Source organism: Procambarus clarkii, chromosome 9 (assembly GCF_040958095.1).
Source record: "Procambarus clarkii isolate CNS0578487 chromosome 9, FALCON_Pclarkii_2.0, whole genome shotgun sequence".
Taxonomy (NCBI): Eukaryota; Metazoa; Arthropoda; class Malacostraca; order Decapoda; family Cambaridae; genus Procambarus; species Procambarus clarkii.
Genome location: NC_091158.1, coordinates 39,156,682 through 39,228,770, shown reverse-complemented (window position 1 = coordinate 39,228,770; position 72,089 = coordinate 39,156,682). Strand labels below are relative to the sequence as shown.

The following is a 72,089-nucleotide window of genomic DNA, read 5'->3' as shown; positions in this document are numbered from 1 at the left end:
CACAAGGGTAAGTGGCTGGTGATTTAGATGAAATTTTCCTCTGGGAAATTTTATCTTTTTGGTGGGAGGTTGATGTGAGGAGGTGGTTCACCAGTTCACTTACAATAGTGCTCTTATGCCTGTGGAGGCAAGTACACTTGTTAAGTGCACTTGATAAGTGAGCGGACTTAAGTTTGGTAACCAGCAACCGAAACATCTAGTGTTTGGGCTCATGTGAGAGCCCCAGTCATCAGCAGTTCAGAAATGTTACCCTGGCCGGGGTAGCACATCTGTGGACATAGATATGCTGATAGCATCATCTCATTGTATGGCATGAAGCGAGACTCGAGTTTGCACGGGAACAGATAGGCCTGGGACGGCGTGGTGAGCTGTGGGCCTCCCGCGCGCTAGCCACTTGAGTCGTCGTCATGGAAACAGCCGCAATCTTAGTAAACATCTTGAGCCGCCATGTTGGTAGGCCATCTTGGAATTGCCCTAGGGCCCATGCTACCCAGTTGCTGATTGGTTGAGAGGGGTAGGCCGCTGTATGCCTTCATCTCATTGGCTATTTCGAGGAGGACGCGGGAAATCGGTGGCATTTTTCTCTCCTGCTTCATTCTGCTCCAGTCACCACCCTACCCGGACGTCTCTCTCTTGCCCATTCGGCCTAATTGGGTAAGACGACGTCGTGGTGACTGTCTTCTCAGCTGTTCCACTACTGCCTCCACCAAGACCGCTAGCTGTGGCACAGTCAGAATCAAGCTGGGGTCTTCGTCGAGGGGGTAGAAAATAGGGAATAAGAAAAAGTTCTCGGATAGTGGGGTAATGTGCACATGAGCAGTAACAGACTCGTAGATCCCATACCAGTGATTAAAGAAAAATGCCTGCTAGTGATCTGTAGCAGTCGATGGGAACGTTGAAATTCGTGCCAAGTGTTCAGGGTCAGTTTTCTCAAAGAAATTCGTGGAAAATCTTGAGTCAGTGTATTAGCGCCAAAAAAGTGTTGGGGGCGCTACGCTTGCTCGGGAAGGGTGGAGGAGGTCTCCGCTTAAGCCACCTACCACCACCTACCACTGCTGAGAGCCAGCCAGCCACCCGTAGTGGGGTGCCCGATGTATGGGAAGTGTGTGTGAAAGCCGGCAGTATGAATGAGTAAGTACTTATGTGTGCATTTCTGGTGATTATAGTCTCTAAAGCTTGAATTCGAAATCAGGTGTTCCGTTGCATTGTCACTAAGCACCTGTAGAGGTGAAGTGAAGTGTAGACGGGGAGAAAATCACCCTTTAAGATCATCTTGTTAGTCCAGAGTGACTTACGTCTTGTGTACACAGACGTACAGAGTGTGTGGGTGTGGCTACACACGGGAACAGAGTATACATAGATTAGCCAAGGACTGTGAGGATGTCCATATAATATTTATATTATTCCATTGTGGTAATTAAATCATTTTGATTGTCCGTGGGACAGAGTGATATTATTTCATGTGTAGTCTTGCAGGTGTGGAATTCCAACACTGAGCGCTCAGGTTAGTGTGTGTAACGTCAGTTATTCCTGGCAATGATTTTCGTGGAGTGTACCACAGTATGGAAATTTCTTGTATTGTTCCCAGGGCAGTGACAAATGTGATTTATATATATATCTCTCTCTATATATATATATAAATATATATATATATATACATATATATATATATATATATATATATAAATATATATATATATATATATATATATATATATATATATATATATATATATATATATATATATATATATATATATATATATATGTCGTACCTAGTAGCCAGAACGCACTTCTCGGCCTACTGTGCAAGGCCCGATTTGCCTAATAAGCCAAGTTTTCATGAATTAATGTTTTTTCGACTACCTAACCTACCTAACCTAACCTAACCTAACTTTTTCGGCTACCTTACCTAACCTAACCTTTAAAGATAGGTTAGGTTAGGTTAGGTAAGGTTGGTTAGGTTCGGTCATATATCTACGTAAATTATAACTCCAATAAAAATAAATTGACCTCATACATAATGAAATGGGTAGCTTTATCGTTTCATAAGAAAAAAATAGAGAATATATATTAATTCAGGAAAACTTGGCTTATTAGGCAAATCGGGTCTTGCATAGTAGGTTGAGAAGTGCGTTCTGGCTGTAGTTGCAGTATTAACGTAATTTTTTGTAGAATTTGGTGAGTGACGAGACTGTCTGCAGTGACCGCCGTCGCTCTGTCGAGTAACGTAATTCTCGGAAGTGTTTATCGGCCTGCGTGATCGATGAATCACTCACCCATGTGATTTAAGGAGTGCGAGATCTCCTTAGTGTTCTCAATAACGTTTGATAGCTGTAGGCTACATGTGTCAGTAGTAAATATATATATGATCGTAGTGTCACGGTGCCCAGTGTTATTGTGTTATTTACTGTGGTGATTGCAAGGTGTGGACCTATGTTCTAAGGGTAATGAGAGCACTGGGGTCATTTTCAACAGTAAGTGTTGGGCAGTATTCAAATACTTGGAAAATTAGAGTACTTGCCGTGTGTGTTATTGCAAAGGGGTTGTTATTTGATGGTGATTGTTGCTAGTGTTGAGCATCACCGTATGTGATTGCAGTTCAGTAAAGTCATTGTGGGGCAGTGTTCTAGAGGGTTCATGTCCTGTTTGTTATTTTACTAGGTTCTGCAGTATTGTCATTGCAACCGGATTGTAACGTAAATCACTGTGATTTGTTAGTGTGATTTGTCATTGTCGTGGGTGAACTCGGCTGTAGACGAGTACTTGGGTTTATATTCTCCTGTTTATCTGGTAGGACATCGAAGTCCAGTATTCAGTGAGGTGATTGCGAGGCAATTAATATAACGTAACCAAGGGAACGCCCATTGCTTTAAGAGGATTTGTTCTTTGACAATTTGAGTAACGTAGAATACGTTTGGGTTAATTTACTTTCCTGCAAGCCGTTACGGATAGTCTCAGGGAGCCTAGCCATCAGCCAGATAAGAATTAGAGTATTGTCTGTCGTAATTAACGGTCAGTGGGTCGGGTAATTGACGTGGTTCAGGAAGTCAAAGTAATTAACCTCGATCTTTGTTTGATCGACTCACACGAAGGCTCCATTGTTCCATTAACGTAACGTCGTTATTTAACTGCCCGGAAGTACCGGCACTTGATTGACTCGTGGGGGGAGTAACGTCATTTTAGAATAACGTAAATGTGGTGCTAATTACTGTTATTAGCCGCCTGAATTGGTCTGAGTATGGAAGGCTCAGACAGAATTCATACCTTAATGTAAATTGCTGAGCCAGTGTGAAAGGTTGCGTATTTAATTGTTTAATTATTGATCTTGAGGATAGTAATTAATTACTCTAAAGGTAATCACGAGTGATTACCGTTCTCTTAGCACTTTGGACATTGTAAATCAGATTTTACCATCGCTGAGTGATTAGTAACCGATTAACGTAAATTAACGTTACTTGTAAAGAGATTAATCAGCTGTCTAGAAATACAGGGATTAATGGGATTTTCTCACTGAATGCTCGACGGGTAGAGTGTTGTGTAATTTCCGCGTTACTAGTGACAGTTGTAAGAGTTATTAAATTAACGTAAATGTTATTTTGTTATTAACGTAAATCAAATTGTTATTGATTCTTGATCGTCCGTGGGACGGAGTGTTAACGTAAGGATTAATTTGAGGAAGGGTTGCTGGAGTTGCCAGTGAACCCATTAGTCATTGTTGTCATTGAAAGACTACTGATTTGATTGCATTGCAACCGCTGTTGCAGGAGCAGACTGCACTGAGGCGTAGAACAGTTAGGAGGTTACTGGAGACGTGTTTCCGAACCCACTGTGTCAATTGTTGTAATTGTGATTATAGATCTGTTAGTTATTGTTTCTTGTTGATTCCTGTGGTCACGCTTATGTTCGAGTTAGTTCTTTATGCAGTCCGAGGGGCTGGTGTCTAGCTGTCATTGATAGTGTCACAGGAAGGATTTCGAGTAACGTCATTGATATTTCTTTTTGTTTTGTTGTAGTAGTTAGTACTTTATTGAATAAACTAAGTTGTTATGGTTAACACTGTCTTTTCGTTACACCCCACACATTATAATGTTATGCTAGCGTGCTGCACACTCGACTTTTTCAAATTGAGACAGATTCTAAGTTTTGGACCAAATATACGGCACCACACAACAATAAATTATTGTTGTGAGAGCCCAGGACCTACTCGTTAGATTTGCTTCGGCGAATAGCGAAGGTCAGCGACCTAAGAGGGGGGGATTTCAATATTTATTGGGGTCTCGGCGTTTGCTCGCGCCTAGTCAATTGTTCATACATGGTCCCTTAGTGAGGAATGAGCTGCTTACTACACTGGTGTGTTAGCTAAGCAAGTCCTTCCTCTGGCGACTTAATTGAATATCAAGACAGGAATAAAAGTTAAAGAATAAAGAAAATTCTTAGAAATTTTCCGAGCTCAATTCCTTATACCAATTTAATTTATTCCCACTTAATCAAGTCACCAAACTCTCACAGTGTTCATACATATACAGACACACATCACAAACAATAAACATAATGCCGAACATTCTTAGAGATAAACATATACAATTCCTCTTTTACACAAGTAGTATGGAATCAGACGTACACACAAATACTTTTATAACTTAAGTATACTGAATAGACAATTTGCAAGAGACATGCAGATAATTTAACAAAAGATTACAGTCATGGTGATTCAGCTAATAGTTCTCCATTTTCTACATTCATCCACGTTTCGGTAAGTGCAATAATATCTATTTTTTCTGTAGAGGCAAGAACATTTAATTCGTTTATTTTGTTTCTTAGACTTCTACTGTTAGTGTAATATACCCTAAGTGTATTGTTATTATGAGGCCCTTCTCTTTCCCCAATCATTTTGCCAATTTCTTCCTCTCACAAACACATTTTTATTACCTCCTTCCTCCATATCAATTCCCACACCATTATCTACTAACGCCCCCAACCACTGGTTCCAACGAGTTCGCAACAACAACAACAACCCTAACCCTCGATGCATGTGTGGAACGCACACATCCGACCTGCCGAGCAAGTGGAGCCTACTTGCAGATGATCCATGTTAGCATGTAGCTAACAGGTCATATTACTCCTCCTGGCACAAAATATTTGTCTCATAATAAAAAATTGTATTTGCTGAAACAATTTTGTTTCCAGCTTGTCGTTGAGAGTGGTTGTGGACGAGTGTCTCAGAGTCTCTCAGAGACTGCAGGGATCAGAACCTAACCATTTTCCACACAATATAAGAAGCATTGCTTGAGTTCTATCATTACGGGCTATTTATACCCATGTCCCCTCTTGGGTGGCTTAATCTCCATCAATCAGTTGTATCCGCACTGAGTGATGATGGCCGCCAGAAATTCGCTGAATGAGCTCCCGGGGCCACAGAACCGAGTCACGCTGACTCGGTATTTCTCCTTTTGTCCAGTCTGTGACTTTCGGTTGGCCAGATTGTTACGGCCCTCTCGGGACGCAACGGGGTTCTTACTCTGATGTTGTTAGAGGAAGATATATGTATCCGTTCCCAAGCCAGTAGTGGCTATCAAGGGATGAGATCCGTGACGCAAGTAACTTAAAAGGGAGTAGGGAAAGAAAGTTAAGAACTTAATATTATAATTAACACCATCACCGATTAAATATATAAAATAAAAGAGTGCACAAGGGGGAGGGGTATTAACACTTTACAAGGGGATTAATCCACAATCGATGTCTTCTGCTGAAGACGCTGGTGCCATAACTCTCGGTGCCGAGTCCTTGGTGCTTTCTTCGTGGCCTCACAACGAATTCTCCAAAGAAGTTGAGCCTACCCTGGCCACAGGTCAGCCAAAACACAGGTCCACTGGGGGCACCGCTGTGGAGGCCGTCAACCACACGTCCAGCTGGTCTGCTGGCAGGTTCTGAGCCAACAAGGCTGGTACGGCCACTCCACGAACGATAAAAGGGGAACGCCCTAGACAGGAGCCTCGTGTGACACCACAAATCACTCTCCTGTCTTCAGTACCCCAGTGGATGATCGTCTCCAACAGTCGGTCCCAGGTAAATCCTTTTACTGCCACTCCACTGGCAGGCTAACACACCACAGTGTTCTTCCGGGGGGCGACTTCACAACAGCTGCAGCAAGGTTCAAGGTATGGAGACTGGCTGCCTCGGGTAGACTGACTCCACTTCCATCACAGCAGTCCCAGGTCGGCTCTGTAAGCAGACACGTCATCAATAACTGGGACACTAAAACACCTCACTTACGGGCTCGGGCACAAACACCTGACGTATCCAGTCCATAGATTGCGCTGTCGGTCATGTCATGACCGTGGCCATCCGCACCGCCATCTTGCTGCTTTCTGATAAGGACGCTAAGGCTTTTTCTTGGTCTATTATAAATGGTCACAACCAGTTCACAGCCTCCCAAGCTTAATATTACCATATAAGACTGTGTCTGCGAATAACAACATGTTTTATATAATAACGAATCAAAGTAAGCTTCATCATCCTTATATATAAAGAAATTGTATAAAATATTTACACTATATACGGACGGTGGAGGAGTGTGACATGACCGTGGCCAGGCTGGACCACACACACACCGCCACGGACGGTGGAGGAGTGTGACATGACCGTGGCCAGGCTGGACCACACACACACCGCCACGGACGGTGGAGGAGTGTGACATGACCGTGGCCAGGCTGGACCACACACACACCGGCACGGACGGTGGAGGAGTGTGACATGACCGTGGCCAGGCTGGACCACACACACACCGCCACGGACGGTGGAGGAGTGTGACATGACCGTGGCCAGGCTGGAGCAGACACACACCGCCACGGACGGTGGAGGAGTGAGACATGACCGTGGCCAGGCTGGACCAGACACACACCGCAACGGACCGTGGCCAGGCTGGACCAGAGACACACCGCCACGGACCGTGGCCAGGCTGGACCAGACACACACCGCCACGGACCGTGGCCAGGCTGGACCAGACACACACCGCCACGGACCGTGGCCAGGCTGGACCAGACACACACCGCAACGGACCGTGGCCAGGCTGGACCAGAGACACACCGCCACGGACCGTGGCCAGGCTGGACCAGACACACACCGCCATGGACCGTGGCCAGGCTGGACCAGACACACACCGCAACGGACCGTGGCCAGGCTGGACCAGAGACACACCGCCACGGACCGTGGCCAGGCTGGACCAGACACACACCGCCACGGACCGTGGCCAGGCTGGACCAGACACACACCGCCACGGACCATGGCCAGGCTGGACCACACACACTCTGGCACGGACGGTGGAGGAGTGAGACATGACCGTGGCCAGGCTGGACCACACACACACCGCCACGGACGGTGGAGGAGTGTGACATGACCGCGGCCAGGCTGGACCAGACACACACACCGGCACGTGACTCACCAAGACTATCACGAACGTTTCAATAGATTTAATTTCAATTTTAACCCACAACAAAATGAATATTATCACAATAGCCTAAATCAAAGTTAAAGAAATACATACTAAAAAAAATCTCACTAAGTTCTTAACTAAACTCAAGCCTAAAATAAATAATTAATTTTGTAAAAAAAAAGTTCTCATAAAATACTATAACCAATTTCACAAGCAATAACCATATCACTCGCCTTCTATAATCCCATAATTCCCTCTCATGTGGATCTGTCACATTCATTATAAATAAATGATTAATATCACCCTAAATCCTCGCTAATACCATGAAGGATTATTCCCGGGAGGCTTAGCGGCCTTCACATCACAGACAGACACACCACACACGGCTGGCAGTGGCGCTGTGGGCGTAAGCACACTTAATCCTATCTAATTAGCCTGCTTTACAATGTCGATACTTTCAGCGTGCAACATGTGCTATGATGAGCAGTTTATGGTGTGAAGTGTGAGAGAGTGTGTTCAAGTACCCACTTAGTTGTGCTTGAGGGAGTTGAACTCCGGCTCTTTGGGCCCACCTCTCAACTGTTAATCAATCACCATTTATCATAAACACACACACACACTCACACTAAGTTCTGATAAACTATTCAACACTGGTGGTACGCGAACAAGGGGACACAGGTGGAAACTGAGTACCCACATGAGCCACAGGGGCAGTAGAAGGAACCTTTTCAGTGTCAGAGTAGTTAACGGATGGAATGCATTAGGCAGTGATGTGGTGGAGGCTGACTCCATACACAGTTTCAATGTAGATATGATAGAGCCCAGTAGGCTCAGGAACCTGTACACCAGTTGATTGATAGTTGAGAGGCGGGACCAAAGAGCCAAAGCCCAACCCCCGCAAGCACAAATAGGTGAGTACACACTCAGTTCGCTGGAAGACATAAGAGTTAGGGGGAACATGATCAACACATTCAAGATTCTCAAAGGAATTGACAGGGTAGATAAAGACAGGCTATGTAACACAAGGGGCACACGCACTGAGGGTCACAGGTGGAAACTGAGTGCCCAAATGAGCGACAGAGATATTAGAAAGAACTTTTTTAGTATCAAGAGTGGTTGACAAATGGAATGCATTACGTAGTGATGTGGTGGAGGCTGACTCCATACACAGTTTCAAGTGTAGATTTGATAGAGCCCAATAGGCTCAGGAACCTGTACACCTGTTAATTGACGGTTGAGAGGTGGGACCAAAGAGCCAGAGCTCAACCCCTGCAAGCACAATTATGTGAGTACAATTAGGTGAGTACACACACACATACACACGCGCGCGCACACACGCACGCGCAAATAAAGCATAAAGAGTAAATATTACGAATAAAACAAGTGAACTTGGAGAATGGGCACTAGAAGAGAACCCAGACATAACAGCACTCACAGAAACAAAGCTAACGAAAACCATAACAAATGCAGTGTTTCCACAGGATTACTATGTAGTGAGGAAGGAGAGAGAAGGAAGAGGAGGAAGTGGTGTAGCTTTGCTGATAAGAAAAGGCTGGAGCTTTGAAGAGATGGTTGTTCAGGGCTGTGAAGATTTCAGTGACTACATAACAGGTACCATAGCAATTTGTGGACAAAAAATTGTAATAGTAGTCATATATAACCCTCCCACCAAATGACAGAAGACCCAGACAGGAATATGAAAGAAACAACATGGCCACCATCAATATAATAGAGAGAGCAGCTTCTGTAGCTAGTAGGAACGGATCCAGACCTCTAATCATGGAAGACTTCAACCACGGGAAATTCAACTAAGATAGATTGCGAGAACAAAGACCAACATGGAGGACCAGACACATGGAGAGCCAAGCTGCTGGCCGTAGCAACAAGAAACTTTCTAAGCCAACACGTCAAGGGACCGACAAGAATGAGAGGAGAGGATGAACCAGCTATGCTTGATCTGACATTTACCCTAAATGAGTCGGATATAAGAGTAGTTAGGTTGGTAGCCCCCTTGGGAATGAATGATCACAGTGTATTGATCATTGAGTACCTGGTGGAGCTAGGAATTATCTCCCCAAACAAAGAACTGGGAAACAAAGGGCTCGCGTACTGAAAGGGAAATTATGTGCAGATGGGAAAATTCCTAGGGAATATCCCATGGGACACAGAACTCACAACGAAGTCCGTACAAGACATGATGGATTATGTCACACAAAAGTGTCAGGAGGCATTAAACAGGTTTATCCCGGCCCAACAGGAAAAAACTAGAAGCAAAATAAGAATCCAGGGTTTAATAGTGCATGTATGAAAGCAAAGGAACTGAACAAAAGGGCGTTGGAGGAACTTCCGAAATAACAGAACACCAGACAGTAGAGAGAGATACCAGAGAACCAGGAACGATTATGTTAGTGTGAGAAGAGAAACTGAGAAAAAGTATGAAAATGATATAGCTAAAAAAGCCTAGACCGACCCAAAGCTACTACACAGTCACTTCAGGAGGAAAACAAACGTGAAGGAACTGGTGATGAAACTTAGAAAGGGTGAGGACAGGTACACAGAGAATGACAAAGAGGTATGTGAGGAATTCAACAAGAGGTTCCAGGAGCTTTTCACAATAGAACGAGGAGAGGTCACTGCACTAGGAGAGGTGGCAGAAACCAGGCGTCCTTGGAAGGGTTCGAAATTACTAGAGATGAGGTCAAGAGGCGCCTGTTGGATCTGGACGTGAGAAAGGCTGTTGGCCCGGATGGAATCTCACCATGAGTATTGAAAGAGTGTGTAGGAGGTCTCTGCTTGCCACACTCCATAGAATATAGTAAGTCACTGGAGACGGGAGACCTACCAGAAATATGGAAGGCGGCTAATGTAGTCCCGATATACAAAAAGGGTGACAGACAAGAGGCACTGAACTACGGGCCAGTGTCCTTAACTTGTATACCATGCAAGGTGATGGAGAAGATCGTCAAAAAACACCTAGTAACACATCTGGAGAGAAGGGACTTCGTGACAAACCATCAACATGGGTTCAGGGAGGGTAAATCTTGCCTTACAGGCTTAATAGAATTCTACGATAAGGTGACAAAGATTAAGCAAGAAAGAGAAGGGTGGGTGGACTGCATTTTTTTTTGATTGTCGGAAAGCTTTTGACACAGTACCCCATAAAAGACTAATGCATAAACTGGAGAAACAGGCAGGAGTAACTTGTACGGCGCTCCAGTGGATAAGGGAGCACCTAAGCGATAGGAAGCAGAGAGTTACAGTGAGAGGTGAGACCTCAGATTGGCGTGAAGTCACCAGTGGAGTCCCACAGGGCTCTGTACTCTGACCTATCCTGTTTCTGATATACGTAAATGATCTCCCAGAGGGCATAGACTCATTCCTCTCAGTGTTTGCTGGCGACGCCAAAATTATGAGATGGATTAAGACAGAGGAGGACAGCTTGAGGCTTCAAGAAGACCTGGACAAGCTGCACGAATGGTCGATCATAAGGTTGTTAGAGTTTAACCCAAGCAAATGCAATGTAATAAAGATCGGTTTAGGGAGGAGGAGACCAGATACAAGGTGTCATTTGGGAGATGAAATCCTTCAAGAGTCTGAGAGAGAGAAAGACCTGGGGGTTGATATCACGCTAGATCTGTCCCCTGAAGCTCATATCAAGAGGATAACATGAGCGGCACATGCCAGGTTGGCTAACATAAGAACGGCTTTTAGAAATCTATGTAAGGAATCTTTCAGAACTTTGTATACCACATATGTCAGACCAATCCTGGAGTATGCGGCTCCACCATGGAGTCCGCATTTAGTCAAGCATAGGACTGAATTGGAAAAGGTTCAAAGGTTTGCCACCAGACTAGTACCCGAACTGAGGGGTACGAGCTACGAGGAGAGACTACGGGAATTAAACCTCACGTCACTGGGAGACAGAAGAGTTAGAGGGGACATGATCACCACATACAAGATTCTCAGAGGGATTGATAGGATAGATATTGACAGGCTATTTACCACAAGGGGCACACGCACTAGGGGACACAGGTGGAAATTGAGTGCCCAAATGAGCCATAAAGACGTTAGAAAGATTTTTTTAAGTGTTAGAGTAGTAGACAAATGGAATGCATTAGGAAGTGATGTGGTGGAGGCTGATTCAATACACAGCTTCAAGTGTAGATATGATACAGCCAAGTCGGCTCAGGAACCTGTACATTAGTTGATTGACAATTGAGAAGCGGGACCAAAGAGCCAGAGCTCAACCCCTGCAAGCATAACTAGGTAAGTACACACACACATGATCTTGGATGCAATCTTTCCAGAGGGGTACCAGGTAATAAGAAAAGAAAGGACACAGAGACAGGAAGGGGGAGTGGCACTCCTAATAAGTGGAAATGGAGGTTTGCTGAGCTGAAAAATCCGAGTACCAATGAAAGCACATGCTCCATGCATGGAACTCTGACAGTGGATGGGAAGAAGATTGTAATCTTGATACTCTACAATCCCCCACCAAACAGTAAAAGACCCAGGCAGGAGTATGAGGACATCAACAAGACATGTATAGATGAACTGCAGACGGCAGCAACACTAGCCCACAGAATGAGAGCAGAGCTGCTGTTCATGGGGGACCTAAATCGCGGAGAGATAAATTGGGAAACAAGGATTTCTTATGGTGGGGAGGAGAAGTGAGGAGTGAAGCTGGTAGACGTTACTGACAGGAATTTCCTAACACAGCATGTGAAGGAAGACACTAGGGAAAGAGGAGGGGATACGCCCAGCCTATTTTTGAGGTTATCTTGAGATGATTTCGAGGCTTTAATGTCACCGCAGCCCGGTCCGCGGCCAGGCCTCCACCCCCAGGAAGCAGCCCGTGACAGCTGAATAGCACCCAGATACCTTTTTTACTGCTAGGTAACAGGGGCATAGGGTGTAAGGAACTCTTCCCATTGTTTCTCGCCGGCGCCCGGGGTCGAACCCGGAGCCACAGGATTACAAGTCCAGCGTGCTGTCTGCTTGGCCGACCGGCTCCCTGAGCCTATTAGACTTCATTTTCACCCAGAATGTAGAAGACCTCGAGCATTTAGAACATGAAATACCACTAGGAACCAGTGACCATTGTGTTGTAGTCTTTGACTACATGATGGAACTTAAAATTGTGACCAAAGGACAAGAGGTCCGGGAAAGGAGACTTGATTACAGAAAAGTGGACTACAGACGCATAAGGGACTACCTGGGAGAAGTGCAGTGGGAGGAAGAAATTAGAGGAAAAACAGTGCAAGGTATGATAAAACAAGTCATATGGAAATGCAAGGAGGCTGAAGAGAGGTTTATTCCAGCAGTAAAGGAGAAAAGTAATAGGGAATATAATAACCCATGGTTTAATAGACAGTGTCAGGAAGCAAAAGTGAGAAGCAGGAGGGATTAAAAGAAGTACAGAAGAGAAACGACAGAGGACAACAGGATTAGATGTAACAGAGCTAGGAACGATTATATTAACATAAGACGAGTGTCGGAAAGAAATTATGAGAATGATATTGCAATCAAAGCGAAAAAGCAACCTAAATTACTACATAGCCATATAAGAAGGAAGATGTCGGTAAATGACCAAGTGACAAGACTGAGGAAAACAGAAGGGGCATATACAGAAATTGACAAGGAAATCTACGATGTACTGAATGCAAGTTTCCATGGAGTGTTCACAACCGAGCCTGAGCGGTTCCCATTGTTAGAAGATATCTAGAGTTCAACATGAGTAAATGTAATGTTTTGGAAATAGGATCAGGTGATAGGCGACCTAAGGGACAGTACACAATAAAGGGAAACTTCCTACCCGTAACGATTCGAGAAAGAGACCTGGAAGTGGACGTAACTCCTAATCTAACTCCTGAGGCACATATAAATAGAATAATGACAGCAGCGTGCTGTACACTGGCGAAAATTAGAACTTCATTCAGAAACCTAAGTCAGGAGGCTTTTTGGGCGCTTTGCACTGCCTACGTGAGACCAGTCTTAGAGTATGTCGCGCCATCATGGAGCCTCCTCCTGAAGAAACACATAAGGAAACTGGAGAAGGTTCAGAGGTTTGTGACGAGGCTTGTCCCAGAGTTATAAGGGATGGGATATGAAGAGCGTCTGATGGAACTGAACCATATGACACTAGAGAAAAGAAGGGAGAGAGGAGATATGATAGGGACATACAAAATACTCAGGGGAATTGACAAAGTGGAAATAGATGAAATGATCACATGTAATAATAACAGAACGAGGGGACATGGGTGGAAACTTGAAACTCAGATGAGTCATAGAGATGTTAGGAAGTTTTCTTAAGCGTGTGAGTAGTGGAAAAATGGAATGCAGTTGGGGAACAGGTTGTGGAAACAATCTCTATTCATAATTTTAAAATTAGGTATGACAGGGTAATGGGACAGGAGTCATTGCTGTAAATAACCGATGGCTGGAAAGGCGGGATCCAAGAGCCAATGCTCGATCCTGCAAGCACAAATAGGTAAGTACAAATAGGTGAGTACACACACACTTGTGTTGTGACCGTCGTGTTGGGTGGACTTGGGTTAGGATCTCGTGGTTCACTAGTGGAGTGGGAGGGGTAATCAGGCAACTTCGAAGTGGAAAAGTGTGTACAAGTGAATGAAAAAACTTGGTTTTGACTAAAGCCAAAATGTAGTGAAGAAAAACAGTATAAGTAGCGTAATTGAAAATAGTTGTTGAAGTACTGTGGCAGTGTGCAGAGTGGAGCAGACCTCACCAGCCCTCTGACCGTGACCTCACCCCCGGCATCAACCCTCCCAACACCACGTGGGGAGACGCTTGGAGAATCAATCACCTATTGTGTTAGCAGGACGGTAAGGTACTTGGAACCCTTGTGGGTAAGGTTGGAGTATAGCAATGACTAGGTCTGGAAGGGCGTTTAGGTCCAACAGTATTATAATTGAAGAAGAGGATAGGTTTATGTCGAAGATGATTGGGAAATTTGTAGAGAAGAGGGATGTTTGGATAGATGATCTAATCCAGGGGGGATTAAAAGTGAGATCTTTAATAAGATACAGGACGAGGTTCAAAGTCTCAAACTTTGTGGATTATGGATTATATTCAAGAGGAAATCAGGAAGAGCAGGGTAGAATGGAAAGAAGAAATAACTAGGCTTACAAATGAATTTGGCAGGAATATGGGAAGCTTGGCAGGGGAAGGGGGAATAGTAGTAGATGGAGTAGCGAGTGTGAGAGGGGTGGGGGTCAGCCAGGGGGGGGGAGGTGACCAGCATGACCCTGCACTGAGAAAGAGGTCAATCATAGTCCATGGATTGCTTGAAGCCAAGGCACCATCGAGGCAGGGATGGATGGAGATTGAAGATTTGGAGCTACAGGGTATCTTGAGAGATATCAGAACCCAGATGGCAGGGAATGAGGTGCAAGTCCACCGACGCATTGGGCCATACAACTGTAACAAGAAGGATAAGGATACCTGATCAACCAGGCTGTGACTCAAACGTCAGGCTGCGAGCAGCCACGTCTAACAGCCTGGTTGATCAGTCCAGCAACCAGGAGGCCTGGTCGACGCTACCGGGGACGCTAAGCCCCGGAAGCACCTCAAGGTAACCTCAAGGTAAGGTAAGGTACTGGGTCTGATGATTAGGGAGGGTCTGATAGGCATAGAGGGGTTGGGAGGTAGCGTAAGGTTGGGAGTCAGATAGAGGTTGAGAGGATGGGGGAGAAGGATAGAGCAGGTGGGGGGAAGAGGGGCAGATGGAACATGGATAGTGAGAATGGGAGGGAGGTTGTATTAGTCAGGGGGCACTCAGGGGTTGGTGTGGGCATTGGGGCAGAAGGAGGGGAAGAGGGAAATGGAGGAAGAGGTAGGGGGTCCCCTCAGTCCCCCACGAGGGGAGGTCCATGTGCCCCCCCCCCCCACCCTTGCAAGGATGGGGGTCACATGGAAGGAGAGGGGGATGAGGAGGGGTGAGGGCTGAGCGGGTTTTGGGGGTTTAGGGGAAGAGGGCTAGTGGGGTTTTGGGGGATGAGGGCTGGGTGGGTTTTGGGGGGTTGAATGGATGAGGGCTGGGCGGGTTTTGGGGGTTGAGGGGATGAGGGCTGGGTGGGTTTTGGGGGTTGAGGTGATGAGGGGATCCTTGGAAAGTGGGATGAAGCAGATGGATTTGCATGCAGTGGGGTCAGATGTGTCAGGGAAAATGTTGGAGAGACAACCAGTGGCAGGGAGGGCTGATTTGGGGAGGGAGTGACCTGGGAAGCAGGTGTGAGCTGGTTAGCACGGGGTGGGTTAGCACTGGGGTGTGCAACTACACTCAAATGGCAAGAGTTGTATCGTGGAGGTTTGCTCGCTCTGTTCCTCTTTCGTCATAAATTTATCAATATACATGTTATAGTAATTTTCGCTACCTCTGAGTAAGTGTTTGTGATGCAGTATGTAATCCACTGCTGCTGCCACTGCCATTACAATTATTACTTAACCTATACCCGTAATAGGTTAAGTAATAATTGTAAATAAGAAGCAATAAGATGCTTATCTTAACATACTAAGAAGGTTAGGTGAGGTCGGTGTTTTCAATGAAGCTTTTCAAGGTAAACTAAAATATTCACAATCAATTAGTATGTTACATATGCACTTATTAAATCAGCCAATATTGACTGAAAGCAAGTGCGAGAACGGGTTGTGGCAGAGGGATACCAGTCATGGTGAGTCAGCAATGATGGGGAGTGAATGAGTGGTGAGTCAAACATGGTGGTGACCCACAATGGTGTAGTGGGTATGGTGTGCCCACTATGGTGTAGTAGGTATGGTATGCCCATCATGGTGTAGTAGGAATGGTGTGCCCATCATGGTGTAGTAGGTATTCTGGGGTCACCATAGTGTGAGGCCTCACCATCGAAGATATGGTGAGGCCGCTATAAGAGTAATGAAATTATGATGCCGCCAGTGGAAAGCAGATATGGTGGAACCAACATGATGAAGGAATTATGGTGGGTCCACTATAGGGAAGCAAGTATGGTGGGTCAACCATAGGGAAGCAAGTATGGTGGGTCAACCCGTTCTCACACAAGACAGCACATATATGACTTAATGCTTAAAGTCAATATGTTGAATATGACTTAGTAAATATGTGATATATTCCCAGTTACTTTTTTTCCAAAACCCAAACTCTTCCTCACGTACCAATTTACGTTTCACAGTACCCGTCCGTCAACGTAGATAGCAGAATAGTCGTGATTGGTTCAATTATAAGGAAAATTGTAGTTTTCAGATCCCACATGGCTTGTGAAATTTACCTACTATTGTCCATGCTCTTAGAATATTACAGATCAGCTACTTCCTATTGAAGGCTCGTAGTTTTGTTTTGAGAAATATTAGTTGTTCTTAGTAAATTATAATAAGCACTAAAAATTATTACATAGAATAACACTGCTTCACCAATCAATATTATAAACCATAGTTTGTGCTTTACAAATCTTTAAAGGATGTTTTGTAGGAACACTAACAGAAAACGATGTTACGTTGGAATGTCTATGGGGTAAACTACTGCAAACAGGATATTATTGTGTCTACTATACCAACTATAGCTAGGATGGGTATATTGTCCACTACCACCTGTTAGGTGGGTAAGGGGTCCAATACCACCCACAGGATGGGTATGAGGGTCACATCCACCCACAGGATGAGTATGGGGACCACATCCATCCACAGGAAGGGTATGGGGTCCAATACCACCCACAGGATGAGTATGGCGTCCACTACAACCCACAGGATGGGTATGGGGCTCCAATCACCCAAAGAGATATTTATTTCTGGTGTGGTGATAATGGGTCCTATTACATCTGTCCAGGGAGAGTTTCAGAGCATGGTCTACATTTAAGAACAGGGTTTTGTAAGTGTAGTTGACACAAGAGAATGTGTGGAGGGAGTTAATATTTAGCAAGTTTAGGGATTTAAACAAGGGAGCTGAGTGTTGTCTGAAAGCAGAGTTAATTATTATTCTGATAGCAGATTTTTGCTGTGTGATGATGGGCTTAAGATGGTTTGCAGTGGTAGACCTCCATGCACAGATACCATAATTAAGATAAGGGTAGATTACTGCATAATATAGTGAGAGGAGAGCAGAGTTAGGAACATAATATCTGATTTTGGAGAGTATACCAACTGTCTTAGAGACTTTCTTAGTTATGTGTTGAATGTGGGTGCTGTAGTTGAGTCTCTTGTCTAGGAATAGGCCAAGAAACTTGCCATCATTTTTATTACTGATGTTAATGTTGTCTATCTGTAGCTGAATTGCATTTGATGATTTGCTTTCTCTCAGAACAATGTTTATTTCACGTGAATTCGTTAATAAACATATATGTTTTATATGTCTCAAGAAAGGCAGACATATAAGCTTCACTTTAAACACTTTACCATAGACATATCTAAAGTTCTAATGAAGATACATGTATTTTAAAAATTACGGAGCTCCCACCCCGTACAGACTGAACGACAGAGCAACTCTCTCTCAGATCAATGTTTATTTCACTTAAATTCGTTAATAAACACAAGTGTTTTATATGTCTTAAGCAAGATAGAAATAAGAGCTTCATTTTAAATACATTACAATAGACATATTTATAGCTTAAGTGAAGATACATATGTTTTTATAGTAGCGCTCAGTAGCTTGTCGGGCATGGAGTGCAGACGCCTACGCACTTGCCGATATATTGTATAATTAACAAAGATACGCTAATAAAGCCTAAAATCTTATATGCCTCCAGAAAGACCGAGATATGAACATTATTATGATTGCAACAAATGAAATATATCATGTTCGAGAACAAAGATATATCAATTTTAAATTAAGTTTCGACTCTTGCTCGGGCGAGAGAGATGGGGCGACTCTCGCCCCATCTATTGGAGATTCTGTCCACTAAAGACCCAAAGCTACTCAAACCCTCCAAGCATTATTTAGGTAATGAAGTAATATGGTATATATACTCACTATAATGTGGGTGTTGAATGCAGAACATGAGAAAACATATATTTACTCCAAACTAATATAATTTCATTATGAAATAAGTAAATAAGTAGCATCAAAGGAAGTCGACGGTCCAAGCGTCAATGTTGTGGAGCGACTTATCCAAGATATATCGTTGTTTGGAAAGTGTTTGTTGGCATATCCAGTTGTCGCACTTCTCTGCACAAATTATCACAAATTTAAATTATAATGTTAACAAGTAGAATACATATTTTTAATAAAATCTAACATAACTAGCTAGAAAACATTTAACATTTATTAAAAATATATGTTTGGAAGTTAAATCGACTTCATAGGACAATAGTTTTGTTATATTACAAAAAAAAATAAATAAATATATACTCGTTATTCGTTGACATGCGTTCGTTACCTAAACTACCATGTACTGTACTTATGTAAAATCTCCCATGTCTCTTCGCTCATCTCACCAAACCCTACAGGCTCTGTGATATATTGTTTAATTAATTGAGATTCACAAATAAAGCTTATAATTGTATATGTTATCAAAAGGCAGAGCTTAGTTTAGTTCATTTATTATGCACCCCATACCCATCCTATGGGCGATAGTGGAGTGTTACAGAGGCACATAATGGGCTCAGGGACTGAGCCCCACAATTCATATAGCCAAGCAAGTTATAATCTTGATAAGCTAGTTACAAAAGTCAATGCACATTGTCACATCAACAATGGGCTCGAGACCGACCACAAGTACAGTTTATAATTTAAGCAACTGACATATATGGAGGGCTAGTGTCACAATTGATATGTTTATCCTACACATAACCTCCTCTCCCCCTTCAAATGGGCAGCGGTGGATAGGTTACAATCAAGTCGTTTTTTGCGTTTTATTCAGAGATTAGATCTTATTGGGTGAGGAAAGATATTCATATTTTAAAGAAGGCTTCTTGGCTGATGCTCTCCATTGATGGAAAATATACAACCTTTTGAAAATCAATGTTAGTTTGATCTAGATATTGTAATTAACGAAAGTATTTATGTCATCAGAAAGGTAGAAATATAGGCTACATTTAAAATCCTTTGTCATAAATATAACTGAAGTGAAAACGAAGATATATGCGTTTTGATAGTTACTTGATGGCTAGCTCTGAGAGTGTGAAGCCCTGCACACCAGCCAATAAATTGTATAATTAGTTTCCATATATTTTAATTAATCTTAAAAATCTATATGTCAGAAGAAAGGAAGATGTAGCCGTTAATGTGACAAACTTTTAAAAATATATATCTCTTAAGTTAAATAAATAATACCACCTTATCGTCTGTGTCTGGACACATGAAAACTACCTAGGTATCAGTATCCAGACAGGCGGGGATCACAGGCTGCACAATACTGATAAATTATGTAATGCACTACTTGTGGTCGATCTCGAACCCATTTATGATGTGACGACATATAGTGAATTTTGTAACTAGCTCATCAAGATTGTAACTTGCTTAGCTAAATGAATTGTGGGGTTCGGTCCAGTTGGGTAAGTATGCAGCAAATGACTGTAAAGCTGCCGCCCAGTTGGGTGGGTGAGGAGCACATGACTGTAAAGCTGCCGCCTAGTTGGGTGGGTGTGGAGCACATGACTGTAAAGCTGCCACCTAGTTGGGTGGGTGTGGAGCACATGACTGTAAAGCTGCCGCCCAGTTGGGTGGGTGTGGAGCACATGACTGTAAAGCTGCCGCCCAGTTGGGTGGGTGTGGAGCACATGACTGTAAAGCTGCCGCCCAGTTGGGTAAGTATGCAGCAAATGACTGTAAAGCTGCCGCCCAGTTGGGTGGGTGAGGAGCACATGACTGTAAAGCTGCCGCCTAGTTGGGTGGGTGTGGAACACATGACTGTAAAGCTGCCACCCAGTTGGGTATGTGTGCAGCACATGACTGTAAAGCTGCCGCCCAGTTGGGTGGGTGTGGAGCACATGACTGTAAAGCTGCCGCCCAGTTGGGTAAGTATGCAGCAAATGACTGTAAAGCTGCCACCCAGTTGGGTGGGTGTGGAGCAAGACTAGTAACTGCGACTCCTCATAGACGTAAAGTGCCTTTTATAGTGACTGTTGTGAGCCTTTTGTTGAATTACTTGTGACAAAAGATTACTGATGTGTGTATTTGTTTGGTTCATTAAATATGTATGTGTATGTATATATGTATACGTATGTATATGTACATGTATGTGTACATTAATAATTTTGTAACTAGCGTCAAAAGATTGTTATTTGCTTAGCTAAACGAACTAGAGAGTTCAGTTCCTGAACCGATTATGTGCCTCTGTAATCCTTTACATCACCGCCCACGGAATGGGTATTATGGGGTGCATAATAAAGAAAGAAAATGAATGGACCGAACCCCACAATTCATTTAGCTAAGCAAGTTACAATCTTGATGAGCTAGTTACAAAATTCACTATATGTCGTCACATCATAAATGGGTTCGAGATCGACCACAAGTAGTGCATTACATAATTTATCAGTATTGTGCAGCCTGTGATCCCCGCCTGGCTGGATACTGATACCTAGGTAGTTTTCATGTTTCCAGACACAGACGATAAGGTGGTATTATTTATTTAACTTAAGAGATATATATTTTTAAATGTTGTCACATTAACGGCTACATCTTCCTTTCTTCTGACATATAGATTTTTAAGATTAATTAAAATATATGGAAACTAATTATACAATTTATTGGCTGGTGTGCAGGGCTTCACACTCTGAGCTAGCCATCAAGTAACTATCAAAACGCATATATCTTCGTTTTCACTTCAGTTATATTTATGACAAAGGATTTTAAATGTAGCCTATATTTCTACCTTTCTGATGACATAAATACTTTCGTTAATTACAATATCTAGATCAAACTAACATTGATTTTCAAAAGGTTGTATATTTTCCATCAATGGAGAGCATCAGCCAAGAAGCTTTCTTTAAAATATGAATATCTTTCCTCACCCAATAAGATCTAATCTCTGAATAAAACGCAAAAAACGACTTGATTGTAACCTATCCACCGCTGCCCATTTGAAGGAGGAGAGGAAGTTATGTGTAGGATAAACATATCAATTGTGACACTAGCCCTCCATATATGTCAGTTGCTTAAATTATAAACTGTACTTGTGGTCGGTCTCGAGCCCATTGTTGATGTGACAATGTGCATTGACTTTTGTAACTAGCTTATCAAGATTATAACTTGCTTGGCTATATGAATTGTGGGGCTCAGTCCCTGAGCCCATTATGTGCCTCTGTTACACTCCACTATCGCCCATAGGATGGGTATGGGGTGCATAATAAATGAACTAAACTAAGCTCTGCCTTTTTGATAACATATACAATTATAAGCTTTATTTGTGAATCTCAATTAATTAAATAATATATCACAGAGCCTGTAGGGTTTGGTGAGATGAGCGAAGAGACATGGGAGATTTTACATAAGTACAGTACATGGTAGTTTAGGTAACGAACGCATGTCAACGAATAACGAGTATATATATTTTTTTTTTTGTAATATAACAAAACTATTGTCCTATGAAGTCGATTTAACTTCCAAACATATATTTTTAATAAATGTTAAATGTTTTCTAGCTAGTTATGTTAGATTTTATTAAAAATATGTATTCTACTTGTCAACATTATAATTTAAATTTGTGATAATTTGTGCAGAGAAGTGCGACAACTGGATATGCCAACAAACACTTTCCAAACAACGATATATCTTGGATAAGTCGCTCCACAACATTGACGCTTGGACCGTCGACTTCCTTTGATGCTACTTATTTATTTATTTCATAATGAAATTATATTAGTTTGGAGTAAATATATGTTTTCTCATGTTCTGCATTCAACACCCACATTATAGTGAGTATATATACCATATTACTTCATTACCTAAATAATGCTAGGAGGGTTTGAGTAGCTTTGGGTCTTTAGTGGACAGAATCTCCAATAGAGCGGGCGAGAGTCGCCCCATCTCTCTCGCCCGAGCAAGAGTCGAAACTTAATTTAAAATTGATATATCTTTGTTCTCGAACATGATATATTTCATTTGTTGCAATCATAATAATGTTCATATCTCGGTCTTTCTGGAGGCATATAAGATTTTAGGCTTTATTAGCGTATCTTTGTTAATTATACAATATATCGGCAAGTGCGTAGGCGTCTGCACTCCATGCCCGACAAGCTACTGAGTGCTACTATAAAAACATATGTATCTTCACTTAAGCTATAAATATGTCTATTGTAATATATTTAAAATGAAGCTCTTATTTCTATCTTGCTTAAGACATATAAAACACTTGTGTTTATTAACGAATTTAAGTGAAATAAACATTGATCTGAGAGAGAGTTGCTCTGTCGTTCAGTCTGTACGCAACCCGTCCTCTTAAAAAGAGCGTCACTTTTGGCTGGTATGCGCGATATGGCTAAATTTGGACGTAATTTGAAATGAAATCGACTCACAAAAGTGACGTTCTGTTCCGTTTTCTATTTGAGTCGTCCGCCTTACGCGCAGAGGTTATAAGAGGACACTTTAAATTCACGTTTTTCATAACGTTTTGAAACTTTATGAGAATTTCCTGCCCACCTAACCTATCAGAGGACCCTTAACTTACTGTTGTTGAAAAAAGAAATCCCAAATTTATTTTAATTTTTTTTTCATTTTCAAATTACGTCCAAATTCGGCCATACGGGCAAACGGCCAAAAGCGACGTTCTTTTTAAGAGGACAGGTTGCTGTACGGGGTGGGAGCTCCGTAATTTTTAAAATACATGTATCTTCATTAGAACTTTAGATATGTCTATGGTAAAGTGTTTAAAGTGAAGCTTATATGTCTGCCTTTCTTGAGACATATAAAACATATATGTTTATTAACGAATTCACGTGAAATAAACATTGTTCTGAGAGAAAGCAAATCATCAAATGCAATTCAGCTACAGATAGACAACATTAACTTCAGTAATAAAAATGATGGCAAGTTTCTTGGCCTATTCCTAGACAAGAGACTCAACTACAGCACCCACATTCAACACATAACTAAGAAAGTCTCTAAGACAGTTGGTATACTCTCCAAAATCAGATATTATGTTCCTAACTCTGCTCTCCTCTCACTATATTATGCACTAATCTACCCCTATCTTAATTATGGTATCTGTGCATGGGGGTCTACCACTGCAAACCATCTTAAGCCCATCATCACACAGCAAAAATCTGCTATCAGAATAATAATTAACTCTGCTTTCAGACAACACTCAGCTCCCTTGTTTAAATCCCTAAACTTGCTAAATATTAACTCCCTCCACACATTCTCTTGTGTCAACTACACTTACAAAACCCTGTTCTTAAATGTAGACCATGCTCTGAAACTCTCCCTGGACAGATGTAATAGGACCCATTATCACCACACCAGAAATAAATATCTCTTTGGGTGATTGGAGCCCCATACCCATCCTGTGGGTTGTAGTGGACGCCATACTCATCCTGTGGGTGGTATTGGACCCCATACCCTTCCTGTGGATGGATGTGGTCCCCATACTCATCCTGTGGGTGGATGTGACCCTCATACCCATCCAGTGGGTGGTATTGGACCCCTTACCCACCTAACAGGTGGTAGTGGACAATATACCCATCCTAGCTATAGTTGGTATAGTAGACACAATAATATCCTGTTTGCAGTAGTTTACCCCATAGACATTCCAACGTAACATCGTTTTCTGTTAGTGTTCCTACAAAACATCCTTTAAAGATTTGTAAAGCACAAACTATGTTATATAATATTGATTGGTGAAGCAGTGTTATTCTATGTAATAATTTTTAGTGCTTATTATAATTTACTAAGAACAACTAATATTTTTCAAAACAAAACTACGAGCCTTCAATAGGAAGTAGCTGATCTGTAATATTCTAAGAGCATGGACAATAGTAGGTAAATTTCACAAGCCATGTGGGATCTGAAAACTACAATTTTCCTTATAATTGAACCAATCACGGCTATTCTGCTATCTACGTTGACGGACGGGTACTGTGAAACGTAAATTGGTACGTGAGGAAGAGTTTGGGTTTTGGAAAAAAAGTAACTGGGAATATATCACATATTTACTAAGTCATATTCAACATATTGACTTTAAGCATTAAGTCATATATGTGCTGTCTTGTGTGAGAACGGGTTGGGTGGGTCAACAATAGGGAAGCAAGTATGGTGGGTCCACCATAGGGAAGCAAGTATGGTGGGTCCACCATAGGGAAGCAAGTATGGTGGGTCCACCATAGGGAAGCAAGTATGGTGGGTCCACCATAGGGAAGCAAGTATGGTGGGTCACCCATAGGGAAGCAAGTATGGTGGGTCAACCATAGGGAAGCAAGTATGGTGGGTCAACCATAGGGAAGCAAGTATGGTGGGTCCACCATAGGGAAGCAAGTATGGTGGGTCAACCATAGGGAAGCAAGTATGGTGGGTCCACCATAGGGAAGCAAGTATGGTGGGTCCACCATAGGGAAGCAAGTATGGTGGGTCCACCATAGGGAAGCAAGTATGGTGGGTCAACCATAGGGAAGCAAGTATGGTGGGTCAACCATAGGGAAGCTTGTACGATGGTGGTACCACAGGGAAGTCTATATGGTGGGTCTACCATGGAGAAGCAGATAAGGTGGGGGCCACTATGGTGTTGGAGGATGGTCGGACCACCATACCTTGAGGTTACCTTGAGGTCCTTCCGGGGCTTAGCGTCCCCACGGCCCGGTCGTCGACCAGGCCTCCTGGTTGCTGGACTGGTCAACCAGGCTGTTGGACGCTGCTGCTCGCAGCCTGACGTATGAGTCACAGCCTGGTTGATCAGGTATCCTTTGGAGGTGCTTTTCCAGTTCTCTCTTGAACACTGTGAGGGGTTTGCCAGTTATGCCCGTTATGTGTAGTGGAAGCGTGTTGAACAGTCTCGGGCCTCTGATGTTGATAGAGTTCTCTCTCAGAGTACCTGTTGCACCTTTGCTTTTCAACTGGGGTATTCTGCACATCCTGCCATGCCTCCTGGTCTCATGTGATGTTATTTCTGTGTGCAGGTTTGGGACCAGCCCCTCTAATATATTCCACGTGTAAATTATTATGTATCTCTCCCACCAGCGCTCAAGGGAGTACAGATTTAGGCTCTTTAGTCGGTCCCAATAGTTTAGATATTTTAATGAGTGGATTCTAGCAGTAAAGGATCTCTGCACGCTCTCCAGGTCAGCAATTTCTCCAGCCTTGAAAGGGGCTGTCATTGTGCAGCAGTACTCCACTCTAGAGAACACAAGCGTTTTGAAAAGTATCATCATCGGGATAGCATCTATAGTGTGAAAAGTTCTTGTTATTCAACCTGTCATTTTTCTTGCAATTGTGACAGATACTTTATTGTGTTCTTTAAAGGTAAGGTCTTCCGACATGAATACACCCAGATCCTTTACATTGCCTTTTCGTTCTATGTTATGATTTGCCTGAGTTTTGTACGTGGTTTCCGTTTTTATATTTTCATTTTTTCTATAATGCATGAGCTGGAACTTATCTTCGTTAAACATCATATTATTTTCTGTAGCCCATAGAAAGACCTGATCTACATCTGTTTGGCGGTTTGCCGTGTCCTCTATGTTGCCTACTCTCATGAAGATCCTAGTGTCATCTGCAAAGGATGATACAGTGCTATAGGTTGTGTTCTTGTCTATGTCTGATATGAGGATGAGAAAAAGTACTGGAGCAAGCACAGTACCCTGGGGGACTGAGCTCTTCACAGTTGATGGGCTGGATTTTATTTTGTTGACTATTACACATTGGGTTCTGTTAGTCACGAAATTGGAGATCTATCTGCCTATTTTCCCGGTAATTCCTTTTGAACGCACTTTATGTGCAATAACACCATGGTCACATTTATCAAAAGCTTTTGCGAAATCTGTGTAAATTACATCAGCGTTTTGTTTGTCTTCCATAGCATCTAATGCCATATCATAGTGGTCCCGCAACTGCGACAGGGAAGAGCGCCCTGTTCTGAAACCATCTTGTCCGGGGTTATGGAGTGGCTGTGATTCCATGTATTTTGTGATCTTACTTCTTAGCACTCTCTCAAAAATTTTTATGATGTGCGATGTTAGTGCTATCGGTCTGTAATGTTTTGCTTCTGCCTTATTTCCTCCTATATGAAGTGGTGCTATCTCTGCTGTTTTTAGTATGTCAGGGATAACGCCAGTATCTAGGCTTTGTCTCCACAGAATGTGGAGGGCCTGCATTAGTGTTTTTTTACAGTTCTTGATGAATATGGAGTTCCAAGAATCCGGGCCTGGTGCAGAGTGCATAGGCATACTGATTATGGCTTCTTCAAAATCCAGTGGGGATAGGGCGACGTCTGATATTTGATTTGATGTTGGTATCATATCCATGAAAAATTCATTTGGGTTATCAACCTTTCGTGCGTGTGTTGGCTCGCTGAAAATATAGTCGTACTGCTTCCTCAGTAGGTCGCTCATTTCTTTGTTGTCATCGGTGAAAGTTCCATCTCCCTTTCCCAGGGGCCTGATACTAAATGTGGTTTTTGATCTTGATTTTGCATAGGAGAAAAAATATTTCGGATCTCTCTCTATTTCACTGAAGGCCTTTTGCTCTCTTTCCCTCTCCTGGGTTTTGTATGATTCTTGTAGCTTGAGTTCAATTGTTTCTATTTCTCTACCTAACCTTCTTCGCCGTTCTTGAGATAGGGTGCGATTCTCAAGTTGTTCCGCCATTCGTTTTCTTCGCCTATATAGAGAACGACGTTCCCGTTCCAATCTGCATCTCTTCCTCTTTTTTCTTAGCGGTATTCGGTTTGAACATATTTCTAATGCTACTGAGCTTATTTTTTCCAGGCACTGGTTCAGGTTTGCATTTTCTAGCTGTTCTTCCCAGTTTATTTCTGTGAAGTCCTGATTTATTTGCTCCCAGTTTATCTGTTTATTATTGAAGTGGAATTTGCTGAAATCTCCTCCACCGGGAATCTGAACTGGTTTTGAAGGTCTATTCGCCATGGTTGTCTTAATTTCAATTAAGTTGTGATCTGCGTAACAGGTATTTGTAATCATTATGTTCCCGATCAATTCATCATTATTAGTGAAAATGAGGTCCAGCGTGTTCTCCTTCCTAGTTGGTTCTACTATTTGCTGGTTTAAGGAAAACCTGTCGCACATCCGTAGCAAGTCATTTGCATGTGCCTGTTCATTTAGGCTACTTCCTGGTATTCTTTCTGATATTACTGTATTAGCCAGGTGCTTCAATTTCAGGTGCCATAGGTTGATGTCCCCAAGCAGGATGATGTTCGGAGCTGGATTTGTGAGGTTTTCAAAGCAGTGTTCTATTTTCATTAGTTGGTCTTTAAACTGCTGAGGGTTTGCCTCCGGCGACTTATATACAAGGACAATAACTACATTTAGGATCTCTGTTTTGATTATCAGCACTTCCACCATATCATTTGAGGTGTTTAGCAGCTCAGTACAGATGAGTGTGTCTTTGAAATAGAGGCTGATCCCACCCTGGAGCCGGAGTTTCCTATCACATCTGAAAAGATTGTACTCTGAGATCCATATTTCACCATCATGGTAGTCCTTGAAGAAGCCGGTATGGTGGTGCCACCGTATGGAAGACAAAACACTAGGAGGCGTGTTCCTTGTCCACTAAGGTCGGCGTTATGTCGTTAATGAAGTCCTTAAAGGTAAACGGATCCATATTCTTAGCTGAAAAGCAACATTTTCTTCATTAATACACATGACTACAGAGAAGTAAGCTATATTTATGACACAAACATGTGACTACAGAGAGGCAAGTTATACATATTACACGAACATGTGGCTGCAGAATGGTAAGTTATATATTACTTAAACATATATGACTAAAGAGAGGAAAACAATATTTATAAGCGAAACATGTGTCACTACAAAGAGGTGAGTTATAATTATTTAAATTTGCAGAAGTAAATGTTGTTTACTAATATTCGAGGATTTGTTTACCTGTATATAATAATTATATAATACAGCAGCTGCTAACATTCATCTATTTACAGAATTTCGATAAATTGTATATGTTCATAGATTTTAAGGCTCAATTAACAGGATCCTTCAGCTTAAATTAATTTCGAGAAGCACTTTGAATCGTAAACATTAAGAGAAGTAAATGATAACTTTTGGGTGCGTTATTCAAACAGTGGTTAGGTGTGACGACGCCTGAAACACCGTATAGAGGCCAGACGCTTCACGTACCTATCATGTAGAGGAGGAACCAGTCACCTATGTAACACCTTCGTGATATAGCCATCACCTTCTCTGAGGAGGCCAGGTGCGAGCGACTTCGCAGGAGCAGGTGGCGGACGGTGGGGGTGAAGGTGGCCAGGCGGTAGACGAGCCCCAGAGTCTAGATGACGGCTACTGTCTCAAACCTGCAACACACACACCAAGCTTAAGTTCAGGGTCACGACTCTGTGGGACAATATACATGACCTCTCGACTCCATGAAGCATACCTAATCATACTGTCTGATCGCTCTCGTTGATCATTCCATAACCTTTAACATTGTTGAGAATTAAATGTGTTTACTGCTTGATGTTTCAAATTGAATCAAGTCCCCTGATATGTCAACTTTAGGCTTTCAGCAGATAATTAGATGCATTAGTTGGTATTTATAAGACTCTGTCAAATAATCAGCATCTATTAAATAATCCACAAATGGATCAGTGAGTAACACCATAAAGATGTTTAGTTGAATTATATTTTATGTTACATACAACATGAGTCAGTCAGACAGGATTTGAGGCTCCTGACTGCCGGCCTGTAGTAATTAAAAAGTCACACCTCTAGGGTGTTCATGACTACAAGTTGACCAGGGGTAAGGTCGCGTGAATTGACCTTGCTTCTGCTAAGCTAATAATTGCAGACGGTTGGTGGTGTCTTTTCATGAAACAAGTCGCTGTCCAGGCGTGGTAGGTAGATGGCCTGAGGCTATTTACCTAGTAGGCCGAGCTAGCTCCAGGGTTCCTCCATAAATACTCAGGGAACTATACATTTGAGAGTATAGAGCATCACCAAAAAACAGAGCAGACAACGAGGCAGGACGATTGAACAGCAGCCGAGACCAGGCTGTCGGCCGGACAAGGGGACTCTGCCTGTCAACCCCCTCCACCCTCTCTCTATCCAACTTAGGCTCAGACACTTGGTGAGTTGAACTGTAAGGTGGCAAATTTAGTGTGGTTCCCACTGAAGGTGTTGTGTGATTTTCAGGGGCAGACAGCCGTAGTGTTCTCAGTGTCTTGTGTGGTGACTCACATTGTACATTTATCCTGACATGAAGAACATTAAGTTCCTTGTCTTGCATGTACTGAGTTTAGAATGGATGGTGGCAGCCTTTTCTACCTTCTCCTTTTCCTTTCTGTTCCTCTCCGTATTCTCGGTCTCTCTCTAATTTCTTTTAAAACCTTCCCTTTCACCTGACCATACTCCTCGCGACTACCAGACTCCTTCGCGTACTCCCCCCACCTCCCTTCCACCTCTCTACCTCCCTCACCACAAATCCATACCCATTACTTCATTATTCATTTCCTTTCCTTCTCAATTTCCGATACGTTACAGGTGTACAGCTCACCAGATCATCAACATTACAGCACTTGTCTGTAAGCGTCTCCATGAAGCACAGAGAACATTAAGGCAACACTTCCCAGCCACCATTTACAAACAGATAACTGGTCAGAATACGTTAAAACCAAAAAAAATTACGACACATATCACATAATTGTAATTCCTGCCCCATTAACACAACCTCAGCCATGCACACCAGAACAAGCCCAAACAACCCATCAGAAGCTCACAAACAGAAGACACTCACCAGAACCAGAGAAAGACGAAGATCTTCTGGTTGAGGATGTTGAGCGGGAGGACACAGAGAGCATCGTGTCGCATGATGGTCCCTGAAGGAACGAAGTTGTAGAAGGTGCACTTGGCCACCTTGTGGAAGATCTCCTCCATCGGGTCCAAACCTTTCAATAAGTCTTGGGTATAGCTTAAGACCCTCGGTCCATACTTGGCGAACCCAAACCCCAAGAACCTGAATAAAATGGATGGTTAATTTTACTTAAAGTTGCTTGAACACATTCAGCAATTAAACAACCAATTAAAGAGACTACGAAAATTTTTACTTGAATGGAAATATACACATAAATATGATATACAACAAATAAATTTAAATATGGAAAGACCTAAGAGCATTATTTAAGAAAGCGCAGTTCAGAGTGTGAACAATTGAGCTGAGGACTGGAAGTTCTTCAACTCAGGTCTCATTGTTGCGATACAAATAGATTCTAAGTTGTTTTGAGATCAAGTCGATGTGAATTATAAGTCAGAGCAGAACAGTGAAATACTCGTAAGGGAAAGAGGAAGGGAGTTGACCATTTCTTCCCAGTGATCCCTAACACTAGAGGAGGCAATTGGCCTCAGAGGCACACCTGTGCAGTGAGAGGCACTTATGTACACAGGTATATTAGTTAAGGTTTGGTGTTGGAAGCGTTTCCCACACACCCAACGTTACGTTTCGAACGTTACGAACTTTACGAACTTCGAACAGAGCTGATACCTGAGAAGAACTACTATAAAGCAATAAAGTTAAGTATGATGGGAACTTTCTTAATATATACAAGAAATATAAATTTTGTCCCAAGATCATTAGGTACAGAGTAGATAACTCTAGGTTTTATTATAGTTACAGTGATGAAGGTCAGTGAGTACTGATGATTATTACAGTGATGAAGATAGCGAGTACTGATGATTATTACAGTGATGAAGGTCAGTGAGTACTGATGATTATTACAGTGATGAAGATAGCGAGTACTGATGATTATTACAGTGATGAAGGTCAGTGAGTACTGATGATTATTACAGTGATGAAGATAGTGAGTACTGATGATTATTACAGTGATGAAGGTCAGTGAGTACTGATGATTATTACAGTGATGAAGATAGTGAGTACTGATGATTATTACAGTGATGAAGATAGTGAGTACTGATGATTATTACAGTGATGAAGGCAGTGAGTACTGATGATTATTACAGTGATGAAGATAGTGAGTACTGATGATTATTACAGTGATGAAGGTCAGTGAGTACTGATGATTATTACAGTGATGAAGATAGTGAGTACTGATGATTATTACAGTGATGAAGGTCAGTGAGTACTGATAATTATTACAGTGATGAAGATAGTGAGTACTGATGATTATTACAGTGATGAAGGTCAGTGAGTACTGATAATTATTACAGTGATGAAGATAGTGAGTACTGATGATTATTACAGTGATGAAGATAGTGTGTAGTGAAGATATGGGCTCCATTACCCAAGCAGCCCCTGGGTACTCATTTTTACCTGCTTGATGGGGTTCTGGGAGTTCTTCTACTCTTCGGGCCGGGTTGACTTGTGAGAGTTTGGTCCACCAGGCTGTTGCTTGGAGCGGCCCGCAGGCCCGCATACCCACCACAGCCCGGTTGATCCAACACTCCTTGAAGGAATAAATCTAGTTTCCTCTTGAAGATGTCCACGGTTGTTCCGGCAATATTTCTTATGCTCGCTGGGAGGATGCTGAAGAACTGTGGACCTCTGATATTTATAGTGTTCTCTGATTGTGCCTATGACACACCTGCTCTTCTCTGGGTCTATTCAGCATTTTCTTCCATATCGTTCACTCCAGTACGTTACTTTACTGTGTAGATTTGGTACTGGGCCCTCCAGTATCTTCCACGTGTATATTATTTGGTATCTCTCTCGTCTTCTTTCTAGTGAGAACATTTGGAGAGCTTTGAGACGATCCCAATAATTTAGGTGCTTTATCGCGTCTATGCGTGCCGTATATGTTCTCTGTACTCCCTCTATTTCAGCAATCTCTCCTACTCTGAAAGGGGAAATGAGTACTGAGCAGTACTCAAGACGGGACAACACAAGTGACTTGAAGAGTACAACCACTGTGATGGATCCCTGGATTAGAAAGTTCTCGTAATCCATCCGATCATTTTTCTGGCTGACGCAATATTTGTCACATACATTTTTAGTACATACATATATTTCTTTAGAAGTATATTAAAAAAAAAACTATATATTTTAAATTAGCGAATTTAAAATATATATGTTTTATATATATATAGAAAAAGACAGAAATGCAACAGATTGTCGTCTTACTTGTCAGTTAAGTACATCTGTCCGACGACGTTGACGAAGTTGAGTAGCTCGAACAGGAAGAACTGGTATGCATAGACGTCATGGTGGTGGAAGTAATTTTCGAAGTACTTGTTACGAATCCCACTAGGATTCTGCCATTACTCTTGATTCTCATATTACTTTATTGTCTTGTTCTTTAATATAGCATCTAGTTGTATGATATAAGATTTTGTATGTTATATATATATAGTATAGCATGCAGTAGTGTGCATGAGTTACATTATATTGTGTGAGGCTTTTGGTGTTAATTTCTCATGTAGTTTCTCCGTGTGGGCGGTTGACCATATTTGGATATGGCCAGTGTGGGAACATTGTTGTCAATTGAGTGTCTATAGTTTCACCTTAAATTATGCCCATATTTGGTTTCTGTATTATTGTATGGAATGTTGTACCAGTGTTTACTATTCTTTAGTTTAACAATGTTTTGAATATTAGTGCTGCGTTTTATTATTAGATTTTCCACAATGTTTTGTGTGGACGGTTAGTTGATTTTTTGGTAGACGCTTGGCCTGCGGTCCAAGGCGTGGGCAGAAGCGTGGCGGCTGAAGTCTAGAGGAGATGTGTTTTAAGTTAAGTCATTGGTCACTGTTATTTTAGCCCATATAAATGTTAATTATCTGGTTAGATGATATTGTATATATCTCTCTAATTAATCCATGTCTTAGTGATAGTGCTCATGTCTCAATAAGGAGGTTATTCTATGATTTGCATGCTGAAGAATATTTCTGGTTATTATTTATACATTTAAGTGTGGTTATGATTGTCCCCCTTAGCATAAATATATTGTTCTCCATTTTATGCAGTGATGTATATTTACCCCTAGACAGTTGTTGGCAAGGCCGATTTATTATCTTTTTATTGCACTGCGGGGAGAAGAACCTTATTTAGTCTCAAGGGTGGTAACAAATGAGGGTCTGTGTCCGGGAGAATAAGCCTTAATTCTCTGTAATGTTGTACAATTAACAGTGCTAATTATTAATAGCAATTGCCTTCCTAGGTACTCTGAAGTCTAGTGACACCAAATCAAGCCTGTGAAATTATCTGTTCAATCTGAGCTGCTGTGAAAACTTCTCAACGCTTCACGATTTGAGGTAAGTGTTCAGCTTGTGCCAGGGGCCAAGCATAATTTTCAGTGTTGTTTCAAGTGTAAGTTGTGATTATTGAGCCAACCATGGAGGATCAGGTTGCTGCGCTGGTAGATCAGCCAAATTTTGGTAAAATTAAAGACTTAAAGAAGTCTGGTTTGTTATTGCTGGCTGATAAATTGAACATAGCAGTTTCCAGTAAAATGTTGAAAGCTCAAGTGTTAAGAGTGATTGTCACACACTTGGTGGAGGAGGAGAGACTTGAAGAAGAGTGTTTGGGAGAGTTAGAAGAAGAGTCAAGTGACAAGGTGGCAATCTTAAAGTTGGAGTTGGAGACTAAATTAGAAATGGCTAGGCTGGCAGCAGACAAGCAGAGGTTGGAGTTGCAGAACCAGACAAAACACCTTGAGTTGGAGGCTCAGTTAAGACTAGCAGAGCAACAAACTAAGCAAACCGAGCAGCAGACTAGACAATTAGAAATTCAGCAGAGTATTGCTGAAAATAATAACAGGTTAGAACAGCAGAGAATTGCAGCAGGGCAAGGTAACACTAGTAATAATCCAGAGAGTACAAATAGTTCTTCCAAGTACAGTAAACATGTAGAATTACCTAAGTTTAATGAAGAAGATCCAGAAATATTTTTCTTGCACTTTAAGAAACTAGCAGTCAGCATGAACTGGCCTGTCGATCAATGGGTTAGCATATTACAAGGACAATTTAAGGGTAAAGCTCAAGAGTTATTTGCATCTTTGCCGGCTGAGAATTCTTTCGATTTTAAATTTGTTCTGCAGAGTATTTTGAATGCTTACCAGCAGATCCCAGAGGCACATAGAATCAAATTCAGAAGTTTAAAAAGAGCACATGACCAGACTATTTCTGACTTTGTAAGAGTAAAATTAAATCACTTTGACAGATGGATTAAAGCACTTAATATTACAGAGTTTGAGACTTTAAGAGACCTCATAGTAACTGAGGAAGTAGTGGGATGTCTACCAGAGAAATTAGCTTTATTTATGGCTGAAAATAAACAAACCACTGATCTTATCAAATTAGCCAAGCTAGCTGATGAACATGAACTACTTACTAAAGTACCTTTCAGAGCACCAATTAACCATTTTAATGCAAAAACTAATCATTATGCTCATAAAAATCATGTTTTCCAGACTCGACCAGCTACTTCACCTTCTCCCCTTAACCCTTCTCCTGTAAAGCCTAAATCTGAGGAACAGACAGGGTTGTCAACCTCAAGTAATGTAGTGATTAAGCCTGTAGTGGGTTCGGCTGTTCCGACCACTAGCAGGTATTGCACGCATTGCAGGAGAAGAGGTCATGTGGTAAATTCATGTTATGCTTTGCACCCAGAGTTAAGACCAACTGGTCTCATTTATTGTAGAGGTGTGCAAAATAAATTTACTAATAAACATGTAACTGTAAACCCCAATTGGGTGAAACAGTATTCTCCATATATGTCCTCAGGTGAAGTTTTGTGTGTTAATGGGAAATGGAAGCCAGTGGTTCTTCTTCGTGATACTGGTGCTTCCCAAACCTTAATTTCTGCCAGTATACTCTCTAATGTTGAAAAGAGAGATACTAGGAAGTCTGTAGTTCTTCAGAGTGTTGCAGGATGTAAAACTGTACCTCTGATAGATGTTACTTTAAGATCCACCATTACTCCAAGTGTATGCACTGTGGGTGTTAGTACCCAGTTGCCCATCCCAGGTGTGGATGTTATATTGGGTAATGATGTGGCCATAAATCATGTTGTGGGTAAGATTGATCCCCGTTTGTGTAAACAGCCAGTTGCAGACCATGTTTATTCTGCCTGTGCTGAAGTTAGTTCTATGAATGAACCTGTTGTAGAAGATGGTTTTGTCCATTCTACCTGTGCTGATGTCAGTACTAATATAAATCCAGTTGTCAGTTCTGATGTTGTTACTCAAGCATTTGTTCCAGTAACCAGTACCCCTTCAGTGGAGAAGTGGGATGTGGTTGTTCCAGATTCCTGTGTGGCCGATTTAGTTGTTGAGAGTAAGCCTGATACTATGACTCTGCTTTATTCCAATAAATTGGGAAAGGATGTCCATGTACCATTGTCTTGCCCGCTCACTACGAACGTTGTGCCAGGAGTTGAGAGAAACTTAAAAGCCACGACTCTGTATTCCAGCCAAGTGAATGGTTTAGGACAAGATGTCGGGTTGGCAGAAGTATTCCCGCTCACTCCAAGTTTAGAATCAGTTGTCGAGAGTAAGTCTGTTGTAGAGGCCCCGCCTCACCCTAGTCAAGGTGATATAATAGGGGAGGAGGTCAAACTACCTGTTACTTGCCCGCTCGTTTCAGATTCCCTTAATTTAAGTGCATTGAGTAGAACTGACCCTAAGATTTCAGAGAGAAGCAAGGAGACAGTCAGTACTGTAGATCCAGTTTTGGAGAGTGTGGGAAAGCAGCCAGAGGATCAGCTTCTGTTGAGTAGATGGAGACCCAGTGAGCCTCCCTCTTCAGTTGTCTGTGAGGATGTGACCCAGCTTGGTAGTGATATTATTGATTGTGAGCAGACAGTACTCCGAGCAGCTCCAGAAGTCATGGGAGGAAATTTTGGTAAAACAATTAAGAGTGGTAAAGTAGCAATTGGATCTAAGTTGCGGAGTTGTGATTCTTATTCCATGTGGAGTAAGTATTTCTCATTGTGTACCTTGAGTCAGAGTGTGTGTAGGATGTTGAAATCTACTTTTATTCTGCAGGAGCCATTTTCTTGTGAAGTAATGGACTGTGGGACATCTTTGTCCAGCCTTGTGGTTGAGCAGAGAGAGTTTACTCAAGTAGATTGTGCAACCAGTAGTTCTGAGGAAGTGGTGAGTTATACTAGAGCCGTGTCTCTATATTCAGATCCAGTTTATTTTGATGCACGAGTGATAAAAGTGTATGTTCCACTCAAGTGTGGTGTTGATTTTCAGAGTCATATTGGAGTTGACTTTCAGAGTCATATTGTGGGTGAAGGATTAAATCATACTGGGGAGCAGATGTTTGAGGCTCCAGGTGTGTATTTCAAGTTGGGGCATAAGGTTATCCTACCTAGTGTTAATCATTGTGAAGGGTTTCAGATTGTCCTTGGGCGTTTCTCAGGTAATCTGCTGTGCATCTTCAAGATGTTAAGACCCTTAAACCTCTTGGTTGATTGTTTGTCATCAGACGTAAATCACTTGGGAAGTGATGGTGAGGTTTGTCAAGTTTTCGGCATGTTTTACTTAGTCTTTTGGAAGACTAGAAGGTTGATGATAGTGTGTGTTGTGTTCAAGTTCACCATCAGGAGGTGTGAACTTGTCTTGAGAGTTATGATTGAGATATGGTGCCGAGGCATATGCCTGTTTTCTTTCACTGATCGTTATGACAGAGTTATGAGGCAATTGATTTCTGTGTTCCTTATGGATCATCTGAGTCAGTTCGATCAGGTAGTCTTTGCACTTATCTTGGGTTGTATTTCTTGGTTTGAAGGTCAAAGGTTTGCTAAGTCGGTGTCTTGTGTTTCGGAAGGTTCTATGAATGGGAAAGTTTTATACATAATTGTGAGGTTTAATGCTAATTTCTCTAATTTTAGTATCCATTGGGCGAGAGTATGTGTTCCACAGAGGATCAAGAGTGATGAAGAGCAGATGTCTGTGTCAGAGCATACCCAGGAGAAGTCCCAAATCTACTCAACATCCAGTCAGCTTCAATTAATCAGTTCAGCTCCAGAAAAAGGGAGTAATGGGAAAGGGAGTCTGTCTTGGAAAATGTCACCATATAGAAAATGGATCAATTGGAAATATGGGACTGATCTCAGAGAAATAGTAGCAACAGATAGAAAGATAAATTGCCGTGATAGCTGTGTGAAAGCAGCTACCTTTCTTGACAATTCTAATAATGATAATGTTGTAGATAAGAGTGTGAAATATGATCTGAAACTAAGTGATATAAATGAGATAGTACCCTGGAGAGATAAATTTGCATACTCCAGTGAAACCTATGTAGTGTTTCTATTCATAAGATGTATGAAATTTTTGTATTTTTTTACTGTGTGAGATTTCGTTGCTTTGCACTTGAATTTTAGTCGAAGCATTTTCATGTTTTATTTTCATGTTATATTACATGTTATATGTCATGCAGTCAAAAAAAATGAAATCAACCTTCAGTTAATTTCATTTTTTTCTTAGGGGACGGGAGGGATGTTACGAATCCCACTAGGATTCTGCCATTACTCTTGATTCTCATATTACTTTATTGTCTTGTTCTTTAATATAGCATCTAGTTGTATGATATAAGATTTTGTATGTTATATATATATAGTATAGCATGCAGTAGTGTGCATGAGTTACATTATATTGTGTGAGGCTTTTGGTGTTAATTTCTCATGTAGTTTCTCCGTGTGGGCGGTTGACCATATTTGGATATGGCCAGTGTGGGAACATTGTTGTCAATTGAGTGTCTATAGTTTCACCTTAAATTATGCCCATATTTGGTTTCTGTATTATTGTATGGAATGTTGTACCAGTGTTTACTATTCTTTAGTTTAACAATGTTTTGAATATTAGTGCTGCGTTTTATTATTAGATTTTCCACAATGTTTTGTGTGGACGGTTAGTTGATTTTTTGGTAGACGCTTGGCCTGCGGTCCAAGGCGTGGGCAGAAGCGTGGCGGCTGAAGTCTAGAGGAGATGTGTTTTAAGTTAAGTCATTAGTCACTGTTATTTTAGCCCATATAAATGTTAATTATCTGGTTAGATGATATTGTATATATCTCTCTAATTAATCCATGTCTTAGTGATAGTGCTCATGTCTCAATAAGGAGGTTATTCTATGATTTGCATGCTGAAGAATATTTCTGGTTATTATTTATACATTTAAGTGTGGTTATGATTGTCCCCCTTAGCATAAATATATTGTTCTCCATTTTATGCAGTGATGTATATTTACCCCTAGACAGTTGTTGGCAAGGCCGATTTATTATCTTTTTATTGCACTGCGGGGAGAAGAACCTTATTTAGTCTCAAGGGTGGTAACAGTACTCAATCACAAACTTGGTCCTCTCTCTCCTGCGGTCGTGGCTCAGGGCGAGCAGGTTGAGCTCGGCGACCAGGCCGCTCACACAGCCTCCCTCCAGCCGCTTCCAGATGAAGCGAGGCACGTAAAACATCCCAGCCTACGGACGGAACTGTATTGTGAAAGTGGCCTGACCGTGGCCAGGCTGTAGGGAAGGAGTCATTTAGTGAAGGAAGTACCGTGCTTCTACACTACAGCAATGTTCTTGGTCTACTATTTCTCTGTATTTGTGTTGTATTCTGAAACTTCTGTGGAAGTGTTTCCTCTCTGTGTTCGTTGTGTTGTGGGGTCACCGGGTCTAGGAACAGGTTAGGATGAGATGTTTAAGTAGTTTGTATTCCGATCTCAGTTATCCGGCCATGTATTTATTGAGCTCCTGTTTTCGTTGTATATTTTGTTATGTTCATTGCATTTTGTTCACAATACGTTGAATATTGTACTCTATACCTTACCTTGAGGTTACCTTAAGGTGCTTCCGGGGCTTAGCGTCCCCGCGGCCTGGTCGTCAACAAGGCCTCCTGGTTGCTGGACTGATCAACCAGGCTGTTGGATGCGGCTGCTCGCAGCCTGGCGTATGAGTCACAGCCTGGTTAATCAGGTATCCTTTGGAGGTGCTTATCCAGTTCTCTCTTGAACACTGTGAGGGGATTGCCAGTTATGACCCTTATGTGTAGCGGAAGCGTGTTGAACAGTCTCGGGCCTCTGGTGTTGATAGAGTTCTCTCTCAGAGTACCTGTTGCACCTCCGCTTTTCAACAGGGGTATTCTGCACATCCTGCAATGTCTTCTGGTCTCATGTGATGTTATTTCTGTGTGCAGGTTTGGGACCAGCCCCTCTAATATTTTCCACGTGTAAATTATTATGTATCTCTCCCGCCTGCGCTCAAGGGAGTACAGATTTAGGCTCTTTAGTCGGTCCCATTAGTTTAGGTGTTTTACTGAGTGGATTCTAGCAGTAAAGGATCTCTGCATGCTCTCCAGGTCAGCAATTTCTCCAGTTTTGAAAGGGGCTGTCATTGTGCAGCAGTACTCCACTCTAGAGAGCACAAGCGTTTTGAAAAGTGTCATCATCGGTATAGCATCTCTAGTGTGAAAGTTCTTGTTATCCAACTTGTCATTTTTCTTGCAGTTGTGACGGCTACTTTATTGTGTTCTTTAAAGGTAAGGTCTTCCGACATGAATACACGCAGATCCTTTACATTACCTTTTCGTTCTATGTTATGATTTGCCTGAGTTTTGTACTTGGTTTCCGTTTTTATATTTTCATTTTTTCCATAGCGCATGAGCTGGAACTTATCTTCGTTAAACACCATATTATTTTCTGTAGCCCATAGAAAGACCTGATCTACATCTGACTGGAGGTTTGCCGTGTCCTCTATATTGCCTACTCTCATGAAGATCCTAGTGTCATCTGCAAAGGATGATACAGTGCTATACGTTGTGTTCTTGTCTATGTCTGATATGAGGATGAGAAAAAGTACTGGAGCAAGCACAGTACCCTGGGGGACTGAGCTCTTCACGGTTGATGGGCTGGATTTTATTTTGCTCACTATTATACATTGGGTTCTGTTGGTCATGAAATTGTAGATCCATCTGCCTATTTTTACGGTAATTCTTTTTGGATGCATTTTATGTGCAATAAGGACATGATCACATTTATCAAAAGCTTTCGCGAAATCTGTGTAAATTACATCAGCGTTTTGTTTGTCTTCCATAGCATCTAATGCCATATCATAGTGGTCCAGCAACTGCGACAGGCAGGAGCACCCTGTTCTGAAACCATCTTGTCCGGGGTTATGGAGATGCTGTGATTCCATGTAATTTGTGATCTTACTTCTTAGCACTCTCTCAAAAAATTTTATATTGTGCGATGTTAGTGCTATCGGTCTGTAATTTTTTGCCTCTGCCTTATTTCCTCCTTTATGAAGTGGTGCTATCTCTGCTGTTTTTAGTATATCAGGAATAACGCCAGTATCTAGGCTTTGTCTCCACAGAATGTGGAGGGCCTGCGATAGTGTTTTTTTTACAGTTCTTGATGAATATGGAGTTCCAAGAATCCAGGCCTGGTGCAGAGGGCATAGGCATACTGTTTATGGCTTCTTCAAAATCTAGTGGGGATAGGGTGACGTCAGATACATGATTTGATGTTGGTATCATATCCATGAAAAATTCATATGGGTTATAAATCTTTAGTGCGTTTAATGGCTCACTGAAAACAGAGTCGTACTGCTTCCTCAGTAGCTCGCTCATTTCTTTGTTGTCATCGGTGAAAGTTCCATCTCCCTTTCGCAGGGGCCCGATACTAGATGTGGTTTTTGATCTTGATTTTGCATAGGAGAAAAAATATTTCGGATTTCTCTCTATTTCACTGATGGCATTTTCCTCTCTTTGCCTCTCCTGGGTTTTGTATGATTCTTGTAGCTTGAGTTCAATTGTTTCTATTTCTCTACCTAACCTTCTTCGCCGTTCTTGAGATAGGGTGCGACTCTCATGTTGTTCCGCGATTCGTTTTCTTCGCCTATATAGGGAACGACGTTCCCTTTCCAATCTGCATCGCTTTCTTTTTTTCTTAGGGGTATGCGGTTTGAACATATTTCTAGTGCTACTGAGCTTATATTTTCCTGGCACTGGTTCAGGTTTGTAATTTCCAGCTGTTCTTCCCAGTTTATTTCTGTGAAGTCCTGGTTTATTTGCTCCCAGTTTATCTGTTTATTATTGAAGATGAATTTGCTGAAATCTCCTCCACCGGGAATCTGGACTGGTTTTGAAGGTCTACTCTCCATGGTTGTCATAACTTCAATTAAGTTGTGATCTGAGTAACAGGTATTTGTAATCATTATGTTCTTGATCAATTCATCATTATTAGTGAAAATGAGGCCAGCGTGTTCTCCTTCCTAGTTGGTTCTACTATTTGCTGGTTTAAGGCAAACCTGTCGCACATCCGTAGCAGATCATTTGCATGTGCCTGTTCATTTAGGATACTTCCTGGTATTCTTTCTGATTTTACTGTATTAGCCAGGTGCTTCCATTTCAGGTGCCATAGGTTGAAGTCCCCAAGCAGGATGATGTTCGGAGCTGGATTTGTGAGGTTTTCCAAACAGTGCTCTATTTTCATTAGTTGGTCTTTAAACTGCTGAGGGTTTGCTTCCGGTGACTTATATACAAGGACAATAACTACATTTAGACTCTCTATTTTGATTATCAGCACTTCCACCATATCATTTGAGGTGTTTAGCAGCTCAGTACAGATGAGTGTGTCTTTGATGAAGAGGCTGACCCCACCCTGAAGCCGGTGTTTCCTATCACATCTGAAAAGATTGTACTCTGAGATCCATATTTCACCATCATGGTAGTCCTTTGTGTGTGTTTCTGTTAGGGCTACAAACACTGCATTTGCCTCATGAAGGAGACCATCAATAAAATGAACTTTGTTGGATTTGCGTGTTTTTATACCCTGGATGTTGGCAAATATAAATTATGTTATAGTGTTAGTGGAAGTGCTGGATGCCTTACTTGGTGTTAATATCTGAGGCTCTGGTAAGGAGGCCACTGTGTTTGCGTCCAGGGTGTGTTGTTTTGGAAGTGTTTCGTCCAGTTATATTATACTATTATATTAAATTAAATATTATACAGTGCATAATATTTTCTTTGCATTGAATACTGTACTCTATTCGTTATACATTGTGCTGTATACGTTGTATATTGTGTCCTATACATTACATAAGGGTAGTTATCGTTGTATATCCAGGTGGTACAGGCAAAGGAGCAACACAACCTGGATACACACAGGCGAGCTCTTACACAAGACATTCGTCTCACACATACTAATAGTATGTATTCTGCTTGGGTGATTGTGCCACCTGTGTCGCATAGTGATCGTCGATTAAGAGTGTCAGGGAAGAGACTGGTCCTCGCTGGTATCGTCCTTCCATCTAGCAACCTGTCCTCCTACATAGAACGTCGCTTTCGCCTGCATTCCTTTTCCCCCGTTCCAACCCAAATCCATATCCTAACCCCCTTCCAAGTGCAATATAGTCGTAATTCCTGGTGTTTTCTCCTGATATTTCTCTTTTTATATGGTACAATATACGTTGAACTGTATGCAAGTCCCACTGGTAAAATATACATTCAACTGAATAGAAGTTTTATTGGCAATATATGAAATCGATACATCAATTTAGAGATCTCTACATTTCAACACCAATGATTTCCAAACAATAGCAATACACAATATGCTAAAAATAATAATAACAGTAATATATGTGGGAATTTTTTCCCACATATCAATATTATCATCTAAGAAATTTATTATATCTATATCATATCTATATCATATCTAAATCATATCAAAATCATATCCGAATCATTATAGATTCATTATACATCTTGATCCTAGATGACAATGCCCCTAGGATCACGTACACCATAGAGCCCTCTAGGTGCCTACGTGACTTTGTACATGATCTCTCAAGGATCCAGAAGCTTCTAGAAGGATTTCTTAATTAAAAAACTTTTTGAGCATGATTCGATTTGTGGTAGAGATTATAAATCGAATCCTTAATAAGAATCAGTGGTACTATCAAGTAGTACTTATAATCTTTAAATCCTATATCTAATTATATTATAATCACAATTATCTCAATCATAAGTCTAGACAGTAAAAATAATCAGTCAATATTCATAGAAGGCTATCGTGCTCTGGGAGCATGGGGGGGGGGGGGAAATGGCTGGGAGAGAAGTGACCACGACACCACGACACCCCCGCGGCACTACACGTTTGTTTACAACAGAGTGAACAAGAGTGACGGATCCTTAGCGAACATTACTTAGCTCAGGACACCTTATCTAATTACCTTTATCACCAGTGAACACTCTCTAGAACTGGGGGAGTACCTGGACAATATATCTACAAGGAAAATTCCTAGAACATTTATATAATTGTAGAGTGGAGCACACAGTGACTCTTGTCTCCACCTTCACCATCACCTATCATCCTTCTGCAACTGCAATTAAAGAAAAATCACATAACAATGCTACAAGAACAATCTACAGCAAAGCTTTGAAATAAAATATCATGCCTAAACTCACGACAAGAGAGTTATCAAGTCTGGCACACTGTCAGACAGGCATCTGGCATTCAGAGAAGTATATTGAAGGTTATTTTAGTATATTATTTGGCCAATTGTATGCTTGTATGACTTTAATATATTAAATAAGTCTGTCTGTCGGTTATAAAGCGAGACAATGCCTCATATTTCAGTAAGTTTATTAATATTATAGTGCAGCAGTTGAATCTTTAAGCACCAAAATTCATGAGTGTCCATGGTGTAAGAAAAGATTGTCACGGTAAACAAAACGTCATGAGTGTCCATTGTGTGCGAAAAGATTCAATCAAGCTGACTGTACCAATTCATATAAATTGAATATGAATATATGTGTATATATACTTGAATATATAAATAAAGTTAACAATTGCTTGCTTAGTTATTTTTAAGTTATCATATAAGTTCATTTAATTGAATATAATTTCTAGTACTTAGTAACAGTACTTAGACTACATTTAAAGTAATTTATTATACTTTTACAATTTAAATTGTTGTTTATAGTATAAGAATGTATTGGGTGTTAATAGTTATGGTGCTAGGCTAGACTATGTAAATGTTTAAATCTCTGATTTGAACAGAGCCAGTGTTCAGTCATATAACTGAATTTATTAACTCTTATCCTTGTATAAAATACAAGCTGATGTGAGATACCTGTCGGCAGGTGGACTGTGGATCTTCAATCAACCTATCAACTAATTCATCCCGTAAGGTAGGTTAATTACAGGAAATTTATTAGGTATAGCTTCGCTTTTATCTTAAACTGGTTGAGAGAGGTACAGTCTTTAACATGGTTGGGTACATACAAGTACATACTGTTATGATCTCAGCCTACAGGAGAAACGAGTCTCCCTCCTTGAGAGTTATTCGTCAAGCCTGACCTGATTAGAAGGTCTAGCAAGTATTGAGGTGATAACGCATATGTAAAATAGTTGGTTGGATATGTGTAACAGTTTAAGATTATGGGCAGTAAGTAAGGAAATAGATAAATGACTGGCTAGGAGATGTGGACATTTTGCTGGAGGCGTGAGGCTCGCTTCTGGAAGGGCTTTGACCCCACTTGAGTGCCAGACATCGCAGGGGAAAGCTGCGCTCCGTGAGCTCCCGTCAGAAGGGAACCCCTAGTGATATATCTCGAAGAGAAGAGAAGTGTGCAGACGTACCAGCTGTGGAATAGAGCTGGGGACGTGTGGTCTCAAGTCGTGGACGATAATTAGTGAATATTAAGCCGCCCGGAGGCATTATTGTGGGCCGTGGAGCGCCCTGACCAAGCCTCGTCATAGGAAGAAGCGCCCTCGACCAGACGTTCTGTGGTAAGCACGATATACGCCAGTTCATAGTGATTGCATTGTAGTTGGTCGTGTGCCCAGCGACAGTAGCGATGTTTATTTATAAGTTAGACATGTTTTAATAAGGCAGAAAGCCTGAAATAAGAGAGTGGAGAGGGAGGAACACGGAGCGACGTCCGTCCCCTCTGAGCGCTGGCGGACGACTGAGGGAGCCTGGCTCCGGATGTAGGAAGACCCTCCCAGCGAGTGAGGACCGCCGCCAGGCGAGGTGGAGTATGGACCCGCCCAAAACGGGGGAGTCCACTCTCACTGTATGTAGAGAACAGATAGAGGTTTGAGGCAAACATATTGTGTGAATATTTTTTGTTTATGTGTTAAAGGGGAACATTTTATTGGAGTGTCGATGGGTTGCAGGTTTGTCTTTTGGGGAAGAAGTTGCTGAGAACTTCGAAGCCAGCAGATGATGTAGCTGATGAGACTCCAAGGTAGTGGAGCAGAGGACCTCGAGCTGTGAGGAGAAGCAGCAGTGAAGAGGAGTGTCACGTGCTTCTGTAGAGGTGGTGTAGCAGCCAAGAGAGCTGTGGAAGAACCTAACAGAAGGGTGAAGCACCGTAGTTGCACAAGGAAACTTCATGATAGCAGCCTGGAGGAGCTGCAGAGGATCCTGGTAGTGAAGCCCGGAAGAACCTAAGGATATTAGGGTTGTGAACTTCCAGAGGTGGAAGGGGAAGTTCTGGTGGATTACTTATAGGGAGTTGATAGTGTTTGGTTGTCAGTAGCGTGCAAGACGCAGTGAGAGGTGAGTGACTGTTTGCATTCTTATGTCAAGGAGTGATTTATTCTGAAGCTTAGAGTTGCAGTCGTAGGCTTGATTACCTACAGATGTATGTGCTCGAGGACTGACAGTGATCGATTAATCATTGTTGTGTATCAATGAACATTTACACTGATATATGTTATTGCATTCAAATGCTGATTTTCTATATATACATTATCTTGCTGATAGTGCAACAGTGTGTAGGCTTGACCAACTTGAGGAGGTTAATAGTATCAGGTGGTGAACCAGGAGATAGGATACCACTTGATAAGCTGATAATAGAGTTCTGATGGTATTGGAGTGCAACCTGATTGTGATATTATAGAGTATAGGATTCATTATTATTATATGTGTGTATGTATCGTGTATGTGCTTTGTTCAGTAAATGTGTCACAATTTGCTGGTGTTTGCCCTTGTCCTAGTGAGGCTTCCCAGGAGGTAGTAAAGAAGGAGAGAGAGAGAGAAAGAACCATGAACCACTGCTGTGGACAGGGTAGGAGGTAATACTAGTAAGTCATAGGGGGATTGAGGAGATCATATCACCTAAGGAGAGAGTGGGGAGTCACAGCGGCTCGAGTGGGTGTGTGCACGTGACAACGAGGCTAAATGTTGGAGCCGCATCCCCTAAACGTGTGACGTTGAGCCCCTCTCCAAGAGCCAGAAGCGCCAAGGGTGATCTCCTAGTATAAGCACTCTACCGAGTTGTGGGTTGGGTTGTCCGTAGAGAAGGATCAACGACGACAACACCAACCAACCCACAGTCTATAAGAAATTGGGGGCCTGTGTCCGGGAGAGTGAACTGACACACCCACACCCTGTCCAAGAGTGGATTTATACACCCTTGCTGAAATAGATAAACTGTGTGACCGCAGGTGTATATTCTCTCTCTTGGGAAGACTCACAGGACAAAGATGGATAAGGTGCAAGCATTTGTGGAGTCAGGCAAGCCTGAGGACTTGGAAGGTTGCACGAGGGATCAATTGAAACAAATAGCAGAAAAATGGGGCATTAGGTTGAAAGCGTCTAAAGTAGCTGGGATGAAGGATGAGATCCTGAGGCAGTTGAGAGCCAGAAGTGAAGCGGCAGAACAAGGAGCCCAGGAAGGAGCTGAAAGTAGAAAGGAGGATGATGGGCAGGATGACGTGAGATCCCAGGGATCGAGTAGGAGCAGCAAGAGTAGCCGCAGTAGCAGGAGTAGCCGGAATAGGAGCTTGGAGAGATTCCAGTTAGAGCTCCAGATGCAGCGTGAGGACAAGGAGAGACAGTTCCAGCTGGAAAAGATGAAATTAGAACTCCAGATGAAAAATGAAGCCGAGAAGGAAAAAGAGAAAACCAGACTGGAAGTAGAAAAAGAGAAAACCAAACTGGAAGTAGAAAAAGAGAAAACCAGAGTAAGGGAACTGGAGTTGGAACAAGAGAAAGAAAAAGAGAAAGCAAGACTAGAGGTCGAAAAAGAAAAAGAGAGAACAAAACAAATGCAGATAGAAGCGAACAGAACCTTGGCTGAGCAAAGGATTGAACATGGGTTGCCAGAGAGCACCACCCAGGTATCACACCCACCAGATGTTAGGGTTAGGGAGAAGGACATTCCCTTGTTTGTGCCCGAAGAGGCAGAGAGCTTCTTCGAGCATTTTGAGAAAGTAGCCAGTATCAAGGAGTGGCCACAGGAGGAATGGGCCCAGCTGGTCCAGTTAAGATTGACCGGTGCAGCCAGGGAGGCATACACCCAATTGTCACTGGAAGAGTGCCAGGATTATGCCACAGTAAAGAGCAGCATATTGCGCTCGTTTCAGTTAACCCCAGAAGCTTATAGAAAGCGTTTCAGAGAGATGGTGAAAGTTGGAGCATGTACGTTTGCTGAGACAGCAAGGGATCTGGAAAGACGATTCCAGAAGTGGATTGAGGCTGCTGGAGTTGGATCTTACGCTGACCTGAAGCAACTGATGGTCATGGAGAAGTTCTTGGAGATGATGCATCCCGAAACAAAGTTCAAGATCCAAGAAGCAGGGATAATGGAGGTGAAAGATGCCGCAGATAGGGCGGATATGATTACTGAAGCATATAAGAGCTTGAGGGAGAACAGAGTGAGAAGCGAGGCGAGACGCAGCAATGGCAGATCCAGTGGAGTCTGGGGAGGAAGAAATTATGAGAGACCCAGAGGAGTCTGGGGTGAGAAAAATTTTGATAAATGGGCAGATAAACGTAAGTACCCTAAAACTCAGAAGAGTAGGTCGCGCACTTCGTCTGAAAGTGAAGATGGAGGAGCTAAACGAGAAACTAATCGTTATCCTGGAAATCGAGAGTCCAGTAAAACCCCACAGAGTGCAAGTAGTGTACCTGGCCCGAGGAATTCTCATGCGAGTGGACAGAGTCAGAGCTACTCTGGTACATATAGAAGAGACTTTTCCCAGATGAGATGTTACAATTGTAACGGATTGGGTCACGTGATGCGAGATTGTAGACAGGGCAAGAGAGTTGTGACCCTGGCCATGTGTGACCCCGGAAGTAAATATACTAATGTGTTCCGAGACAAACCACAGAGAGCGAATTTAGTGAACGAGAGGTATAGGCCGTTCATGAGCAAAGGTTGGATCAGTATAGGAGGCCAACCTGAGGTAGAAGTTGGTATCTTAAGGGATACCGGAGCTAATCAGAGCTTGATTACGAGAAGCCTGATTGGGAATGATCGACGGTTAGCTGGCAGGAGTAAGATGAGAGTATATGGGTTATTGTCGGAGAGTGACATGCCCGTTTGTACTGTCCAGCTAAGGTCGGAATATGTGTCGGCAGAGGTGATGTTGGGAGTGTGCCCCGACATACCTGTTCCAGGAGTCCAAGTGATCCTGGGGAATGACTTGTGCGGGACAAAGGTGTTGCCAAGAGTCATAGCGGAGACTGTGCCAGAGGAGTGCCCAGAAGGCCACTGCACGGGTGGGACACCTGAGAGTGTGAACCTGACTGACATCCGAGGAGATAAGTCAGGAGACCGCCAAGCCATTGAGTACCCTGTCTCGGTAGTGACGAAGGCAGAGGTGGCCGACGAGGAAGACACTGGAGAAGGTGAGACAGTGTCGATTCAGCCGGTGGAAGAGATCGATGTAGATATAGCACGGCTATTTGATGAAGGTCCAGCCCAGGAAAATGAAGTCTCGGTGAGGTCGAAAGTGAAGATGGCCCAGCCGAAGAAGAATACTGTGAAGAGAGCGGACCTGAGTAGAGCCCAGACTGCTGAAATAAAGAGTCGGAAGGCGAATGCAACTGTGCTGAGTAGGAATGAGGAAGGATGTGGACATACAGAGGACAAGAGTAGAGCGTCAAGTTGTCCACGAGCACAGAGGCATTTGGGTAGTAGAGTTAAGTTGTTTGAGATGTCAGGAGTTGACATGTTTCACAGAAACCGTAGAGTAGAGATAATGAAGAAGAGTGATAGCCGAGAAAATGAGAGGAGAAGAGACAGTATGTGTGGAGAGATGCTTGCGAGGACTTTGGGAGAGGCAAAGCGACATGTATGGTCGAGTGCTGTTGGAGGTAATACAGTGCCCGAAGAAACTTTTAGGGAACGAAGAAGAGTTGAAGGAGAAGAAAGGGAATTGTATAGAGGTGAGAGATGTGGGAAGAGGATGATGATGCAAGCATGGATGAATAGTAGAAAGCCGAGGACTCGATGGAAGTCGAACAGGATGAGGTCTCGGATAAATGAGGAGACGAAAGGGAGAATCGGCGGTGAAGACGAGGGAGTGAAGTATGATGACAGGAGGCGAAAGTATAATGGCAGTAGATGGAAGTATGAAAACGACAGAGGAGGTACAGACAGTAGATGTCTGACTCTGGATGGGAAGAGAAGAAGACGAGGAAACGGAGGGTGGAGACAGTAAGTAGAGTGGACCAATGGATTGCAGGCGTCCAAGGAGGACAGCCTAGCCAACAGGTGCCAGAGAAGTCAGATCGTTTATGAGAAGATCATGTTTCTGGCGAGTTGTGAGCCAGATGTTGCAAGGAGCAACGAACTAATTGTAGACTCCTAAGAGAGTATATCGGGTGAAGAACGAGATAGTGTAGTGGCGGATGTATTATCCCGAGCTTTGCCACTGGAATAACTCTCAAAAATAAGGGGAGGGGAGTGTTATGATCTCAGCCTACAGGAGAAACGAGTCTCCCTCCTTGAGAGTTATTCGTCAAGCCTGACCTGATTAGAAGGTCTAGCAAGTATTGAGGTGATAACGCATATGTAAAATAGTTGGTTGGATATGTGTAACAGTTTAAGATTATGGGCAGTAAGTAAGGAAATAGATAAATGACTGGCTAGGAGATGTGGACATTTTGCTGGAGGCGTGAGGCTCGCTTCTGGAAGGGCTTTGACCCCACTTGAGTGCCAGACATCGCAGGGGAAAGCTGCGCTCCGTGAGCTCCCGTCAGAAGGGAACCCCTAGTGATATATCTCGAAGAGAAGAGAAGTGTGCAGACGTACCAGCTGTGGAATAGAGCTGGGGACGTGTGGTCTCAAGTCGTGGACGATAATTAGTGAATATTAAGCCGCCCGGAGGCATTATTGTGGGCCGTGGAGCGCCCTGACCAAGCCTCGTCAGAGGAAGAAGCGCCCTCGACCAGACGTTCTGTGGTAAGCACGATATACGCCAGTTCATAGTGATTGCATTGTAGTTGGTCGTGTGCCCAGCGACAGTAGCGATGTTTATTTATAAGTTAGACATGTTTTAATAAGGCAGAAAGCCTGAAATAAGAGAGTGGAGAGGGAGGAACACGGAGCGACGTCCGTCCCCTCTGAGCGCTGGCGGACGACTGAGGGAGCCTGGCTCCGGATGTAGGAAGACCCTCCCAGCGAGTGAGGACCGCCGCCAGGCGAGGTGGAGTATGGACCCGCCCAAAACGGGGGAGTCCACTCTCACTGTATGTAGAGAACAGATAGAGGTTTGAGGCAAACATATTGTGTGAATATTTTTTGTTTATGTGTTAAAGGGGAACATTTTATTGGAGTGTCGATGGGTTGCAGGTTTGTCTTTTGGGGAAGAAGTTGCTGAGAACTTCGAAGCCAGCAGATGATGTAGCTGATGAGACTCCAAGGTAGTGGAGCAGAGGACCTCGAGCTGTGAGGAGAAGCAGCAGTGAAGAGGAGTGTCACATGCTTCTGTAGAGGTGGTGTAGCAGCCAAGAGAGCTGTGGAAGAACCTAACAGAAGGGTGAAGCACCGTAGTTGCACAAGGAAACTTCATGATAGCAGCCTGGAGGAGCTGCAGAGGATCCTGGTAGTGAAGCCCGGAAGAACCTAAGGATATTAGGGTTGTGAACTTCCAGAGGTGGAAGGGGAAGTTCTGGTGGATTACTTATAGGGAGTTGATAGTGTTTGGTTGTCAGTAGCGTGCAAGACGCAGTGAGAGGTGAGTGACTGTTTGCATTCTTATGTCAAGGAGTGATTTATTCTGAAGCTTAGAGTTGCAGTCGTAGGCTTGATTACCTACAGATGTATGTGCTCGAGGACTGACAGTGATCGATTAATCATTGTTGTGTATCAATGAACATTTACACTGATATATGTTATTGCATTCAAATGCTGATTTTCTATATATACATTATCTTGCTGATAGTGCAACAGTGTGTAGGCTTGACCAACTTGAGGAGGTTAATAGTATCAGGTGGTGAACCAGGAGATAGGATACCACTTGATAAGCTGATAATAGAGTTCTGATGGTATTGGAGTGCAACCTGATTGTGATATTATAGAGTATAGGATTCATTATTATTATATGTGTGTATGTATCGTGTATGTGCTTTGTTCAGTAAATGTGTCACAATTTGCTGGTGTTTGCCCTTGTCCTAGTGAGGCTTCCCAGGAGGTAGTAAAGAAGGAGAGAGAGAGAGAAAGAACCATGAACCACTGCTGTGGACAGGGTAGGAGGTAATACTAGTAAGTCATAGGGGGATTGAGGAGATCATATCACCTAAGGAGAGAGTGGGGAGTCACAGCGGCTCGAGTGGGTGTGTGCACGTGACAACGAGGCTAAATGTTGGAGCCGCATCCCCTAAACGTGTGACGTTGAGCCCCTCTCCAAGAGCCAGAAGCGCCAAGGGTGATCTCCTAGTATAAGCACTCTACCGAGTTGTGGGTTGGGTTGTCCGTAGAGAAGGATCAACGACGACAACACCAACCAACCCACAGTCTATAATAATACATACAATGCTAGACTTAATAGAAAAGGCAAAGCCGAGAGAAAAATAAAAAGCAAAATGCTTCGTCACATCATGAATAATGTAGATACATATTATTACAGATACAATTCATCCTTTAAGGAAATTCTTGGAGGAGTATAAGTGTTACATGTTTGTATGACCTACTTGTTACTTACCTACAAGTTTTACATACTTGTAACAACATCTTATCACAGAGCCAAATTTTTGATGGACTTCGAGCTTACGTACAAAGATTACGAAGCCGAGGAAAACTTAGGTCACAAGAAAAAATCACTAAAAGTAAATTCATGGACAAAAACAAAAATGTCCAAACTGGCAGTCAAAAATGAAGGTAACAAAACTCCTCTTCTGCAAAGTGGAAACATAGTAATGTTGGCTCTTATGCTATATCCCCCACAGTTAACAGAACTGTAGGAAATCAAGCTCCCAACACAGATAAGACAAAAGGAGCTGCAAGTGCCCCAAAATGTTTATTCCGTCAAGAAGCACTTAACATTTATCAATGCACAGTTTATGAAGGCCGTGCCAGTCGAATCGATCGACTGAAATCTCTGAACAGGTGCATCCGTTGTCTACGAAAGCACGATACAAGTGAATGTAACACTCACTTGCAGAACCGCCAACATTGTCATAAAAGTGTACATCACACAGCACTCTGTGGTGATATCAACACTCAATCCAGATCACAGACATCCAATAATCAACCTGCATCTCAGGCAAAGCCAAAAGATGATAATACCACAACAGCTGTACAATTCTGTACAGTAATGAGTAATGTCAATGCCTTAGATACACAGATTGTTACAACAGCCATATTGCCTACTGCACAGCTAGAACTATGTAATCAAAGAATTTGTATTCAAACTAGAGGCTTTTTTGATCAAGGGTCACAGAAAACCTTTATCAGTAAGAAGATGGCAGAAAATTTACAACTTAAATCTTCAAAGCAAGTATCTACATCCATATCAGGGATTTTTACCAATTCAGGTCGTCGAACCTTTCCAGTAGTACAGCTCAATGTCTGTCTAGGTACATCCCAAAGGACAGTCGAAGCCATAGTAATTGATAAAATTCTTACTGAAATGGAAGTGACTGGTCTGACAGCCACAATTAAATTCCTAAAAGGAAAAGGAATTCAATTAGCTGATCCTCTGCTTGATTCTGACTACATAGGAGATATCGGAATCCTGATTGGAGCTGACTATTATCATCGATTCATTCTGGGATCAGAGGAATCTATGGGTATGAATTTACTCAAATCAGCCGGAGGCATATTGATGACAGGACCTATACTGGATCTTGAACCTTCAAATCCTGAAAACTCACATCATATAGAAACTGTAATAGTGGATTGACTTGACAAAGAACAGTCACCACTTAATATCCCCCACATGATTGATGATGGATTGGAATCTGTACATCAATTTTGGGAACTTGATGCAATAGGAATAATTCCTGAACAACCAAGTCCTGATGATGTCTGTGCATACAATCAGTACTTAGAAACTGTACAGTACCATGGACAGTACTGGGTAAGGCTACCTTGGAAAATCAACCATAAAACCTTACCTACCAACTATCACATGGCTTACAGTCAATTTAAATCTCAATTAGCAAAGCTAAGAAAAAGGCCAGAGCATTTAAAACTCTATCATGAGATTATTGCTCAACAATTAAAGAATAAATTCATCGAAATCGTGAACACGACAATAAGCAAACAGGCCATTTTTTACCACATATGGCTGTAATGAGAGAATAAAAAAGAACTCTGTTTTTAATTGTAGCTCTAAATCTGGACCCCAAGGAACCAGTCTAAATGATTATTTGTAAACAGGTCCAAGTCTAATTCAGAAATTGTATGACATACTGCTGAAGTTTAGACTTAACAAATATGCATTTTCAGCAGATATTAGTAAGGCCTTTCTAAGAGTTGACTTGCAGGAAGAAGATAGAGACTTCACTAAGTTTCTATGGGTAGAGAACCCAGAAGATATCAATAGTCCTATAGTGACTTTCAGATTCTCCTCAGTTCTTTTCGGTGCGAAGTAGTCCATTTCTATTGCAAGCAACTCTAGATACTCATCTGAAGAAATCATCAAGTCCCTATAAGACTGAAATCAGTCAGAATCTATATGTAGATAATTTTCAAGGGACAGTTAACAGTACTACTGAACTGTTACAATTATATCAAGAGGCCAACAAGGAACTACAAGGTGCCAACATGCCACTACAATCTTGGGCCTCTAATAACGCCACATTGAATAATCGAATAGCAAGAGAATATCACGTACCAGAATCACAAAAGGTGTTCGGTATGGAATGGGATCTAATTTCGGACACAATATCAATCAAATCTGTACCAGTAAATTATTGCATTGCTACAAAAAGGGCTTCGCTTTCACAAGTTAGCAAGGTATTCGACCCACTTGGTCTACAAATCCTTTAACTATCAAGTGGTGTTTATTGGTGCAAGAAACTTGGAAGACTAAAGTTGGTTGGGATGATCCACTACCACTACAGTTACAAAAAGCTTGGATGAAAGTGGCTCAAGAACAAACTTTAGTCGAAAAGATAATCTTTCCAAGACACATAGTCGAGGAAAATGATGAAGTATCACTACATGTATTTGCAGACTCGTCAGCCAAAGCTTTTGGAGCTTGTGCTTACTTAGTGACTTCCCATCAATCATATCTTATTCCCTTTAAGGCCAGAGTTGCTCCATTAAAAAAGAGGACTTTGCCTCAGATGGAACTAACTGCATTGCTAACTGGCACATGCTTAGCAGTGCATATCAAACAAGTCTTGTCTACCATGAACATCAAAGATGTCATGATATGGTCTGACAATGAAGCTGTCTTACAATGGGTACAAAACGACAACTGTCCAACTCCATATGTAAAATATCGCGTCTCGGAAATTAAAGAAATTTCTGCAGGCTTTCAATTGTTGCATGTACCAACAAAAGATAATCCAGCTGATCTCTTATAAAGAGGTATGATGTTTAAACAGTTTGCAAAGGCAGATATTTGGTTTCATGGGCCTAGATGGTTAGTGAATGGTAGTTGGCGGGAACAAAAGCCACACGTCATTACGACACAAACCATAACTACCACCAAGCATCAAGCTCAAATATCAGTCTTGGATTGTACTCGTTACTCCTCGCTCATCATATTAATCAATGTAACACAGAACGTGTTTCATTATCTCAGGAAAAGAGATATAAAATACACTTTTCCAGATGCACTTATCTATTGGGTAAGACAAGCCCAGAGAGAAACTTATGGCAATAACTATGAAAATCTTCTGCAATAAGTTAAAACACAATCTCGGTCTGTGGATAGACCAAGAAAATCACAACATTCAGCGTTGTGGAGGGAGACTTAAACACGCAGATATCAATGTAGATACTGTGCATCCATGGCTTTTACCAAAAAATCATTGGATCACAATGTTGATTGTGTTACACATCAACAAATCATCAAACATGGAGGAGTGTTAGACACACTCACACATATCAGACAACAGTATTGGATTCCTCAGGGAAGACAGTCAGTCAAATCAATCTTGAAAAATTGCATGATATGCCGAAGGTACGATGCAAGAACTTGCTCTTATCCAGTGCCACCACCCTTACCAAAGGAACGAGTGGTCCATCTACATCCTTTCGAGACGACAGGAGTAGATTAAACAGTAGCCATATATCTAACAGGGACTGCAGATAAGCAACCTATCAAGGCATACATCTGTTTGTTCACCTGTGCTACCACCAGGGCAGTACATCTAGAGGTAACACCTGATATGACTGCTCAATCATTTATACAAGCTTTCCGCAGATTCGCAGCACGCCGATCATGTCCCAAGCTGATGATTTCAGACAACGGAGCAAACTTGATAGCTGGAGAAGCATGTCTACAGGGAATTTGTTCCCATCCTGCAGTTACTTCCACACTGGAACAGCATCATTGCAGATGGAAAATTATCCCTCCTAAAGCCCCATGGCACGGAGGATTTTATGAACGGTTAATAGGAACTGTGAAAAGATCCTTGAGAAAATCTCTACACCGTCAGAAAATCAATCTTCAGGAACTCCAGACAGTAATCACGGAAATAGAATCAAGGGTGAATAACCGGCTGTTGACATACTTGTCTGATGATCCTACTCAACATGAGCCATTAAGTCCTGCCCACCTAATGTATGGAAGACTTCTGACTCCGGTACCATCTCTAGTGGATGATGAGATCAGAGATCCCTCATATGTGGGTCAGAGCGAGTTGGTTCAGGGTTATAAGCATCTGTCCAGCATAATCCAAAAATGGAATGATGTTTGGACAGAAGAATATCTTACATCTAAAAGAGAACATCACTATGGGGCCAATGTCCCACATAATATATCTAATCTCCAACCTGGTGATATTGTCTTGGTGGACAGTGATGACCCTAGTTTTTAAAAGACTGGCTATTAGGTAAAGTTGTCTCAGTCCATCCAGATAGCCAGGGGGTTCTGAGAATAGCCAAAATCCTGTCTAAAGGAACAACTTCCCTGAAGACATTGGACAAACTCATCCACATGGAATCAGTGAGCCAGCTGCAGTTATATCCTGAGAGACCTCCAGATCATGTGACTCCACATGACCCACAGACTCCTAACAGACACAATCGTCCACAACGGACAGCCACACAAAAGTGCAAGCAAAATTTGAACTTGTATTATCAATCCAATGGAGAGTAAATGAATACATATGGTTACTATTGTCCTTAGTATTGGACTCTGTGCCAGTTCTCTTCATTTGGAAGATGTGGGAAATTTTTACCCACCTATCAATATTATCATCTAAGAAATGTATTATTTCTATATCATATCTATATCATATCTAAATCATATCAAAATCATATCCGAATCATTATAGATTCATTATACATCTTGATCCTAGATGACAATGCCCCTAGGATCACGTACACCATAGAGCCCTATAGGTGCCTACGTGACTTTGTACATGATCTCTCAAGGATCCAGAAGCTTCTAGAAGGATTTCTTAATTAAAAAACTTTTTGAGCATGATTCGATTTCCGGTAGGGATTATAAATCGAATCCTTAATAAGAATCAGTGGTACTATCAAGTACTACTTATAATCTTTAAATCCTATATCTAATTATATTATAATCACAATTATCTCAATCATAAGTCTAGACAGTAAAAATAATCAGTCAATATTCATAGAAGGCTATTGTGCTCTGGGAGCATGGGGGGGGGGGGGGTGATGGCTGGAAGAGAAGCGCCCATGACACCCCGCGACACTACACATTTCTTTACAACAGAGTGAACAAGAGTGACGGATCCTTAGCGAACATTACTTAGCTCAGGACACCTTATCTAATTACCTTTATCACCAGTGAACACTCTAGAACTGGGGGAGTACCTGGACAATAAATCTACTAGGAAAATTCCTAGAACATTTATATAAGTGTAGAGTGGAGCACACGTTGACTCTTATCTCCACCTTCACCATCAACTATCATCCTTCTGCAACTGCAATTAAAGAAAAATCACGTAGCAATGCTACAAGAACAATCTACAGCGAAGCTTTGATATAAAATATCATTCCTAAACTCGCGACAATAGAGTTATCAAGTCTGGCACACTGTCAGACAGGCATCCGGCATTCAGAGAAGTATATTGATGGTTATTTTAGTATATTAATTGGCCAATTGTATGCTTGTATGACTTTAATATATTAAATAAGTCTGTCTGTTGGTTATAAAGCGAGGCAATGCCTCATATTTCAGTAAGTTTATTAATATTGTAGTGCAGCAGTTGAATCTTTAAGCACCAAAATTCATGAGTGTCCATGGTGTAAGAAAAGATTGTCACGGTAAACAAAACATCATGAGTGTCCATTGTGTGGGAAAAGATTTAATCACGCTGACTGTACCTATTCATATAAATTGAATATGAATATGTGTATATATACTTGAATATATAAATAAAGTTAACAATTGCTTGCTTAGTTATTTTTAAGTTATCATATATGTACATTTAATTGAATGTAATTTCTAGTACTTAGTAACAGCACTTAGACTACATTTAAAATCATTTATTACACTTTTGCAATTTAAATTGTTGTTTATAGTATAAGAATATATTGGCTGTTAATAGTTATGGTGCTAGGCTAGACTATGTAAATGTTTAAATCTCTGATTTAAACAGAGTCAGTGTTCAGTCATATAACTGAATTTATTAAATCTTATCCTTGTATAAAATACAAGCTGATGTGAGATACCTGTCGGCAGGTGGACTGTGGATCTTCAATCAACCTATCAACAAATTCATCCCACCTGCCCCTTACAGCCCACAATCTGTCATTAGGAAAAGAGGAGCTAGGATTTATGACCCTAGCATGAGATTTTAATTGAATTAATTTGCAGACAGTAATTTGTAATTTAGTTCAGTACAAGTCCCTGGTAGTCACCTCTCATATCAATCCCGACAGGTTTTTCCCACAATATATATACACACAATATTATTGAGAGCTGTGACGTCAGAACTGTTACAATAGTTGACCGAAAATGGAACAGAAGCTGGAACAGTAAAGTGACACGCAACGTGCACAGTGACGCCACAAGAGTGACAGAAAACATGCACCGTGATGCCACAAGACTGACAGACAACATGCACAGTGACGCCACAAGACTGACAGACAACATGTACAGTGACGCCACAAGACTGACAGACAACATGCACAGTGACGCCACAAGACTGACAGACAACATGTACAGTGACGCCACAAGACTGACAGACAACATGCACAGTGACGCCACAAGACTGACAGACAACATGCACAGTGACGCCACAAGACTGACAGACAACATGTACAGTGACTCCACAAGACTGACAGACAACATGCACAGTGACTCCACAAGACTGACAGACAACATGCACAGTGACTCCACAAGACTGACAGACAACATGCACAGTGACGTCACAAGACTGACAGACAACATGCACAGTGACTCCACAAGACTGACAGACAACATGCACAGTGACGTCACAAGACTGACAGACAACATGCACAGTGACTCCACAAGACTGACAGACAACATGCACAGTGACTCCACAAGACTGACAGACAACATGCACAGTGGCTCCACAAGACTGACAGACGACATGCACAGTGACGCCACAAGACTGAAGCAGCACACGACAATGTCTCACCCTTTTATTCTCTTGAATTAGTTCGTAAACAAACTGTGAACCTCCATATATAAAATGTCACTCATGGTGCAACTAAGTGAAGTAAGAGACAATTTCCCGGCGGGGTGAAGGACAGCTTTTGTGGGTGGCTGTTGGTGGTGGTGGTGTGAATGACGGCTTTTGTGGCTGGTTGTTGTTGGTGGTGTGAAGGAAGGCTTTTGTTGGTGGGGGTGTGAAGGAAGGCTTTTGTTGGTGGTGGTGTGAAGGAAGGCTTTTGTTGGTGGGGGTGTGAAGGAAGGCTTTTGTTGGTGGGGGTGTGAAGGAAGGCTTTTGTTGGTGGTGGTGTGAAGGAAGGCTTTTGTTGGTGGGGATGTGAAGGAAGGCTTTTGTTGGTGGTGGTGTGAAGGAAGGCTTTTGTTGGTGGGGGTGTGAAGGAAGGTTTTTTTTGGTGGTGGTGTGAAGGAAGGCTTTTGTTGGTGGGGATGTGAAGGAAGGCTTTTGTTGGTGGTGGTGTGAAGGAAGGCTTTTCTTGGTGGGGGTGTGAAGGAAGGCTTTTGTTGGTGGTGGTGTGAAGGAAGGCTTTTGTGGGTGGTTGTTGGTGGGGGTGTGATGGAAGGCTTTTGTGGGTGGTGGTGTGAAGGAAGGCTTTTGTTGGTGGTGGTGTGAAGGAAGGTTTTTGTTGGTGGGGGTGTGAAGGAAGGCTTTTGTTGGTGGTGGTGTGAAGGAAGGCTTTTGTGGGTGGTTGTTGGTGGGGGTGTGAAGGAAGGCTTTTGTTGGTGGGGGTGTGAAGGAAGGCTTTTGTGGGTGGTTGTCTGTGGTGGTGTGAAGGAAGGCTTTTGTTGGTGGGGGTGTGAAGGAAGGCTTTTGTGGGTGGTTGTTGGTGGTGGTGTGAAGGAAGGCTTTTGTGGCTGGTTGTTGGTGGGGGTGTGAAGGAAGGCTTTTGTTGGTGGGGGTGTGAAGGAAGGCTTTTGTGGCTGGTTGTTGGTGGGGGTGTGAAGGAAGGCTTTTGTTGGTGGGGGTGTGAAAGAAAACTTTTGTTGGTGGTGGTGTGAAGGAAGGCTTTTGTTGGTGGTGGTGTGAAGGAAGGCTTTTGTTGGTGGTGGTGTGAAGGAAGGCTTTAGTGGGTGGTTGTTGGTGGTGGTGTGAAGGAAGGCTTTTGTTGGTGGGGGTGTGAAGGAAGGCTTTAGTGGGTGGTTGTTGGTGGTGGTGTGAAGGAAGGCTTTTGTTGGTGGGGGTGTGAAGGAAGGCTTTTGTGGGTGGTGGTGTGAAGGAAGGCTTTAGTGGGTGGTTGTTGGTGGTGGTGTGAAGGAAGGCTTTAGTGGGTGGTTGTTGGTGGTGGTGTGAAGGAAGGCTTTTGTTGGTGGTGGTGTGAAGGAAGGCTTTAGTGGGTGGTTGTTGGTGGTGGTGTGAAGGAAGGCTTTTGTTGGTGGTGGTGTGAAGGAAGGCTTTTGTGGGTGGTTGTTGGTGGGGGTGTGAAGGAAGGCTTTTGTTGGTGGGGGTGTGAAGGAAGGCTTTTGTTGGTGGGGGTGTGAAGGAAGGCTTTTGTTGGTGGGGGTGTGAAGGAAGGCTTTTGTTGGTGGGGGTGTGAAGGAAGGCTTTAGTGGGTGGTTGTTGGTGGGGGTGTGAAGGAAGGCTTTTGTGGCTGGTTGTTGGTGGGGGCGTGAAGGAAGGCTTTTGTTGGTGGGGGTGTGAAGGAAGGCTTTTGTTGGTGGGGGTGTGAAGGAAGGCTTTTGTTGGTGGGGGTGTGAAGGAAGGCTTTTGTTGGTGGGGGTGTGAAGGAAGGCTTTTGTTGGTGGTGGTGTGAAGGAAGGCTTTTGTTGGTGGTGGTGTGAAGGAAGGCTTTTGTTGGTGGTGGTGTGAAGGAAGGCTTTAGTGGGTGGTTGTTGGTGGTGGTGTGAAGGAAGGCTTTTGTTGGTGGGGGTGTGTAGGAAGGCTTTTGTGGGTGGTTGTTGGTGGTGGTGTGAAGGAAGGCTTTTGTTGGTGGGGGTGTGAAGGAAGGCTTTTGTGGGTGGTTGTTGGTGGTGGTGTGAAGGAAGGCTTTTGTGGGTGGTTGTTGGTGGGGGTGTGAAGGAAGGCTTCTGTTGGTGGTTGTTGGTGGTGGTGTGAAGGAAGGCTTTTGTTGGTGGTGGTGTGAAGGAAGGCTTTTGTTGGTGGGGGTGTGAAGGAAGACTTATGTGTCTGGTTGTTGAGTACGAATATTTTATTATTCACCAACTATTGTATGCAATGTTTACCCTTAATGCAAAACTTCTTTTTTGCCCTTCATGTAAACAAGAGCCACACAGACACTCCTACTAAGTAGAGTCCTTTGCAGTAAAAATTTTGTATCAAACTTTTTTGTAATGGTTAATGTGTAGCTGTGCAACAAGTTTTGTATTTTTCTTGTAAGTAACAAAATTTATTATGTAATTCTTACACCTACTTCCTCTGTAATGTTGCCTCCGTATTTCATCGTATTTTGTTAATCCTGGTCAGTTTAAATATTACAAGAGCTAGGAAACCTTGCCAGAAACTATTGAAACTTTTTACTCCCTGTCAGATGCTGAAGCTGATAATTAAATTCATTATGTGAGAAACAGGTTTATGTTAAGCCCAGCCTCGCCAGCCTCTTGAACCACTTAGAGAATAATTACGCCAGCACAACGAAAGCATCTTAAGTATTCACTCCGCTCAAGGAAGAATTCTGGGAGGGGAAAAGTAAGAGTCTTGGAGGTTCAAGCACCACAGACGGTAAAGCTTCTCGTCCGCTATAAGGAAGAGGTTACCTTAAAGATGGAGATGTTATCTTGAGGTTATCTTGAGATGATTTCGTGGCTTTAGTGTCCCCGCGGCCCAGTCTTCGACCAGGCCTCCACACCCAGGAAGCAGCCAGTGACAGCTGACTAACACCCAGGTACCTATTTTACTGCTAGGTAACAGGAGCATAGGGTGAAAGAAACTCTGCCCATTATTTCTCGCCGGCGCCTGGGATCAAACACAGGATCACAAGTCCAGTGTGCTGTCCGCTCGGCCGACCTGCTCTGTACGTTATGTACAGAAGCATCCGGATGTCTCTAAAACAATGGATCAATTACTCAAGAGACTCTCAATATTATCTTTACAATTCACTGGTTGAAGACAAGGGGTTACAACTGCTCAAACCTCCTAAAGTTACTGAAATATCAATAGTAAAGATGAATGGAAAGAAACCATTGTCTAAAATATTTATTTTAGACTAAAAAGTGGCAAAACTTTTACCATATATCAAAGGTTACCAACGAAAACATGCAGCGTTATTTTAACAATGGGTATATATATATATATATACAGTCTCCGTGGTGTAGTGGTAAGACACTCGCCTGGCATTCCGCGAGCGCTATGTCATGGGTTCGTATCCTGGCCGGGGAGGATTTACTGGGCGCAAATCCTTAACTGTAGCCTCTGTTTAACGCAACAGTAAAATGTGTACTTGGATGAAAAAACGATTCTTCGCAGCAGGGGATCGTATTCCAGGGACCATAGGATTAAGGACTTGCACGAAACGCTACGCGTACTAGTGGCTGTACAAGAATGTAACAACTCTTGTATATATCTAAAAAAAAAAAAAAAAAAAAAAAAAATATATATATATATATATATAGGGGGGTACCACCACTGGTGTAATTATAGGGACCCACAGCCTCAGAGAAGGGAACACAGAGCACTCAGGGAAAAACTTGACATTTAACTCTGAATACGAAAGAGTGTTCACTTCTCCTACCACCCCCTTTTTTTTTTTATTATGATGTACACTTTATTATGCAAGGTTATACAGTTACATATCTGATTTTATACAAAAAATGAACATTAAGAGGACACAAGAAAAAGTTCGCTTCCTAGAGGCTGTAGATTTCCTCGAACTCCTCCGACGCCGGGCAGGAACCGAGGATGCAGCGGGCATTTCCCCTCTGGATCGCGACACTGAGGCGCTGAAAGAGAAAACTTGCTGCTCTAGGGTCTCTTGTGGTGTCAATGAGCTTGGAACCAAGATCCTTAAGAAACCTTCTTGCACTCTCACCCCATGGGCCTAGGGTCTCAGACCCTATTGGAACGAAATTGTACCTTTGATCTAATTGCCTGTACTTGACTGACTTTTGTTTTTCTCTGTGTGTCGCTGCGGCTCCTGCCGTGCCGGCAGAGAGGGTGATGTATGTCGTTGCCAGGGTGGATACGCAAGTATAGTCCCATGCTAACTGCCTGCCACCCTTCCACGGACGCAGTGTGATTCCGTCTGGTCGGCCGGCAAAGCTAACAGAGTCACGGTTCAGTAGGTTGCGGGGCTCTCTCTCCGCTGGACACTGAGCAGAGGCAAGGCTTCTTTTAATGATGTCGTTGACTTCGTCGTGTCTAGTGTGCCAACCACCCGATTTTCCACAGTGCAGGCCATGCAATCCATATTCGTCAGCATCTGCCTCGCCGCAAATACACCTGTGAACAGTGTGGATAGGGGCAGCAAGGCGGAGAGCGACTGCAATACGGAGCTCCTGCGGATCAAGACGTGTGCCTGTCGCAGACATAGGGACTGCCAGAAGGAAGTCCCCTGCATGGGGAGCCTGCACAGCTGTGAGGCGTGCACGATCACTGGGGGTTGTTGCTGCCTCCAGCAAAGCTGTGGCTTCTTTGTCTACAATGGGGCTGTCCCAACTGGATTGTTTCTTGGCTTTCGGCATGGCTGGTCTGAGTGCTGGGTCTGTCATGGCCCCCCATTTCGTGTCGCATTCCGTGTAGTGGGGGTCCTGTATCCCCGCTACATCACTCAGGGTGTCAGGTAGAATTTCCTTAACCAGGTCATCTGATGCTGAGGAGGAAGACAGGAAGGCTGGGACAGCAATTTGGGTGGCGGTGCGGACACCGAAGCCACCGAGCCTGACAGGAAGAGTGGCTTGTTTCCACTGGCATTCGTTGAGAGAGAGGTTAACAACTTTTTCCAGCATGGTCTTCAGTAGGAGGTCAAACTTGTCAAGCTTTGGGTTGTTGTAAGATGGGGCGCACCTCAGAAAGTAGGTTAGCCTCGGAAGGGATAGGCATTTGGTGAGGAGATAAAAAGCATCGTGGGCATCGATGTCACCTATTCTGTCTTCCATCCTCCTAAGGTCTGCGATTTTCTTGTCGAGGATCTCCTCAATGGCGTTAGACCCGAGGGGAGCTCCAAGGAGGGTGCTGTTCTCGGCCCTAATGACATGGGCTCCAGGCAAGGCAGACCTTATTCTAGCTACGATGTCTGGGTTGGAGGAGACTACTTCACACTTGGAAGGGTTCAGGACGAGACCCAGGCTTACTTCTTGCTCCCTTATTTTCCTGATATCTGACAAGAGGTGGTCTACGGTGCCAGCTATAGTGCCATCATCCAAAAACCAGATGTTGAACTCGCTGGACAAGCTTTCGGTGATTTCTTTTAAGACTAAGCAGAAAAGAAGGGGAGCAAGAGGATCACCTTGCTGAACACCTTCACATGATCTGATTTCATGTTCACCAAAGAGCAGTTTTGACTCGCCACTGTAGCACGATAGTATGAACGGGTAGAGGGGCCGGAAATGGCGATGTACGGCACAAAGTACTGCATCTCTTCTTACCATGTTGAAGGCATTCTTAAAGTCCAGTTTGAGCAGGGCCTTTTCATCAGAAATGTTTGTGATGTATGCTCGTGCTGCATGGGCAGCCGCTTCACAGCCTTGGGGGATTCCAAATCCTAGCTGGATTGGTTTCAGCAATTCAGCCGCTTGCTGGCTGACAACCCTCGTAGCAGCCTTGGCAATCAGGCGTCGGAGAGTGTTGCCAACAGCGATTGGCCTGATTCCTTCGTCCTTCTTTTTGAGAGCACAGAGGGAGGCACCAAAAAAGAGAGGCCTGATGACCTCAGGTATCTCACCAGCCAGACACATGTTGACGAACCTTGTGAGTTCCATAAGAAGATCTTGTGCAGCATCACCAACCGCAGGATTTAACATTTGCTTGATATGTTGAGGTTTTAACCCTGTAAAGCCGCCTGCTGACCCAGGTGGAAAAGAAAGGGCTGCTTTGTAGACCTCAGATTCACCAACGGTTAATGGGTCTGAAATGGTGTCGGCTGATGGCGGAACGATGTTGTCGCCTTGAGGGGCTCTGGGTGGGTGCTTGCTTTGCAGGGCCCGTGCTGTGGCTGAGTTTCGAGGAGCAATTTTCTCGTCACTGGTGAGGACTCTAATAGCACTTGCGGTATTTCCCTCTTCAATTTTCTTGGTGATTTGTGTTCTGATTTTGTACGTTTCCGGTATGTTGTTGTTACCATTTCTGCGGTGGGTGTGTTTTGCTCGCAGAGGCAGGCGAACTAGGTTGTCCCCCCTTGGGTATTCATTTATCGCCCTCAGAACCGAGGAAGCAAGTGATTTGTCCCTCCTTGGAGGGACGGTGAGGCATACATTGCCAAACAGAAGGACATTATGCCACGCTTGAATGTTTTCCGGTGCATCATTGACCCTTTTCAGAAGATTACAAAGTTTGGCTGCTGCATTTGGGCGGGCTGCTTTTGGGATGTGTGGTAATGTTCTAGCAGACGTCGCTATGATCACTTGGGTGAGGTTCTCAGATGAGATTAGTTTAATGGGAGTCTCTTCCCTAACTGTTAATGGCAGCTGGCCATTGCTTCCCTTCGGAAGCTGGTGGGAACCACTGCATCTTTCCTCGTTGAAGGTGTGAAAGCGGATAACACCACCGTTGGAGTTTATGGCGGTGTTTTTGTTGCATACTCGGCAAAAACCTCTTTTAGGAGCAGTTGTTGGCACCTCAAGGCTTGTGGAGTCCTGCCCGACCGCTGGGACCCCTTCCATTTCAACTCGGTTGGCAGAGTTAAACTGTGCATTATTCTATAGAGGGGGGCAAACACACTGGGTCATGGCCAAGCAACTGGGTGTGGAGCCAACAACTGGGTGTGGAGCCAGCAACTGGGTGTGGAGGCATCAACTGGGTGTGGAGCCAGCAACTGGGTGTGGAGGCATCAACTGGGTGTGGAGCCAGTAACTGGGTGTGGAGCCAGCAACTGGGTGTGGAGGCCGCGGCTGGGTGTGGAGGCATCAACTGGGTGTGGAGGCATCAGCTGGGTGTGGCGGCATCAGCTGGGTGTGGAGGCCGCGGCTGGGTGTGGAGGCATCAGCTGGGTGTGGAGGCCGCGGCTGGGTGTGGAGGCCGCGGCTGGGTGTGGAGGCCGCGGCTGGGTGTGGAGGCCGCGGCTGGGTGTGGAGGCCGGTGGGGCGAGGGTCAGCTCAGGTAGTGAGGTGCGGGGGGGGGGGATGGGGTCGGTTTGGGGGGGGAGGCGTGGTATCGAGTGGGCTATACACATGACACACAATATACATTCACATATATGTACACCAGGGTATGTATGACACTGAGAATATGGGGTTGGCACTTTGTTATATGTATGACACTATAAACTGGGGTTGACACTTTGTGGTGTGTATGGCACTGAGTATCGGAGTTGGCACTTTGAGATGTATATTTCACTATGGCACTATATATACATGGTATTCACTTTGTATGTCGGGGCCGCAAAGTATACACCAAACAGACAGAAATTGTTCACTATCATTCACTGAGCCCACGAGGGAGGTGGTGGGGTGGTGTGGTGGTGAGGGCAGTTTGAAATGCGGCCACTACCAGCCTCCTCCGCCTGACTGGCGGGTGTGGAGGCATCAGCTGGGTGTGGAGGCCGCGGCTGGGTTTCTATATATATGATATATATATATATATATATATATATATATATATATATATATATATATATATATATATATATATATATATATATATATATATATATATATATATATATATATATATATATATATATATATATATATATATATATATATATATATATATAGCCTCATATGCCAAGTTTTCCTGAATTAATATATTTTCTCTATTTTTTTTTCTTATGAAATGATAAAGCTACCCATTTCATTATGTATGAGGTCAATTTTTGTTATTGGAGTTAAAATTAACGTAGATATATGACCGAACCTAACCAACCCTACCTAACCTAACCTAACCTATCTTTATAGGTTAGGTTTGGTTAGGTAGCCGAAAAAGTTAGGTTAGGTTAGGTTAGGTAGGTTAGGTAGTCGAAAAACAATTAATTCATGAAAACTTGGCTTATTAGGCAAATCGGGCCTTGCATAGTAGGCTGAGAAGTGCGTTCTGGCTACTAGGTACGACATATATATATATATATGTCGTACCTAGTAGCCAGAACTCACTTTTCAGCCTACAATGCAAGGCCCGATTTGCCTAATAAGCCAAGTTTTCATGAAATAATATATTTTCTCTAATTTTTTTCTTATGAAATGATAAAGCAACCCATTTCATTATGTAAGAGGTGAATTTTTTTTTATTGGAGTTAAAATTAACGTAGATATATGACCGAACCTAACCAACCCTACCTAACCTAACCTAACCTATCTTTATAGGTTAGGTTAGGTTAGGTAGCCGAAAAAGTTAGGTTAGGTTAGGTTAGGTAGTCGAAAAGCAATTAATACATGAAAACTTGGCTTATTAGGCAAATCGGGCCTTGCATAGTAGGCTCAGAAGTGAGTTCTGGCTACTAGGTACGACATATATATATATATATATATATATATATATATGTCGTACCTAGTAGCCAGAACACACTTCTCAGCCTACTATGCAAGGCCTGATTTGCCTAATAAGCCAAGTTTTCCTGAATTAATATATTTTCTATAATTTTTTTCTTATGAAATGATAAAGCTACCCATTTCATTATGTGTGAGGTCAATTTTTTTTTATTGGAGTTAAAATTAACGTAGATATATGACCGAACCTAACCAACCCTACCTAACCTAACCTAACCTATCTCTATAGGTTAGGTTCGGTTAGGTAGCCGAAAAAGTTAGGTTAGGTTAGGTTAGGTAGGTTAGGTAGTCGAAAAACAATTATTTCATGAAAACTTGGCTTATTAGGCAAATCGGGCCTTGCATTGTAGGCTGAGAAGTGCGTTCTGGCTACTAGGTACGACATATATATATATATATATATATATATATATATATATATATATATATATATATATATATATATATATATATATATATATATGTGCTGACAATAGTTAATGTAAGTACTTCACATTAAAATAAATAAATAAATAAATAAATGTTTATTTAGGTAAGGTACATACATACAAGAAATTTTTACAAAGATTGTTGGACTTATAGATAGAGCTAGTACATACAATGCCTAAAGCCACTATTACGCAAAGCGTTTCGGGCAAACATGGTGACAAAATACTGCATAAGGCCTATGAGCCCTGGGAGGCGTCCTTCATGGACCCGTCAGACTCATTCATGTATATAACTTTAAGACTGAAACAATCCAGTGACTCACATCAGTTATGTTACCCGCTAAATTGTTCCATAAATTAAAGACCCTATTTCAAACTCAGTGTTTACCTACGCCTTTACTTAATCTGAACTTATCCAATTTACATCCAATGTTTTAAATTTTGTTTAGTTTTAATATATATATATAACGCCTTATTAATATTATCTTACGATATTAAAATTCTATTTGCAATACCTTTCATTTATTGTATAGTTATTATCCCCTTACTATTCGTATTTCTAAAGTTAATGAAGCTTCCTTAATCTCTATTCATAAAGATTTATAATTTTTGTGGTAAACTTCGAACCACTTGGACAGGTCGGTACAGCATCGGCCCAGTTTCTGGCAGGCTGGCGTTCGATTCTTGATGCTCCAAGTGGTTAGGCAACCTTCCTTCCTTCCGACCTCTCCCAGATCCCTGTTTTCATATCCCTTCAGAGTGGTGCATAGTCTTAGCGCTTCCCTGACCCTTGTAGTCATTCACTGTGCACGTTAAAGTGAAGATATGTCCGTTCTGTACCATGGTGACAAACTTAACCGCGTAATCTAAGTAGGGCTAATGAAGAGCAAGATAATGTTGAGGCTATTTTGAATCGTCTTCATAATTTATTCCCCTTTATTTTGGTATCGTCTGCATATTGGCAAACGTTGCTGTTCCGTCTAGTGACCGAACTGTTTATACCTTGGCCGGCATGGTATTAATGCTAATATCGGATATTATTAACCAAAAGCGTCAGGAATAGAAGCACAAACATCTACCTGCGTTTATATATGTTCCTGATGAAGCCCCGCTTAGATTATGTTGTCACAGTATTACAAAAGTGAAACCGATTCCGTAGAGAAAATGCAAAGTGGACGAGAGGAGACATACCCGAGCTCTTCAAGTGGACGAGGGGAGACATACCCGAGCTCTTCAAGTGGACGAGGGGAGACATGCCCGAGCTCTTCAAGTGAACGAGTGGAGGCATTCCCAAGCTCTTCAAGTGGACGAGGGGAGACATGCCCGAGCTCTTCAAGTGAACGAGTGGAGGCATTCCCGAGCTCTTCAAGTGGACGAGGGGAGACATACCCGAGCTCTTCAAGTGGACGAGGGGAGACATGCCCGAGCTCTTCAAGTGAACGAGTGGAGGCATTCCCGAGCTCTTCAAGTGGACGAGGGGAGACATACCCGAGCTCTTCAAGTGGACGAGGGGAGACATACCCGAGCTCTTCAAGTGGACGAGGGGAGACATACCCGAGCTCTTCAAGTGGACGAGGGGAGACATGCCCGAGCTCTTCAAGTGGACGAGGGGAGATTATCATCACAGGAGATAAGATCAAGGTCATGAAACTATCAGACAAGTTAGACCTCGAACAAAGAGTTAAAAGAAGATAAATTACACTCCAGGCAGGATACACAGAAGTACTGGTATGGCAACATGGTATGATATGAGTGCAGGAGACCAGCTAACATCAATAAGACAAATAATTTAATTAGTTTTTAAACTTGAAGACATGCTTGATAAATACATGAAATTCAGGACAGACAAAGAATTAAAGTATACTGTCATGACTGCAGATGTCCACACCAGTGATCATAATGCAGCCGCTGTAGTCTCAAGCTCTGTGGCATAACACACATTTATATATATTGTAACCTCACTCTGTTGAAGGGAAGCAATAGAAGAGCTGGGAATCACAGGCACGGCTCCAATTTGGATTCTCATTCTCATACAAACTCGCTTCATGCAGGTCAGCGTTCAATTCCCGACCGTCCAAGTGGTTGGGCACCATTCTTTCCTCCCGTCTCATCACAAATCCTTATCCTGACCCCTTCGAAGTAATATATAGTTGTAAAAGCTTAGCGCTTTCCCCTGATAATTCCCTCGCTCATTCTCATACGAAAAAGGGTTACAGGTTTTAGAGGGAGAGCAAAGTTTACATTTTAGAGAATTTTAGACAGACAAGTGGAACTTAAACAAAATACAGAAAATAAACATTTCAAACTGCGGCTGAGATTTAGCCACCCAGAGGTTGAGGAACACATTGGAAGTGAATGACCTTACTGAAGCCAAACACAGAGTCATAAAAACATCTACCGCCAATGTACTGCTCACCTGGGTAATCTTAAACCGCTATCTGCGGTTACCTTACGTTCATTCCGGGGATCAACGTTACCGCGGTCCGGTCGCTGACCAGCACTCCTGGTTGATTGTCTGGTCATTCAGGCTGTTGGACCCAGCTGCTCGCAGCCTGACGTAGGATTCACAGCCCGGTTGATCAAGTATCCTTTGGAGGTGCTTATCAAGTTCTCTCTTGAACACTGTAAGGGGTCGGTCAGTTATGCCCCTTATGTGTAGTGGAAGCGTGTTGAACAGTCTCGGGCCTCTGATGTTGATGGAGTTCTCTCTCAGAGTACCTGTTGCACCTCTGCTCTTCAACGGGGGTATTCTGCACATCCTGCCATGCCTTCTGGTCTCATGTGATGTTATTTCTCAATGCAAGTTTTGCACCAGCAGACACATGCGCACGACCGCAGCCGAAATGTTCCTTAAAATGAAATCTTTCGGTTTCCAGAGTTTCAGTTTGTTATTGATATTCTCACCTCCTTCATGATTGCCACCAATTATACTCTGTTAGTATCCTTCCCCTGCTAACTTCCTTCGCATCATTTAACATTCAACATATAAATTGGTCACCTACTTACTTCTTCCAAAATAATTTCTTGGGTCGAAAAATTATTGTTTATTTTTCCGTATTTCCTCATTCGCAGTGTATTTAAAATGTAATCTTTTCCATGCCGCGTTCTTTGATAACTCTTCCATTTTGTTGCCTCTCTCGCTCACTTTGTATCAATAAATCCATTCATTTGTCTTCTCACTAACAGTTCTTGCCTGTTCGTCATCCCAGTGGAGCAGTTCTCCTTAAGTCTTGTACCAGTTTGTGCAGCGCTACACTCACACGTTCTTGGTGATCTTATCCAGTCCTTATTGTGTAGACCACACTAAGACCCCTGCTTTGTCCACAGCCTCTCCAGGACCACATTTTGGTATTCCCTTTGGTGCCACTTTGGCCCAATGGTGTTAGGTGATCCATATCCTAGTTATATATAAGCTGACATCGAATCGTTGTTAATAACATTTCATTCACTTGGACCATGTCAAACCACCTGGGCTGGACAGGAGATGGTAGGGTGGTGTGTCTTGGCCACCGTGGAGGGAGGTGTGTCCTGGCCACCGTGGAGGGTGGTGTGTCCTGGCCACCGTGGAGGGTGGTGTGTCCTGGCCA

At 42.7% G+C, this 72,089-nt stretch overlaps 1 pseudogene; it reads right to left on the bottom strand.

Moving 5' to 3' along the window:
- Positions 1-28,073: 28,073 nt before the first annotated feature.
- Positions 28,074-42,636, bottom strand: LOC123747710 (innexin inx2-like; annotated as a pseudogene).
- Between the last annotated feature and the right edge of the window lie 29,453 nt (positions 42,637-72,089).